At 33.5% G+C, this 64,279-nt stretch overlaps 2 pseudogenes; both read right to left on the bottom strand.

The window, feature by feature from the left end:
* Positions 1-3,702: 3,702 nt before the first annotated feature.
* On the bottom strand, positions 3,703-5,014 carry LOC132252563 (glutamate receptor 2.2-like; annotated as a pseudogene).
* A 14,325-nt stretch (positions 5,015-19,339) lies between these two features.
* Positions 19,340-23,779, bottom strand: LOC100257185 (glutamate receptor 2.8-like; annotated as a pseudogene).
* Positions 23,780-64,279: the final 40,500 nt, after the last annotated feature.

Here is a 64,279-nt window from a genome sequence, read left to right as displayed (position 1 = left end):
CTGTAGATAGCCAATTCTTCTGTAATACCCTTCAGCCAAATTGCCTCCTTCACAGCCTTTGTTGTTGCCATGTATTCAACTTCAGTGGTTGAGAGAGCTACCATTGACTGAAGGTTGGCCTTCTAGCTCACTGCTCCTCCAAACACTGTGAATACATATCTAGTAAGAGAATTTCTGGTGTCAATGTTCCCAACATAATCAACATCTACAAACCCTTGTAACTGAGTTCCTAACTGACTATTACCTCCATAAACCAGCTCCAAGCTTCTAGTACCAACTAAGTATTGAAAAAACCACCTTACTGCTTGCCAATGTAGCTTTCCAGGGCAGCTCATGTATCTACTTATCATGCTAACCGCATATGTAAGATCAAGCTAAGAACACACCATAGTGTACATCACACTACCCACCATGCTAGCATAAGGTATTCTTTCCATAAACCTTTTCTCTTCATGAGTCTCAGGTGCTTGTGTTATGGAAAGTCTAAAAAGCTGTCCTAGAGGAGTACTCACTGTCTTTACATTATTCATCTCAAATCTGCTTAGTACCTTTGAGATGTATGACTTTTAAGAAAGCCTAAGTACCCTCTTACTCCTGTCTTTTTCTATCTCCATTCATAAAATCCTCTTGGCTGAACCAAGATCTTTCATTTCAAATTCAGCCTTAAGCATCTCTTTGACCTGCTCCAAGTGTCTTTTCTCCTTACATGCCACCAGCATGTCATCCACATATAGTAAAAGATATACCATGTTGTCTTCAGTTAGCTTAAAATATATACACATCCATCATGGCTGCTCCGATTGAAACCAATATCTAGAATGTACTTATCAAATCTCTTATACCATTGCCTAGGTGATTGCTTTAGGCCATAAAGAGATTTCTTAAGTAAACATTTTGCCTTCGGGTGGTTGCATATAAATCAGCTCATCAAGTTTTCCATGCAAGAATGTTGTCTTCACATCCAGTTGATCCAACTCCAAGTCTTCATGAGCTACAAAAGCCAACAACAATCAGATTGAACTGTGTTTAACTACAAGAGAGAATATCTCATTGTAGTCAACACCCTCATTTTGTGAAAACCCCTTAGCCATCAGCCTTGCCTTGTACCTTGGAGCCTCATTCCCTAGTGTCCCTTGCTTTCTTTTGAAAACCCACTTGGAGCCTACTACCTTTCGGTCCTTGGGTTTAGTGACTAATTCCCAAGTCTCATTTTTCCTTAAGTAATCCATCTCCTCTTATATAGCTTTTACCCATTGATCAACCTCATTGCTATTGATGGCTTCTTGGTATGTTTTTGGCTCCATATCCACTATTTCTTCAGCTACACTCAATGCAAATGTTGTCATCTCAGCTTGGCCATATCTCTTGGGAGGTTTGACTTGTCTTTTTTGCCTATCTCTTGCCAGACTATAGGATTCTAGCCCATGAGTTGTTCATCTTGTATTTCATGTACAATGTCTTCTTGAACTGTCTTTGATGAAGTCTCTTTAGACTTTTCAGGTTGCAAAGTCTCATGCTCCACCTCAAACTATAACTGATCTGACCCTTCCACATCTTTGGCTGGAGTTTGTTTTGACATATCTTGCTCATTAAAAGTTACATCTCTACTAATTATACACTTCCCTTTGCCTTGTGTTTCTATCCACAACTTGTAACCTTTAACTTCTTTTGGATACCCCAAGAAAATACACTTTACAGCCCGTGGTTCTAACTTATCTGTTTTGGTATGTACATAAGTTGTGCGTCCAAAAACTTTAAGATGTTGATAATCTGCAGCTTTCCTAGTCCACTTTTCTTGAGGGGTTTTGAATTATAATGCTAATGATGGGCTCCTATTGATCAAATGGAAAGTTGTTTCTGCAGTCTTAGCCTAGAAAACCTTTGACAACCCTGAACTTGACAACATGCATCTCACCCTCTCCAAAATGGTCCTATTCATGCGCTCAGCTAGGCCATTTTGTTGAGGTGTATATCTAACAGTTGTATGTGTAGCTATGCCTTTCTTTTGATAAAATGAATTAAAATCATTTGATAGGAATTCAAGCCCATTATTTGTTCTCAACTTCTTCACTTTTCTGCCTACTTGAGTTTCAACCAGAATTTTCCACTCTTTGAACTTTAGGAAGGTCTCACTTTTATTTTTAAGAAAATAAATCCACACTTTTCTAGAGTAATCATCAATAAGAGTTAAGAAATACCTTGCTCCACCTATCAACGGTACCCATGATGTTCCCCACAAGTCAGAGTGTATGTAGTCCAGTTGGTTTTGTGTTTCATGTATTACTTTGGCAAACTTCACCCTTGTAGCCTTGCCAAACACATAATGTTCACAAAAAGGCAAATATGTTAGCTTGTAGTTTCCCAACACTCCTTGCTTCTCCAGCTCTTGTAGTCCCCTATGGCTGATGTGACCAAGCCTCTGATGCTATAGTTTGGTTGTCCCCACATCCTCCTTCAGCACAGTAGAAACTTTGCCTATCACAATCTAGCCTATAAGAGTATACAACTCATTTTTTATTGTCACTTTCATGACAGTAAGTGAACCTCTAGCCACTCTCAAAGAGTTAGGTTCTGACTTGAATGTATATCCTAACTTGTCCAACATTCCAAGTGAGATAAGGTTCATTTTTAACTCGGGTATATACCTGATATCTTCAAGAACTCTTTCAATGCCATCATAGTGCTTGATCTTGACGGTACCAGTACCAAGAATCTTGCAATGTTTATTATTGCCCAGTAGGACATGGCCTCCATTAGCTTCTTTAAAGTCTTCAAACCAAGCTTTGATAGGACACATGTGAAAAGAGCACCCTGAATCAAGTATCCACTCCTTGCCCGAGTCCACCTCTGCCACATTCAGCACCCCAGCATTGTCATATCCATCCAAAATCATAGTAGCATCACCCTCATTCATGGTTTTTTTTATTGTGTTTTGTCTCATATCCGGGCAATCCTTCTTAAAGTGCCCTTCCTTGTGACAAATAAAACACTTGAACTTCTTGGTCTTGGATTTTGATCTGGACTTTGAATTATTGCCCTTTTTTTTTCTCTTTTTTTAGATTTGCCCCTGATGTTTAAACCCTCACCTAACTCCTCCTTAGATTCTTCTTGTTTATGTAATTCTCTAGCATGCAAAATGGACTGCACCTCGTCAAAGGTCAGGATGTCTCTCCCATACATTATGGCCTCTTTCATGTTAGTATATGATGCATCTAAAGAAGTCAGTAACAGAATTGCTTTATCTTCATTTGATACTGCGATATCAATATTTTTCAAATCCAAGATTATCTTATTGAAGTGATCAAGATGCTCTTCAATTGACATACTCGGGGTCATATTGAATGTATATAACTTGATATTCTTATGTAATCGGTTTGCTAATGACTTGGTCATGTATAGGCTCTCAAGCTTGAGCAACAACTTAGCTGCAGACTTTGCTTTGGCCACCTCTCTCAGCACAGTATCACCTAAAGAAAGAATGATAGCACCGTGAGCTTTCTCCAACAGCTCTATTTTATGCTTTTCTTGCATGGTATTGGGCAGGTTTTTCTCTCCAAGTAGGGCATCTTGGAGCCCCTGTTGAACCAGCAATGCCCTCATCTTTAGTCTCCATAACCCGAAATCATTTTTCCCCGTAAACTTTTCTACATCGAACTTTACAGTCCCCATTATAACCCAAAGGCTCTGATACCAATTGTTGAAGAAGAACCAGCCCTGACCTAGGGACTGTTATAGTAGAAACTAAAAAAGAAAAACAACCAGTTTGCAAGAACTTCTCTTAGGAATAAAATCAAACAGCTGGTATACAATCAACCAAGATCAAGAACACAAGAGAATTATCGTGATTCGATCAACTTGATCTACATCCACACTGATTTCCTAAAGCCTTTATTCAACTGTACCAACCAGAGATTACACAAGAATAAAAAATAAAGAAATTACAGATTTCCCAAAACAACCTCATCACCTCTGTTTCTTTCTATACAAGATAACTGAGATAGACCTATGGTTATGGATTTGCAAAGCTCTCTTCATTTCTTGCTCTCTGTTCAATGCAACTGAATGCCCTCATTCTCTTTTCTCGAGACTGCACCTTTTATATCAGTCACAAACCTCTAACTAACTAACAATACTCCCAGCCGTTATTTTCTACCTAGGTCAGCAAGCTTTATTTTTTGCTAGTTGAGCTTAGTCAGCAGCCTTGCCACTTGTCACTTGATAGTTGGCAAAATCTACAGAATGTAACTTTCTTATAGTTCCACTCTCTGGTGTCCAAAATCCAACCCCTCTTTCCCCTTTGCCGATCACATTGACTACCTGAAAAGCTGATGAGCGTAGTTGCCTGTTAAAAAATTGGAAGTCTCCACTAAGGCCCTTAAATCTAGTACTTAATAGTGATTGGAGAAGATTTGGACCTATTTGGGAGACTCGTATAGTATCACGATCGGTTGAATTTCTGGAAGTAATAAACTTTTGGAAGCTGAAGTTTGTTGGCCCAAGTTTTTCAACTGCCATGGCTAGCCCATAAGCAGCATCATAAGCCCAGAGTCCAAAAATGTTCAGCTCAAACCTTTCATTGGTTGGATATTCTTGTTGGATTTTCCTTTTCCATCTGATTTTAAAACTTTCAAGCTCTTTCAACCTTGGAACATGAGGCTTCACCCCCAACACTCCTTGCATTGAATCAATGACAGATGGATCCAATGTACTCGAGATATCAGTTAACCCATCAGTTAGAATCCAAACATAACCTTCTTCCATCATTCCAATCTCATTTGCTCTGGTGAAAAGCCCTGGGCCTAGAGGTATAAGCATGTGTACAATGAAAACTCTGGTTGACATCGTCATCAACTTGTAAAGCTCTTCGAGGATCTGATCATCAGTGGCTAATGGATGAATGACGCTCCTGTAGGAGATACGGGTGTCAATCTCTTGCAAGGCATCAATAAGATATGGTATATAACTCCATTTCCGTCTCGTTGTCCAAGTAAATGAGCACCACTAGTGCAGCCATGACAGCCCTGTGTTAGGTGGCAGTTGGCAGTAATGTATTCACATTGTGATGAACTTATCCTCTTCTGCACTCGCACGCAGGGAATTTAATAGGTTTATGATGATATGTGGCTAACTTGGAATGAAAATGATAATTTTTAAAATAAAAAATATTTATTCTCACAAAAAATTACAATATTCAGAATTAATGGATTGTCTGCACTAAAGAATAACCAATAAAATGAATCTGTCCTTACATTCCCTCCATTGTCGAAGATCTTGTGTGTGGGCAAGCATCAACCACATAGTGTAAGCATCAGCCACAGGAAGTTGACTTGTTGTGTGAGGCAGCAAGAAATTCGTGAAGAAATTTAAGGCAATCATCTATGTCCTGTAAAAAAATGTAGGAACAACCATTGTAATATTGTAAGTAGCTTTTTGCAATAATATTTTATTTGGTAGCAAAGCAATTTTTCAGTGATGAATTATTGTTCATATCAAATAGATGACATTCAACAATCACATACATTTGTAGTAAATATATATATATATATTTTTTTAAAATAGCCACAAAATTTGTATTTATAATGCAACATCACTTTTAAGCAGGATATATCTTTCTAGATAGTAAACTGTTACTTACACCTTTTGGGCCCAAAGTTTATATTATTGTAAAAAAAAAAAACTTTTAATTATGATATTTGTTGAGGCAAGTATGTTCTTATAATATTTTGTAACTTAATTAACTTAAATTATTAATACAAAAAAAAATATTATTAGCATTCTCTAATTTATTCCCTACAATATGGGGAAAAATAAATTATGGAATAAGTGTTTATAAGTAGCATTTTTTTGCATTATAATTATCTAAGACAAATCTAAATTTGGTGATTAATTTTATATGATAAAATGATTTTCATATACCCACATCTAACAAAATAAAAGTTTTTAATAACAAAAATGTAGAAACCTTGTACATTCAACTATTTAAATATAAAAATTAAAACAATCACTTAAAAAAAATTAATTAAATTTTTGAAAGCTAAATTAAATTTTAATATTTAGAAACCTTTGGATTCATGTTTATTTTTGACAAATTTGACTCCCTTACTATACCTAATAATAATGAAGCAACTTTTCTTCCCTTGCCTCAACATATTTAATCATGGTCTTTGCTTGGCCATTCTTCCTTTGTCTCCTCATATTTATACAGGAGAATTATGCTTTTAGGTCCAATGGACCTGAAAATTGGTTCAACATCCTCTTATCACCCACATTTAAGCCCAAGACCCAAATAAAATGTAAAAATTAAGTTGAAGAATATTAGCCTTCATTAGTCCCTAAAATGGCCTTGACCTTGCACACCTCTATTTGTTTGTATTTTGTCTTTCCTTTTCTATTCCCCATTACCCATTTCATATATATATATTGCTTTTCTTCCAATCTACATTTCTATTTTATGCCAATCTCATACTTATATTCCCATTTTCATTTCATTATTATATCATTAACAACTAGTATTAATTTTATATTTATCAAAAATTTATTAAAACTACAAATATTCCATATGATTTTATATTTTCCTCTACAATGTCCCTTTCTAAATTCAAACTCTTCTTCCAATTCCAATTAAGCATCATAAGTGGGTACGTGTTTTCCTCTTCTATTCTTTCTTTTTTTTTTTCTCCCCATTTTTTAAGATATTGAATCCTCTTACTCTTATTATGAGCAAGGATAAAAATTTTGGGATTTTTCCTCCAATTATTTTTTTTATCTTTTTATATTTATCTTTTAGTTTAATTTTCACTTTTTATTTTAAATTTACATTACCTTTTTATTTATATTTTTCTTTCATTTTTAACTATTTTCTATATTTTCCACATTAACCATATTTTTAAAAAATAAAAAATTGACTATCACTTTACTGTTAATTTATATATATATATATATATATATATATATATATATATATATATATATATATATATATATATATATATATATATATATATATAAATTAAGAGATATATATATATATATATATATATATATATATATATATATATTTATATCCTTTTAGCTTTTTAATCTTTAATGTTTTTATTTTAAAATTTTTAGAAAGATAAATTTATTGAAAAAATAACTAAAATACGAAGTTTTAATATTATATTAATCATTTTTCTTATCTAAATAAACTAATGCAAAGTATTTTAACTAACTACAAGAAAATTATCAACACAACTTTTTTAATGAAACTTTAGAAATTAAATTTCAAATGAAATATGTTATATAAAATCTTACTTAAAAATTATCGAAAGTGGTATCTAATTTTTTTTTTTATTGACTTTCAAACTTATTTAATTTTTTATTTGAAAGGTTATAACACATGTTTAAAAAAAATTAGTTTTTCATTTTTTAAATAAATGAGTATAAATATATTAAAAGAATTTAGTGTAATCTTAGTAAAAAATTTGATAAATATGGTTATGATTTTAAATTAGATTTTTAAATATGGATTCATTTGTGTTAGAAAAATTAGGCTAATCCAACCTATGATAATCACCCTAGAGGGGGATGAATAGGGTGATGGTCTCTTTTTGCAAGTTTAAACTATGTGAATGTAAGAGACAATTATATGCAAGTATATAATAAACAATATAAAGATAATTGCATATAAATTAAAAGAGTAGGGAAAAGAAAATGCAAACACAAGATTTTATAGTGGTTCAGTGCAACCTAGCCTACATCCACTAATTCAAGGCTTCCAAACCAAGCCTTCAAGTAATACAATTGGATTATGGTTCCAATTCACCTTCTTGGACTTTTAGCTTCAAGCACCCTTTACACTTCTCAAGAGATATCCCACTCTTGAACAACCCCTCAAGTGATACCCCACACTTGAGAAGCTTTCTCTCAAAGATTTACAAATAAATGATCTCATAAAATCCTAGTACAAAAACTTTAAGCTCAAATGATACAAGAAAACTAGGATTGAATGGTGCACTAAAGATATGCAAGGTTTAGAACAATGGTGCACTCAAAAACACTCTTCCAAGGCTCAAATATATTCAAGAAAGGTTTGGGAAGGTTAAACTTATGAAACAATGAAGATTGAAGTCTTTTTATAGAAGAAAAAAGTCAAACTAGCCGTTGGGGGTTTGATCGGTAGAGGCTGGGGGTCGATCGGTTGACTAGCCATTAGCATTTAACACTTGGCAGGTGACCGTCGGACCTTGACCAGACCTCGATCGGACCTCAATCGGTTGAGGTTCAACCTTGATCGGTTGAACAATTGTTTTGGAAGAAAGAGAAAGTTTTTTGCACCCTCGACCGGTTGAGTTGGGGGTCGACCCGGACCTCGACCGATTGATCTAGCGATCAACCAGTTCCTCATCCGGTTCAACCGGTTGAGCCATTTTTGGCTCAAAAGACTAGTTTTTTCAACTTAAAACCTTTTAAACAAGTTGGAAAGACATTTGACACAAGGTTTTAGTTGAAAACATGAAATCATCCAACTTTTAAAATATTTAAAACAAAATAACTCTTGGATGATTTTGGTGCATAAGTAAATAATGTAATGCATGAAAATCCTAGTGCACCAACAACCTTACAAAGAGATTTTTTGAAGCTTGGGTCTTGAAAAACACTTCTCTTTGAGGTGATCTTCTTCTTCATGATTTCTCCTTGGCTTGATTTGTCTTTGTGATTGCCACTTTGGAAATCGTCTTGCCTAATTATACTTGAAATATAATCATTAGTTCTAAACCTTGTTTTGTTATCATCAAAACTGAGATTAACCAAACCTTGGTTTCACAATTTGAATAAAATTTCACCAAAAAATGGTGGAAAGAAAGAACATTGCTAAAACTACAAAAAAAAAAAAAAAAATGCAATTACAAAATTTTCATGATGAAATTTAAAAATAAGAGTCAAAACGATTTTAGGGTGAGGAAATTTGAGTGGAGAGATTGTATAGTCCTTGGGTGACAAAAAAAAAAAGTAGGAGAGTTTTTCATAATAACTTAAAATCCTTAACAAAAAGTAGTCTTATACACCCATTGTACAGTTAGTAAATTTGTTTTGTATAGTTAGTGTGACACCCTTGTACAATAACTCAAATTCCATGCACTACCTTGTGAATATTTGCCCATAGGTCGGTTAACCATGTTTGCATTGGTTTGATTTAAAAGAAAGGGAAAGATTGTTATACAACTTTGTTCCACAATCATCATTAGTGAGGTAGGTATTCAAATGACCATACACGAGTTAGATAAAGTGCATGAGATAAATGTATGATTAACCAATGTGTATAAGGAATGTTCTCCATCCTTGGCTAAGGGAATTAAACAAGTTTTTTAGAATCACTTGAAATCCTTCACAAATAATAGCCTTATACACCCCTTGTATGGTTAGTATATTTTCCTTGTACAGTGAGTATAAATACCTTGTATAGTAGAGCAAATTTCATACGACCCCTACTTATTGTAAGTAGATTAACCATGTTTCCATTAGTTTGGTTTATAAAACAGTGGGAGACAAAAGAAAAAAAAAAGGTAAATATTCAAATTGTCATATGCAAATTAAATAAAGTGCATGAGATGAGTGTGTGATAGAGGAATCTATGCCATAAGAGTGTACAATCCTTAGATGATGAAAAAAAATAAAAAAAAATAAAAATAGTTGTTTAAAATCAATTTAAATCCTCCACAAAGGCAGTCTTCTAGATCCCTTATATAGGAAAATAAATTTTTTTCCTAAACATCATTATTGTCATATGCAAGTTAAATAAAGTACATAAGATAAGTGTGTGATAAAGGAATGTGTGGAATGAGAGTGTGCAATCCTTAAATGACAAGAAAAAAAAAGTTGTGCAAAATCGATCGAAAATTTTCACAAATGATAGCTTTGTACACCCTTTATACAATTAGTACATTTGCTTTGTATAAATAGTATAACACTTTTGTGCAATTATGCAAATTTCATCCACATGCATATATTATGTGCCCACATATGATGTGTGAACCAAGTTTTCAATGGTTTGGTTTAGAAAAGGTTGTAATAGGTTAAAAAAAATAAAAAATAAAAAAATCCCAAACATCATTATTGGGGTAAGTATTTGAATTGTCATATGCGAGTTAAATAAAGTACATGAGATGAGTGCATGATGAAAGGAATATGTGGTAGGAGAGTGTGCAGTCCCTAGATGATAAGAAAAAAAAAATAGTTATTGAAAATCTATTGAAATTCTCCACAAATGGTAGCCTTGTACACCTTTTGAACAATTAACATATTTGTCTTGCACAATTAGTATAACACACTTGTAAAATGGTATAAATTTCATACATATGAAGAAATCATGTCAATATGGCTGTGTAAACCATGTTTCCAATGGTTTGACATTTTAAATAATTAAAAAAATTAAAATGTTATTTTATTTTATTTTCAATGCAAAATGTAATTAAAAAAAGGACAAAGAAATTATTTAACCCATATTTAATTATTTATTTCATTTCATTTTTGGAAAAAAGAAAAGAAAAAAAGAAAAAATATTTGTTTAACCATAGAAAATATAAATATAAGATATGTTAGAAAATATAAATAACCCCAAATTTATTTATTTATTTCATTTTATTAATAAAAATTTATTTAACCATTTAAAATATAAATATAAGATATATTAGAAAATAGAAATAACCTCAAATTTATTTATTTAAATTAGAAAGTAATTTATTTTAATAGATCAAAATGTGCACTATTAATCTATTGCTTTATTAATTATGGATATATTAAAATTTCTTGTTACACAAAAAAAGAAATAATGGAGAAAATAAAATTAAAAAGAGTAATAAATATATATAATTTAGTTATTCAATTATTTTTCATGTAAAAGATAGTAACACAAAAAAGACACACAATTAGCCAATTCCTTTGTTTAATTGTAAACATACTATATATATATATATATTATTAAAATAACTAATGGAAAAAATGAAAAAGGATAATCAATACCTGGAATTTTTTTTTTCCATATAAAAAAAATAGTACTAAACAAGGTATTAAATTTTTATTTTTAAATTAGTTTTCATTTTTTAATTAGATGTATTTTCAAAAAGAGAAAATATAGAAAATAAAATTATTTTTAAAAAAAAATAAATAAATAAAAACCAGAAAAATGTTTTCAACCCAAACTCAAACATAGTCTAAAATGAGCAATTATATCATTCAACCCTTTTATATAAGAAAAATTCAATCTCTACTATATTATATACTGCCAGAATCCATTCCTAAAATTAGGTCATCCGAAAAAAAATTTAATTCGATATTTAAAGTAAAAACTCTTCATCCATTATTTTTCTCTCTTTTTCTTTTTCTTATTTTGATAAATTTTCAAATAATTCAAATCATTAAAAAAAATTTCTTAGTAGACAAATTTGCAACATTTCATATAATTTATCTCCAGAAGTCTTGTTAAAAAGGTTATTAAAACAAGAAAGGAAGAAGATTAAAAGAAAATTTAAAAATTTTATTTTAGAAATAGTAAAAAAATAAAAATAAACCTTAAAATGCTTTTTAGCATAAAAGAAAAGAAAACAATGAATATGATTATTTTAAATAGTATTTTAATTATTAAATTATTTACTTCTAAAATGTAAACCATAGTTTTATTCATTTAAATTAACATATTTTTTTAGAAAGTATTTTTCAAAATAGTTTTTCAATCATTAATGTAAATTATATATATATATAATTTAAAGATGGAAAAAAAATGTTGATTTTTAATTATTAATAAAAGAGTTTGAAAAAACAATGAAAAATCCAAACAATAGTTAAAATAAGGAAGAATTGTGCTAGGCACGTGAAGAGTGGTGCAATAAAGATATAAGAGTTTCATAAATGATGGGTCCCACAAACACCGACATGAGCATATGGTAGGTCAAATGAGTATTTTTGTTCATCATTATTTCATATCCTTGCCATCAATTATGGGTGATATGAGGATGTTGGGGCAATTTTCGGACCCATCTCATCTAAAAGCACAATTCTTCCTATTTATCCTACCATAAATTGAATGTACATCAATGTGTTAATTGAAATGCCTATGGCTATAATACAACTCCATTATCTTTTTTTCAAGATTTCTGGTTGTGGGTAATGATGCCACCAACATAAAGTACACAAGAAAATGAATTGATCAATCAACTATTCAATTATAGGCGGTCTTGTGTGATATCAAACCCAATTTAGGGGTAAAAACATAATTTAAAAATTAATTAATTTAATTTAATTTAATAAAGGTAGAAAGGTCATTCTATATTTAAAAGCCTTAGGTATAAATTAGATTTTTCTTATTTTCTTTATTATAAAAAAAAAAAAAACCCTTTTACATGGAGATCAGAGAGTGTAGGGCAATGTAGGCTTGAAGATTTGAGGGTTTAGGATTTGGAGATCAATTTTCCAAGTAAGATTCTAACCCTTATATTAGTATTTTATATTTTTTTAATTAGTTTTGAATATTTTAGATATTCTTTAGAAGATCTTAATCTAAATTAGGGTTTGTTAAATTAATTTTTAGATAAAAAAGATTGAAAATTTATTAAAATAGTTTGATTGTTAATGGAGATTGAAAATTTTTATTATTTAAATGAATAGATCTAGATAAATAAATAAAACTCAAGAGTATTAGAGGTTGAGACCTTTGAGAGTTGAAAATAAAGAGAGAAAAAAAAAAGGTTTTGTGGTGGTATGTGCCTCCATAGTGGGAAAAAAAATCACAAGTTTGTTTGCCATAGATTTGACAAAAAAAAAAAAAAAAGAATTTTTTTTTTAATGTTAACTTTGTGGAGGAAAAAAAGAATGACATTGCTTGTGGTCTTAGAAAGGGTAAGTTAGAAAGGTATTGTGTACAAAGGAAAAAAATTAATAATAATAATAAAAAAAAAATTCTATGTTTTGTATATTGTGGGTGGAGAAAGTATATAATAATAATAATAATAATAATAATAGTAATAATAATATAATAGAATTTTGGAAATAAATTTTGGAAAGAATACAACTTTTATAAAAATTAGGAAACTCACTTATTAAATTGTTATTGATTAGGAAGTTAAAATAATATAGGTGATATAACATAAGAAATTATTAGGGTTTTCAAACCTATAAATTTAGATAAATAATAAATAGTAATAGTCATTTTTTTTTGTTAAGTGTGAAATAGGTTCTTTGGGGTGAAATTCTTTAATATTAATTTCTTTAAGGTCTTTGAGTGCTTCTTTGAAGTATGGGAAATTAATGTAGATTTTGTAAAAGAAAATAATTTTCTCTTTATATGTTATTTTGAAATGTGTAAAATATTATTTTTGTTTTTATGCATGGATCAAATATATTTTGAATGAAAAAAAAAAGAATATTTTTCTTTTATTTATAATAGAAAAATATGGAGATATATTTTTGTAAGTTTGAATAAATAAAATAAAATATTTGACTCTTATATGTTTGGCCCTAGTCAAATGGATGTAATAGTTGACCTTTCGGCTTTGGTCAAAGGGAATATAATAGTTGACTTTTTTACCTTGATCAATGGGATATAATAATTAACTTTTACATTTTGTGGTGGGGAATATAATTTATTTGGATCCCAATCTCTAGTGGTCGGGTTAGAGGTTATTGGTATTAGTAGTGTTTGTTAGGACATTGAGTCTCATTTTTTGTGTTGCCATTTTTGTTATTTTTAATGTTTGGTCATAGAAGTCCTTTTAGATAATGATTTGTTCTTCATTGAAGATCAAGGGTTGTTATTCATCTAATAAGGAAATCACAAGTATGTCTAAAAAGGTTTACCTTGTGGCATATTAGGCTTCTACAAGGTATAAGGAGATTTGGTACCTTTTTTTCCAAAGTAAAATAATGTTTATTGATTTTTAAAAGAGAAAATGACCACTCAAGCGGTCATACATGTTCTGCTAAGAATTTTTCATGCAAATCAAATTTAGAATTCTTCTAAAAACAAATCTCTTAGGCTTAATTGCCTATAAATACCTCTCTTTAACCCCTTGAGGGTTAAGGGATTTGGAAAAGAAATTGGAGATAAATTATTGAGAGACCTTATTTTCTTTAAAGAGGGTTTGAGAGAAAGCCTAAAGTGTCATACCATTCCCCTTCTCTCATTTCAAATGTTGATTCTTTGATTGTTAAGTTGAAGACTATCATCCCTTCGAAGTGGTTGAAAGATATACTAAGGAGCAACACCAGGTTGTTACATTGCAGACGTGAATCAAGTTGTAGGTATTGGAGAGTAAGTCTTTATGGAAAAACAACCAGGTAAATATGTATAATTTGATTTCAAATAGCGGATTTAGATTAGCGGTCTTAGACATCGTGGTTTTTTTTTATCTCCACGGTTAGTGTGGGGGTTTTACAAGTAAAAATCTTATGTTTCATTGCATATCTCTATCTTCTTGCTTACATTTAGATTGGAGATATTGATAATCTGTTGATTGATTGGTTAGTTTGTTATTTAGGTTGTTAGGGTGGTTATCTTGGTGGTTATGGTAGTTATCCCTATAACTAAGTATTATTATCCTTAACATCTGTTAAGATACCTTTTGGATATTAAAAATTATATTATTTTATCCTTAACTAATCACAAGGCATCAATTAAATATATATAAAAAAAATCAATTTTTTATAAGTAAAGACTTGGGATTAACTCTTTTTGGATATCCATGACATCCCTGAAATTTCTTAAGGTAAGAAAATTTAGGCATAACTTATAAATCTTTTAAAAAAATTTTAAATCACTCATTCATCCCACCCAACCCTTTTGAGTGTTCTCTATTGGACTTTTAGTTTTTTGAGTGTTTAATTTCATCCACCTTAGAAGGAACAAATTTAAGGTTAGCCACCCATTTATAAAGTCCAATCTAGCTAGATACCATTTGATATATGATAACTAGAGTACAAATATTTTGAATGTATTTAATTTAGATTTGATATGAAATTGTTTTAACATAAATATGAAAATGTTTGGTTGAGAAGTTTTGAATGTATTAGCATGTTTAAACTCAAAAGTTTTTATGAAAAAAAAATTATATATTATATATCCTATTTGCAATCGTAATTGAAAATATTTGATCCATGAAATTGTATTAATATTCCTTATTGAGCTCAAGTATTTTGAATGTATTTAATTTGGTTTTGATATGAAATTGTTTTGACATAAATACGAAAATGTTTGGTTGAGAAGTTTTGAATGTATTAGCATGTTTAAACTCAAAAGTTTTTATGAAAAAGATTATATATTATATATCCTATTTGCAATCATAATTGAAAATATTTAATCCATGAAATTGTATTAATATTCCTTATTGGGTTTTGTGCTCATTCCATTTCGCTGATAATTTTTCAAACACTCTCAGTTTGGGTGATGAGTGATAGTTAGGATGAGATTTTGACATTATTAAGACTTTTGGTTTGAATCTTATTTTTTGAACATTGTTTTAAAGTTAGAATTTAATGCCTTTTTGAATTGTTTAATTTTGAAGTTGATTAGATAAAAGTACTTTGGTTGATGTGTTAGCTTTAAAGTTGAGATTTGAAGATTATAGAATTTTGTTCAATTACTTTGAATAGGAATTTGGTAAAAGGTAACTTCCAATTACAAGTTGAATGTTTTATTGAATTCAAAAAAGATAGAAATAGAGAAGAATTTTTTAGAGAGAAAATAGAGAGTAGTGTGCAAAGAAGAATAGAATGAAAAAAAAATAATGCCTAAAATAAACCTCTTATTTCTTTTACATATATTTATATATGAGAGTGTAAAACCCAATTCTTTTTGTTGTAACTACATCTAGTGTGGAGGCTGGAGCTAGTGAGCTGGTACGTACATTACATGTGAGGCTAAAAGAAACTTCTAGAATTATTCTCAACACTCCCCCACAAGTGCAACTATCGGTCACACACAATAAGCTTGGACTTTAGTATTTCAAATTGAGTTTGTGAAACTGGTTTTATGAGCACATTAGCAATCTAATCAACAGTGGGTACCAATCTTACTTCAAGTTCTTTCCAAGCCACCTTCTCCTCTATGAAGTGTACATCAATCTCTATGTGTTTTGTCTGAGAATGATACATGAGATTCTCAACCAAAGTTGTTGCTCCAAGATTGTTGCACCAGACAACTACACTTTGTGGTAGTGATATTCCCAACTCATGTAATAAGGATTGCCACCAAGTGACTTCTACTGTTACTTGAGCTAAAGCTTTATATTCAGAATGAGTACTTGAATGAGCTACAACTCTTTGTTTTTTGGAAGTCCATGAAATCAAATTTGCACAAAAAAAATATCAAGTAGCCACTAATGGAACATCAATCATCAACATCACTCCCCCAATCAACATCTAATAGGCAATGAGATCAAGAGAAGGAGTTGGGCAAAAGAAAAAAAACAAAAGTGGAAATGCCTTTCAAATAATGCAATACATGCTTGCAAGCTTGCTAGTGAAACAGAGTAGGTTGCTAGAGATATTGATTGAGTTTATTGACAATATAAGCAAGTTCAAGCTTGGTGATGGTGACATATTGGAAAGCACTGATGGTACTACGATAAAGAGTAGGATTATCAAAAGAAGTACTATTTAGTACAACTCAATTTTTGTTTGGGGCCAGCTGGAGTGGAAGCAAGCTTGGCACCGAACATTTTGGTGCATTGCAATAAATCATGGATGTATTGAGACTGACATAAGTGAAGGCTAGAAGATGTCTAAAGAGCTTGGATATTAAGAAATTAATGGAGGGAGCCAAGTCATTTTAAAGAGAATTGTTGATGTAGATGATCAATGAGGGTGTTGATGACAGAGGGATGATTGCTAGTGACAAGGATGTCATTAACATAAACAAGAAGGAGAATCAATAAGGAGCCCTTGTGAAGAATGTGTCAGCTTGAGAGTTCCGAAAACTAAATTGAAGAAGACAATTTCGCAATTGTTCATACCAAGCATGAGGGGGGCTGTTTAAGGCCATATAAGACTTTTCGAAGTTGACAAACATGGGTGGGCTTAGTGACATCAACAAACCCTTTTGGTTGCTGTGTAAAAACTAATTCATGGAGTCACCCATGAAGGAAAGAATTGTTGACATCCCCTTGTTGAATGCTTGATGATAGGGATGAATATGGTAAAAAAGTCAACCCCAAGTGTTTCATGAAACCCCATTGCCACAAGTCTTGCCTTGTCACGTTGGACAAAATCATTTGGATTAAGCTTCAACTTAAAAACCCAATGACTTTCATCTAAGGAGAGTAAGAAAGAAGAGACCAAGTTTGGTTCCGAGTTAAGGCATCAAATTCTGACTGCATAGCTTGCTTCCCCAGAGAATGAGATAAGGCCTCGATAACAAAAGAACATTTAGGTGAAAAGGAAGAAGCAAGAAAGGTAGTGAGGTAGGAAAGTTTGGGTTTAAATATGCTTGACATGGAATGAATTTGTATAGGATGGGAATTAGATGAAAGAGACGGAGACACAAGGGAGGGAGAAGTTGTAAAAGATGGTAGGGTGGGAAAGGGGAGAGCTAGGCTAAGAGATACATGGGAAGTAGGAAGACAAGGTGAAAAAGCAGTGGAAACTGGGGAAACCTGACCTACACCATGATTAATCAAGGAGAAGCTTGGATAAGGAGACCCAAGAGCAGTACAGGAGGTGGGTGGAGAGAGTACAGGTAAAGGGAAGAAGGGAAAAACAGTAGACACATTGATATGACGAATGACGATGCTAAAACTGAGAATCAGAGGAAAAAGGGAACTCGGTTTCATTAAAAACAACATGGGGGGTAATATAAACACGACCAGAAGAATCAATTAAGGCATTTGTACCCCTTGTAAACATCACTATACCCAATAAATATACACTTCTTAGTGTGAAAAGCAAACTTGTGGGTGTTATAAGCACAGAGGTTGGGAAAACAAGTGCAACCAAAATTTTCGAGGAAAGCATAATCAAGAAGGTGCTAAAGAGTTTTTTATATGGAGAAAACATATGGAGGACAAGTGTAGGGTAGCCTGTTGATGAGAAAGGTGGCAGTATGAAAAGTTTCCCACCAGAAATGGAGAAGTAACTGTGTCTGTGCTAATAAAGTGAGACCACACTCAACTACATGTCAATGTTTACGCTTAACACGACCATGTTGTTAGTGCACATGTGGGCAAGGATGACAAAAATGAATTCCATGTTTAAGAAAAATAGAAAGAAAAGGTCAGTACCTTTCACCCTAGTCAAATTGTAAGGCTTTAATAGATAAGCTGAATTGATTTTCAACACACTTTGAAGAGAAGAAAGACATTTAGAGCATCAGTTTTAGCTTTCAATGGATAAATCCAGGTAAGTTGAGTATAGCCATCAATAAAATGAATATAATAGAGAAAACCAACACTAGACTTGATAGGAGAAGGCCCCCACAAATCAATGTGAATCAATTATAGAGGTATCGTGGTTGTAGTTGGAGCTGGGAAAAAAGGAAGAGCATGATTTTTGCCAAACTAACAAGAATTACAAAAACTTGGAGATAAGCTTTCATTATGCAAAGAAGAGACATTACAAGACTTCAAAACAGACTCAAGTACATGGAGAGATGGGTGACCCAACCTCTAGTGCCAGACATCAAATTTATTATTTTTAATAGACACTAGAACTGGACTTAAAGTGTGACTATCAGTAGGAAAACATGGGCAGAAAATGAAGTATCCCTTGGAGTGACTATGGAAGAACTAGAAACATAATGGACTAGAGGATTCTAAGGTGGTATCAGATGATAAAGTTCATCTTTAATTGATTCGTGGAGTAGAACATTCCCTGAGCTCTTGTCTTTCACAAAGCAATAATTCTAGTGAAACTCAACATAAACACTATTATCTACAGTGAACATAGAAATGCTTAAGATATTTTTAGTAATTTTTGGACAATGAAAAATATTTATGTGATGCAAAGTTTTGAAAAAAGAAGGTAAAGAAGAATAACCAACATTTTGAATGCATAAAGCTTGTCCATTGCCCACAATAACCTTATCGTGACCATGATAATTAGATTTGAAGCTCAAGTTGTTTGGATTATTGGTCACATGGGTTGATGCACCATTGTCAAAGTACCAAGAAGGATCTACAACTGTATTAGGAAGGGTAACCATAGCAGCTAAGAAATTACTTTATGGAGATTGAAAAGCCTTATCAAATCTATAGCATAGCTTTGATATCATGATTGAATTAATAAAAAATAAAAAATAAAAACAGAGGAGTTATTGAGAGAGAAAACAAAGAGTAGTATGCAAAGAAGAACAACATCAAAAAAATAATGCCTAGAATAAACCTCTTATTTCTTTTACATATATTTATATATGAGAGCGCACAACCCAATTCTTTTTGTGCAACTGCACTTGGCATGGAGCTAGTGCTTTACATATGAGGCTAAGATAAGCTTCTAGAATTATTCTCAACAATATTCAATTTACACTTTGAGCTTTTGGGCTTGATGTGTGAATTGACCATCACGTCCTTGGAGAGGGTCTTGGGGCATGACATCTTGTTAATTTGCTCGTGATTTATATTAGAAAGTTCATCTTCAAATAATATATGTGGAGACATTAGTCGATTTGGACTGATTGGATCACCATGTCCAGAAGAAGGCATTCCTTGTTCACTGAAGAAAGCAAAATTGCTGTGTGTTGGGATCAAAAGGCTTGATGGACTTGGTGGGCAGTTGGTGTAGCTGGCGAGGCTGTAACTGCATCCATGGCCTTGATGCCGCTTGTCTGGAAGTTGATCACTTTTTCTAAAGGTATGGGACATGAGATCTTTGTCATCAAAGCGTGTCACCATGGCTTTAATTTTTCTCCATATGGAAGAAGGGGGATTCAAGTTTATTAAGGCTTCTCTATTTTGATAAAGGAATATGGTGATGCATGTGATGAGAGCTACAGAAGAAGCGACTCCAGCAATGAGGAATAGGCCCCAAAAGCTATTAAGGCCGATGCTGTTTGAAGAAACTGAGCTGGTGAGCTCTGTACAATTGGGTCTTTTCCCAAACCAAGCCTTCTCAAATTGTAACATTTTAGCTCCCTCTGTCACGCTTAAAACTTTCCTTGAAACATCCGCTACAAGGGGTGAACCCTTTGGAAAGACCTGAAATTATCAAAAATCAGAAACCACTGCATGAAAATCTGTACACTTGTTAAGAGAGAGTTCTTACAAATCCAAACCCATCAAACTTGTATATTGGTCCGACTGCAGTGTATTTGGAGCAATATTTTGCAAGGAAAATCTTCATGTAAGGGATTTCATCAAATGCAGCAGCAATTCCACCTTTTGAAAATAATTCATCCAGTCCTTCTGGTGACTCATAGTTTACAAGCTTGGACTCATCAAATTTCATCGACGTGATCAAGAATTCATAAATGAAAGAGCCATATTGGCAACCTACACGCTCCCCCTTCTTTATGAGCTCATTTATATCGGTAATAGTTGGGTTGAGTTGTTGAACTGTTAACATTGAAGTCAAGCTGGCTGTGTAACTTTGAGTGAGAATCAGCACCACAAAAAACCACATGATCATCACAATCCGAGCCAAGTTGCTGACAATTCTCTCCTCTGTTAGCATAATTTAAGAATGAAAAAGAAAATCCAATCTAGAAAATCAATATAAAGTCAAATATATATAATTTCTGAAACAAAAAAATTATCTTGAAATTTACTTGCATATTGTATGTAATGCCCAATAGAAGTCGTAATCATGGGAAACAAGCAAGCAGGCCATACTAGAAGTTAGTTTCGATTGTGTTTGAGATGTGCTCACTATGCTTTGTATTTGAATATTACATAAGTAGATAAATTGCTAGATAAAATTCAAGGAGGTGGAAGAGAAATTACTCTGAGCAAACACCAATGTTGAGAATGAAAACCAGAAGATAGTGCCAACTTGATGTGAACAGGGCCCTCTGAAATCTTTATTTACTCGATGTTCAAGAACCCAAATGACAAAGCCAATGAATACGAAGAAACAAGAGCTTGTCACCCAAAGGTCCCAAGTAAGTGGCTTCAAGAAAACCCATGCATTTTTTTTTCTTTTATCTATAGTGGGCACAACCATTGACACCCCAGATTCTGTGTAAGGTAGTGTAAAGTCTACATACAAGGACCTGTTCGCTAGAATAGTAGTATCTCCCACCACAGCATCATACTTCTGTTCACAATAAACAATGGAGCCATTCTGTTATGCATTACAGGAAAATTTGCTGCAGGATTGGTTTTTTCCTATGTACATAATAGCTTTTTAGTTTGACAAAATTCATCATAATTGAAGCCAACCAAGAATTGCTTCTATGTGCTAGGAAAGGTAAAGAGTTCAACTGACCTGGAGATATACTTGATATATCAAATCGTTGTAATCACAGGCTGCATTGCTATCAGGGGCCTTGAAGGGAATGTACTCATACGGAACAGCATATGGTAATGCTGCCATCACTGCATCGAAGACTCCTATGGAAAATCCAGTGACCTCTGTTGCGTTACTACTAGGATCTAGCATCACCTTTACAAATTCACTATAACCTTTTTCCGACTGGTACTCCTATTCTCAACTTCTTCCCATTGGTTGGAAGGACCCAACCTTTAGGGACGGAGGGGGATTCTCCTGGCCATACGATTGTTCCTAGATTAGGCTTGGAAGTAGAATCCAACTTTCTTACAGTTCCATTCTCTGGTGTCCAAAATCCAACCCCTCTTTCCCCTTTGCCGATCACATTGACTACCTGAAAAGCTGATGAGCATAGTTGCCTGTTAAAAATTTGAAAGTGTCCACTGAGGCCCTTAAATCTAGTACTTAATAGTGATTGGAGAAGATTTGGACCAATTTGGGAGACTCCTACAGTATCAGGATCGGTTGAAGTTCTGGAAGTATTAGACTTTTGGAAGCTGAAGTTTGTTGGCCCAAGTTTTTCAACTGCCATGGCTAGCCCAGAAGCAGCATCATAAGCCCAGAGTCCAAAAATGTTCAGCTCAAAGCTTTCATTGGTTGGATATTCTTGTTGGATTTTCCTTTTCCATCTGATTTTAAAACTTTCAAGCTCTTTCGATCTTGGAACATGAGGCTTCACCCCCAACACTCCTTGCATTGAATCAATGACAGATGGATCCAAAGTACTCAAAATATTAGTTAACCCATCAGTTAGAATCCAAACATAACCTTCTTCCATCATTCCAATCTCATTCGCTCTGGTGAAAAGCCGAGGGCCTAGAGGTGTAAGCATGTGTACAATGAAAACTCTGGTTGGCATTGTCATCAACTTGTAAAGCTCTTCGAGGATTTGATCATCAGTGGCTAATGGATGAATGACGCTCCTGTAGGCGATACGGGTGTCAATCTCTTGCAAGGCATCAGTAAGATATGGTATAACTCCATTTCCGTACTCGTTGTCCAAGTAAATGAGCACCACTTCTCTCCACCCAAAGGCTTGGACAATTGCCCTTATAGCTGGTACTTGAGCTGAGTCATTCAGTGTGGCTCGGACAAAATATCGACTCCGGAGCGAAGAAAGAGAAGGACTAGTTGCAGAAAATGACATGATGGGCACATGAGCCTTGTCTCCGAGACCAATCACAAAGTCGGCCTGCATGGAGGATGCTGGTCCTATGATGGCTTGAACTTCCTCATTTTGTAATAAATCTAGAGCTGAATTTCACAATAATTAAAATTTAATGATTCTAAAGTATCATTCAATTTCTACTATATTATCAGCAATCAAACAAGGTACGTACAAAAAAGGAAAATACATCGCCTTGGTCCCATGAATTCTAGAATTGGTGAAAAAATTATCAATGTTAGAGATTTTGTTGGAGATAACCTTAATTTTTTTATATACGCGTCACATTTGGTAACTTCCCATGCTTCTCTAAAATGGCCACAAAATTACAGTTGACTTTTAAACCAAGGAGGAAATTAAATTTATGGAGACATTTTGCGTATTTGAACCATTGTGTGGTTAACAAAGGAATATCTTCCTAGTCATGAAAAGAAATGTTGCTTAGTTGAAAACGCGTGGTTAATGATGTCTTCACAATTATATTTATCAAACAATAACTCCCATCAGCTAAAGTTAAAGAGAAAAAACAAATCAAAATATATCAAAAACAACACTATTTACAATAATTCCATAATAACATTATAATTAAATAGCAAAATTTTTATGGACATGTTTAGTAATTACTAGTCATAAAGTGGTAAGAAATTATAAGATCTCCGGTTATTATTTTTTTTAAAAAAAAAAATTGAATATAAATACACTAAGCAATCAAGTTCAATATAGTGATGTAGGATGCTTAAAATAACTTCATGGATAATGGATTCTCTATGTATTTTCAAGTCATATTTCAAGATAATGTAATTTTTACTTCCATATATGTCTCTACATTTGTTTTCTAAATGTATTCTAAGTTTTATGAAACGAGAGTACCTGCTGCAGCTGCACCCACAACATCTCTATTGGAATCTCTGATTTCCAGAACCAGCCTAGTCTTGTAGTGCCCATGAGAGGCATAGAAGTCTGAGAGGGCCATGGAGATGCAGCTCAAGCCCATCTTCCCCAGCCATGTATCCATGTCAAGAACCACTCCCACTTTAACTGGTATTGTTGTGTTCTGTGACATGGCCATCTCTATGAAGAAAATCCATAAAGACAGACAGCAGAAGAGATATAAAGGGAGTTGGGTAAGGTTGTTTCTCATTCTGAAGTTTTATGGGAGGCTTTGGGATTCATAATGTTTGGGAGGATAAAGATATTATTTATAGTATTTAGAATTTGAAAAGTAGGAGTCAGCAGCATCCAAGAAAGACCACTCTACCGCGTGAGCAAAAAGGACCCACCGAGACTGGTGAATAGAAAGGAATACTTCTTGAGTACACCGTGGATGCGTGGAACTTCTATGCTCCTTGAGATGGAAGAAAGTCACTCGTATTTGCCGACTCCAATTTGTTTTTATCATTTATATTTTTTTAAAAAATAAATAGAGTCATAATAAAATAATTATAAATATATGGCATCTAAATCAAATAAGTATAGAGTAAGTAGCATTTTTAATGAATCTCTCAATATGCTCCACTTAGTGGACCAAACTTATTCGACCATGTATAAAATTTGAATTAAATCATTAATAAAAAACAAGAGTGAGGATGCTCATGCGGGAATTTTGAGTGTAGGTCAAATGGCAGCATTATGATATAACAAAGGCAAGATAACAAATTCACTTGGCAATTTTGAGTGTAGGTCAAATGGCAGCATTATGATATAACGAAGGCAAGATAACAAATTCACTTGGCAGAACAAAGATGTAAAAAGTTATTGTTTATTTGGATATATTTTCTATTTTTTTTAAAAAAAAAAAAACAAAAACTTTTTATATAAAAGTATAATATTTTATATAAAAAAAATATAAATTTAATTTATATCTTTAAAAGTTACTTTCATAAATTTTAAAATTTGAGATAGTAAAATTTTTTTTACCTCAAATTTTTAAACAAATTTTCAAATCATTGCTTTTTATCTTTTAGAATCCCCTCAGCCATGCATCTTAAGTTCCCTCATAAGCTCTCGCAAGTTTCACAACCACTCATAAATAGAATAGTTGAGCTCAAATTTTTTGAATGAATCCAACAAGGTCTCTAAGATCAAATCAACCTTATTTTTCCTATCAATCTAAGCTCCAAAGATTTTTATCTCATTAAAAAGTTTGATTATATATATCATATGATTTCTAATAAGAGTTCCTTCTATCATCCTAATATTCATGATAGTCCTTAAAGCAACTTGTCTAGTTGACTTACCCTTGTCATCAAAGATCTCTTGTAGAAAGAAGAGAATATCATAAGTCATGACATGAGACACATATTGTTGTTGAACAATGTTATCCAAAGCCCCAAGTATGAAACACTTAGTCTTTTGATCCGCCTTATATCATCTATTATAAGCATTGCTCTCTTCTAGTGAGGATTGTTCATTAGGGGTATTTGGAGCAAATTCCTAAGTTACCCATTTCAACTCCTCTTATGTGAGAACTATATATAGATTTCTTTTCCAATCCACGTAGTTAGGCTTAATCAATTTATTACTTGTAAGAATGAGAGTGATTAGATTATACAGCATGATTGTTACACAGAAGTTAAACATGCATTAACAATTGAGCATTCAACATAAAGTAAACCATATGAATTTAGCAAAATGTAGAACTCTTAGGACTACATGTCTTTTGTAAGGTATATTAGTATCATAAGAATCAAACCTATATTGGATAGGTTATGATCTTATTATTGGGTAAAGACCTTCTTAGATTGATTTTCTTGTCTTATTTAACCCCAAAGCAAGGTCAACATACCTCTTATATTTAGCCTTTAGACTATGCAAGTAGGACCATGGTAGTTGATTCAACCACTTCATATCCAAGTTAAGTGTATAATTGTTATTCTTAATATCAACATTACCAAGTGAAGAACCTCATCTTTTAATCATAAAATCATTAATTCGAGGAATACCACATATAAATTAATGAGTAATTAATTAAACTTAACCTAAAAACATTCTAATACTTTCTTAGCAATCAAACACAATTAAAAATCCTAATTATTATTCAATTACCAACTTTTATTTTATTTTAAAATATTCAAAATCTTAATTATTATTCAATGCCCAATTTCTTAGTTAATTTTAAAATATTTTCTTAATTAAGTAAAATAAAATGAAACATAATAATTATTGTTATAAATATTTTTAACATATAAAAATAAATAGAATTAATTAGCACTTAATAGTATGCAAACAATGATAAAAATATACAACTCAACATTTAATAGTATTTAGACATTAACAAAAAATAAATTGTCTAAACACCTAATATTGTTAAGCTTTATTTTGATATAAATCAAATTCAAACCAAAAACAAATATATTAAATATTTAATAACATCCATCTTCATTCAAATTTAATCTGAATTCATATTTATTCCAATATATTTTACATAAAAAAAGAAACTCTAATTATTATCGAAGATTAAAGGGTAATCATTTTTTTTTCCCTTTTCTTTCCCCAAAACTATTCTAAAACTCTAAATATTTCAACTACTTCATCATTTATAAATTTAGATTAACCATGTAAAGTTGTAACTTTGACAAGTTCTTATTGGGGATGTTATGAGTCCATAACGATTGCACCAAATATCCATATAACTTGCATGTCCTAGAAGCAAAAGCAGCCATATAATATCATATTTAGCGTGGTCCGTAGGAGTGGGAAGTGTATAACTAGTCATGATTTCTCATGTTGAATTTAGTTACCTTGACCAAATCAAAGTATGTTTTGTGGGACTCACATCATGCTACGAACCATATAGAAGATGATGCTCCTTTCACAACAAATTTCTAAAGAAAGTCGCAGTCAATCCTATCAAACCAACAGGCGATTAAACAATAATCTTGTCATTTTAATCAAGACTTCAAAAAATACAGTGTGATATAATAGAGTATTAGCCATTGTTTCTTTGACAATTAAGAAACAAAAGGTAGCTTATAACAAAAAATCGTAGGTGTCCTTCATGGAAACTCGTATCATAACTTCCTTGTCGCGTCAAAAATTGGCTATTTCTTCAATCTTCATAACTAGTGGAGGTGCTTAGCTCTAGTATGATATAGGGTTGAATCTCTATGAATCTCCATCTCCAGCTCCTGGCATCAGAACCGCGTATTAGCTGGTAGGAAATTTCAACATTTCCGGCTCTTGATGGCAGCATTTGGCAGAGTTTGAGGTTATTTTTGTCCCAAATGCACAACCATGAGAGCAAATATTTCCCTGCATTAGTGCATTTCAGGCAGAGACAGTCAAAACTCAAAAGACTCGAAAGACTAGTGTAAACCGTAGACGCATCAACTCGGAATATTAATTTTTCTACATAACACAAGATGACCTCCATGTGATAAGCATGGAATTGAGGGTTTACATTTCAGGCAGACAGTCAAAACTGAAAGAGTCAAAAGCCTAGTGTAAATCCTAGACACATCAACTTGGAATATTAATTTTTCTACGGAACACAAGATGACCTCCATGTGATAAGCATGGAATTGAGGGTTCAAAATCTTTGAATTCATGTAATATTGTATTAGATAGTCCAGATGATGAAGCACTGGGTCAATGAAACTCATGAACTTTAGATAAAATATCATGGTCTGAGATCCAAGTGTTGAACTTGAGTTTTCATTCAGAGAAAAGAAACTGGAAATAATATTCACTTGGCTTGGTCTTGGTGGGGCATTGATCGCATATGTGTAGATTCCAAAATTTGTCCTAATTTTTTTTACATTTATTTTGAGCTTAATTTTGTCCTTAAATTTTAAATCCTAATTACATATGATATTTTATATCAACTTATCATTTAATTATTGGTTTTTATTATTTTTTATATTATTTTATTATTATTATATTATTATATATTTATTTTATTTATTTATTTTTTTTTCCCTCCTTTCTCCTTTATCCTCTCTCTTCCTACCTTCCCCAACTACCCCACCCATTCTCTCTCTCCTCCCATACCTCCCCATTCCCAAGACCACCATCCCCCATTTCATTTTCCCTCCACTTTTTTTTTCTTTTTTTCTTTTTTTCTTTTTTTATTTGATTTCTTCTTCTTTAAGCTACCCACCTCTTCTTCCTCATTTGGCTCTCCCATTTTTTTTTGGGCGTGGCCGGCCCTCCTTCTATTCCTTTTTTTTTTCTTCTCTCTCCCAACAGCACACCCACCGACTCCCCATCTCCCCATCTCCTCTCTTTTTTTATTTTTTTTTCTTTTCCCTGCAACCCAACACCCACACACCAGTCGACCCACTTTTTTTTTTTTTTTTACCTTTTTCACCATTTCCTTTTCTTTCTCCACACACTGTCGATGGTGTGATGCTGATGACATTTTCATCATCCCTCCATCCCTTTTTTCTCCCATTTTCTTCCTCTCATTTTTTTTAGGGCTATTTGGATAGGTGGCTCAAAATAAAGGTAAAATTGTAAAAATAACCTCACCATTAATTATTTTGAGAGATGACCTAATTTAGACATTTTTACCCTTATTTGTTTCTTCCAAAAACACATAAGATCCCCCACCAAAGACATGATATCCCTCAAAAAGCATAAAACTTTAGTTTTACTTCTCTCATCGGTACTACATCTCTCTCACCAATTACCAACTTTTATTTTATTTTAAAATATTCAAAATCTTAATTATTATTCAATGACCAATTTCTTAGTTAATTTTAAAATATTTTATCTTAATTAAGTAAAATAAAATGAAACATAATAATTATTTTTATAAATATTTTTAACATATAAAAATAAATAGAATTAATTAACACTCAATAGTATGCAAACAATGATAAAAATATACAACTCAACATTTACTAGTATTTAGACATTAACAAAAAATAAATTGTCTAAACACCCAATAATGTTAAGCTTTATTTTGATATAAATCGAATTCAAACCAAAAACAAATATATTAAATATTTAATAACATCCATCTTCATTCAAATTTAATCCGAATTCATATTTATTCCAATATATTTTACATAAAAAAAAAGAAACTCTAATTATTATCGAAGATTAAAGGGTAATCATTTTTTTTCCCTTTTCTTTCCCCAAAACTATTCTAAAACTCTAAATATTTCAACTACTTCATCATTTATAAATTTAGATTAACCATGTAAAGTTGTAACTTTGACAAGTTCTTATTGGGGATGTTATGAGTCTATAACGATTGCACCAAATATCCATATAACTTGCATGTCCTAGAAGCAAAAGCAGCCATATAATATCATATTTAGCGTGGTCCGTAGGAGTGGGAAGTGTATAACTAGTCATGATTTCTCATGTTGAATTTAGTTACCTTGACCAAATCAAAGTATGTTTTGTGGGACTCACGTCATGCTACAAACCATATAGAAGATGCTCCTTTCACAACAAATTTCTATAAATAATATGCTACAAACCATATTATTTATAGTATTTAGAACTTGAAAAGTGGAAATCGGCAGCATCCAAGAAAGACCACACCACAACGTAAGCAAAAAGTACCCAACTAACTGGTGAATACAAAGGAATACTTCTTGAGTACACCGTGAATGCTTGGAACTTTTATACTCCTTGGGATGGAAGAAAGTCACTCCTATTTTCTGACTACAATTTGTTTTTATCATTTATATTTTTTTTTAAATAAATGGAATCATAATAAAATAATTATACATATAGAGCATCTAAATCAAAATAATAATGCTACAATAAGTATAGAGTAAGTCACATTTTTAATGAATCTTTCAATATTTTTACTTAGTGGACCAAGAATAAAATTTTGAATTAAATAAAAAATAACAAACAAGAGTGAGGATGCTCTTAAAAATAAGTACATGCGAGAACCAATTTTGAGTGTAGGTCAAATGGCAACGTTATGATATAACAAAGGCGAGAACATAATTCAATTGGTGGAGCAAAGATAAAAAAAAGTTCAATGTTTATTTGGATATATTTTCTATTTTTATTTTTTAAAACTAAAAATTTTATTTGATTAAAAAGAGTATTGAAAATTCAATTTTAAAAATTTAACCCTATATCCTTTTTGACCTCATTTTGACAAAAATGTTCTTATTGTTTTCTTGTAAAAGTAACAATTTCTTTTAAAATATATTATAAATACTTGAAATAGTAAATGACATTTATGTTAAAAATGAGTTACTTTTCAAACAAAAACATGATAATGTATGAATTTACAAATATAAGGAGTATTTCATCTCTTTTAACCAATTATTTCAAACAAAAACTTCTTATATAAAGTAGAATATTTTATATAAAAAAATATAAATTTAATTTATGTCTTTAAAACTTACTTTCATAAATTTTAAAATTTGAAATAGTAAAATATTTTATACCTCAAAATTTTGAACAATTTTTAAAGTAATTGCTTTTTATCTTTAAGAATCCTCTCAACCATCCATCTTAAGCTCCCTCATAAGCTCTGACAAGTTACACAATCACTCATAAATAGAATAGTTGAACTTGAATTTTGCAAAGGAATTTGACAAGGACTCTAAGATCAAATTAACCTTGGTTTTCCTATCAATTGTAACTACAAGGATCTTTATCTCATTAAAGAGCCTAATCATATATACGATATGATTTTTAATGAGAGTTCCTTCTATCATCCTAATGTTCATGATAGTTTTTAAAGCAACTTTTCTAGTTGACTTACCCTTGTCATCAAAGATCTCTTGTAAAATGAAGAGAATGTCATAATTCATGGTATGAGACGCATATTGTTGTTCCAACATGTTATCTAAAGATCCAAGTATGATATACTTAGCCTTTTGATCCACCTTATGTCATCTATGATAAGCATCTTTCTCTTCTAGTGAGGATAGTTCATTAGAGGTATTTGGAGCAAATTCTTAAGTTACCCATTTTATCTCCTCTTACGTGAGAACTATGTCTAGATTTATTTTTCTATCCATGTAGTTAAGCTTAACCAATTTATTACTTGTAAGCATGAGAGTGATTGGATTATATGACATGTTTGTTATAAAGAAGTTAAATATGTATTTATAATTGAGCATTCACAATAAAGTAAACCATATGAATTTAGCAAAATGTAGAACTCTTAGGACTACAAGTCTTTGGTAAGATATCCTAGTTTTATAAGAATCAAGCTTATGTTGGATCAGTTATGATATTATTACCTGGCAAAAACTTTCTCAAATTGGTCTTCTTGTCTTATTTAACCCTAAGGCAAACTCATGTCATAGCTTCCTTGTCGGGTCAAAAATTGACTTTTTCTTCAATCTTCATAACTAGTGGAGGTGCTTAACTGTTGTATAATATAGGGTTGAATCTCTATCTCCTGCTTCTGGCATGAGAACCACGTATTAGCTGGTAGGAAATTTCAACATTTCCAGCTCTTTATGGCACCATTTGGCAGAGGTCGAGGTTATTTTTGTACCAAATGTACAACCATGAAAGAAAATATTTCCCTGCATTTCCTGCATTTCAGGCAGAGCCAGTCAAAACTCAAAAGCCTAGTTTAAACATATCAACTTGGAATATTAATTTTTCTACATAACACAAGTTGACCTCTATATATAAGCATGGAATTGAGGGTTCATTATCTTTGAATTCATGTAATATTGTATTGGATAGTCCAGATGATGAAGCATACGGTCTATGAAACTCATGAACTTTAGATAAAATATCAGGGTCTGAGATCCAAGTGTTGAACTTGAGTTCCATTCAGAGAAAAGAAACTGGAAATAATATTCACTTGGCTTGGTCTTGGTAGGGCATTGATCGTATATGGTATGTTAGATTAATTAATTATACTTAAGAGAGAGAGAGAGAGAGTATGAGAAAAGGAATATGGGTATTTTCTTTTTTCCTTTTTTTTCTTTTTCTTTGTTAATTTGTTAATTCAAGGAGACTGACCGGAAGTATATATATATACCATTTCCCAGCCTGGACTCCTATAAAAGAGCTGTTTGGACTGGGCATACAATAATAGTAGTAAGGGATACAAACTGAGCCGGGGATCGAATAAGTGCGGCATAACTAACGTTAGTAGAGGATAGAGAAAAGATGTGAAGCATAGTTAACTGCTTAGGCAGAATAGCTAGTTTTTCGTTGGACCGATCTAATCTTCTCCATCAAAATCACAACAACCTCACTAAAGCAATTATAAACAAACGATATATCAATAAGGTGACACTGTATATACCATGAAAAACCCTCTTAAAGGAGGGATAACTATCAATATTTTTTCTTATTACTCATCTAATTCTCAATATAATTAAACTTTATATATTTTTATACATCTTTGATTCAGAATGAAAAAAATAAATACTAAGATAATAAAATTTGATTTATTTCAAATATTTTTTCCTTATGACTCATCTAATTCTCAATATAATTAAACTTTATATATTTTTACACATCTTTGATTCAGAATGAAAAAAATAAATACTAAGATAATAAAATTTGAATTAGAAATAAATTTATCATAATTTTTTAAATTCAACTAATAAAACGAAAATAAATTAGCTTTGATAAATTCCAATGAAATTTCTCAAATTACGATTTTAAAACATAATTCATAGTCATCTAAATATCCAATAAAACCCATTATTTCAAATAATTTTAAAAAATAAAAGTTAAAATTTATATATTTTTTTTTCCCAAATTGAAATTCTAAAAAATAATTAATTAATCTGAATAATTACTCACATAATTCAATCACAATTCCACAAATCCAGAAAATGAATCACATAACACGTAATAAGTAATAAATGAAACTTAACCTAGAAAATTATTATCATTTTTCTTAACAAATACACATAATTAGAAACCAATAATTACATTGTTAGAATTTAATTTATTTTTTTTAAATTCACCATCCACATGTGGGTTAAATAAAAAGAGGATGAATAAGTAGATACATGAAATTCAAAATTTGTTTTTGAATTAAATGGGTTAAAACCAAAATGAAGATAATTATTCATTCAATTTGAAATCCTTATCTTTTACTACTAAGGTTGTCTATAAATAGTAGGCTCTAAGCCCAACAATCTTTTTTTCAGAAGATTTGTGTTTCTCCATAGCTCTTATATTTTTTCTCGATCAAGTTCTTCCTAGTGTCCATCCACACCTAGAATCCAGAGGGTGGGGTAATAAGAAACTCTAGTAGTTTCTTTGAAGAAAGAATTATCAATACTAGAGACTATAATTCAAGTTACAAAGATCTTTCACATGTATTTATTTGGATTCTAGTTTTAATTTTTATCTTACATTGGTATCATAGTTATATCATGCTTGTTTTTGTCTCTATTTATACTTATTATTTGAAATAAATAAATAAATATTTGTTTCCATTAATTGAATTTTTTTATAATAATAATAAGAATAAAGATTGTATGAAAGTGTAGGTTCAATCTAAAAGTATAGGCTTAAGCATGCAAATACAAAAATGGACTGCCTAGAACCACAAGTCCAATCCAAAAGTGTAAGCCTAAGCATTCAAACACAAAAATGAACTATCTAGAAGTGCATGTCCAATCCAAAAGTTTGTAGGCCTAAGCATTCAAACACACACACACACAAAAGAAAAAGAAAGGTTACTTAGAAAGTGCAACTTTAATCTAAAAATGCAGGTCTAAACGTGAAAATACAAAAGTGCACTTCATCTCAAGGGGCTATCCTATTCATTAAAAGAATTTTGGTAATATATATACATATATATTCTTCTTGCTATTATGGTGTTTATGAAACAAGACTAATTAATTTAATAAAAACAACCAAAAGGGGGGTGGGGGGGGGGGGGGGGGGGGGGGTGGGTAGGGAGGGTGGGTAGAGGAGGGAGGGGTGAGGGGTGAATTGGGTTTTAAAACCTTTTTGCAAAACTATTCTCAAGCAACAATGAAACAATAATAAAAATAAAATGACAAGGGATAGAGAGATTGCAAACACTAATTTTATAGTGATTCAACCAATTCTACCTACGTCCACTATCCTCAACCTCCTATCGAGTGAGGAGTCCTAATTTGAAGCTTCAACCAAGCTCCCAAGTCTTTACAATTGGATTCCTTGGCTCCAATAGACAGTACAAGTAATCTTTCAAGTTTTATCCTCAATCTTGAATCTTAGCATCAACCTTCAATAAATGAGAGTTTAAATAGGTTTGGTATCATTTTTAGACTTACAATGTTTTAAAATAATTTTTCAAAAGAAGCAGGGGTAATTCAAGTGGTTAATCCTGCTTAAGTTGTCAACTCGCTCAAGCAAATCGCCCAAGTAGCATAAGTCTGCTCAAGCTGTCATGACAGTCCTGCTGAGTTTAGAAACAGATTTTGGATGAATTTCACTTGCACTTGTTTTTTTTTTTTTTTGAAAACTTAAGATACTGAAACTCTTTGTGGTTTTTACCTATAAGTACCTCATTATGACCCCTTGAGGGTTAGAGATTTTGGGGAATTGAAAAATAAATTGTTTGAGAGACCTCTCATTCTTAAGAGAAGGACTCCTTGGGAAAAAACCTAAATTGCCACATCATTCCTAATCTTTCATTCAAGAATTTGATATTTGAATCTTAGGTTGAAGACCTTAATCAATTCGGAGTGGTTGAAGGATCTACTAGGGAGCAACCGAAAGTTGTTGAATGTGAATCAAGTTGTAGGTTTTGGAGAGTAAGTCTTTAGGATAAAGCGGCCAGGTAAATTTGTGTAACTTGATTTTGAATAGTGGATTTAGATTAGAAGGACTTAAACCTCGTGGTTTTTTATCTCCACAATTTGTGGGGGTTTTCCATGTAAGAATCTTGTGTTTCATTGCATATTTTTTTATTATTGCTTATATTCTATTTGATGATATTGATAACCTTTTGATTGATTTGTTAGTTCATTATTAAGGTTGTTGGGTTGGTTATCTTGAGAGTTATGGTAGTTATACCTCAAACCAATAATTGTTGTCCTTAACTTCTCTCAAGATATCTTTAGGATATTAATATTCATATTACTTTATCCCTAACCAATCATAGGGTATCAATTAAACATAAAAATCTTATTTTTATAAGAAAAAGACTCGAGGTTTACTCTTTTGGATATTTAGGACTTCCCTGAAATTTCTTTAGGTAAGAAAAAATGGGTTTAATATATAAATATTTATTTAAATTTTCAAATCATCGATTCAACACCCTCTCTCTCTCTCAATCACCACCACCCAGGTGTTCTTATTAGACTTTTGAAGTGGTTTTTCAACTCATTATTTGAAAAAGCATGTCTTTAAAAATCAAATCTAAGTTCTAGAATTAGGCTACCTATCAAGAAGGTACCACAAGGTAGCACCCCTTTAAGCCTTAAAACAGGTCTCTACTAATTAAATTGAGGTGACTATGGCAATTAATTTGCAAATCAATGGATACCATGAATCAAGGGATATACAATCAAGACTATAATGGAAACATAATTCAAACCACTCAAACAAGTCATGCACACCCAGATAATCAATAATCAAGGAGAGAAAGGAACATACCTTAATAGCATGTTAAGCACTTTCATAAAACAATGAAGTTAATTCACAAGCAATATGTAGCAAAAATCCCATAGCATATGTAACATGCATTTCATCTAAATCAAGAAACAAAGAAATAATAATATATGAACAAGACAAAACAAGATGTAACAATCTTGAGAACAAAGCACACATATTAATAGAAACAAGTAGATGAGGATAAAAGGAAGCGCACCTTGATAGCATGCAAAGTGCTTCCATAAAACAATTGGGTTAACTCATAAATAATAATAATGAAAACAGAATCAAAGGTTAAACCCCATGACATATATAGCATATCTCAAATCATGAAGTAAAAAGTTGACATGATATGAACAAAAGGAAACAAGTTACAATAATCATACATAAAAAATTCAAAAATAGCTAACATGTATCCCTTTACAAAAATTAGTCAAAATAAAATACCAAATGAAGAATTTCAATCCAAATAAAGGTTCAACTAATGTATATAATATATTTACAATGTGAATCAACAATCCAAGGGGCTCATTAGCAAGCACAAGGAAGATCGAATTATAAAAAAACATACAAAATATCATCAACAAGGCAAAACAAGAGTATTCGTAAAATAAATCCAAAAAAAAAATACCTAGAGAAAGAATTTCATCATGAAAAAAAAAATGGACAACATCTTTAATATGTCTAGATCACAATTCAAAAGCCCAAATTATATAATAATATGCCAATTAATACCAAATTAAATCACAATAAAGACAATGCATAGAACCATCAGCATATGGCTAGAATAGTAGAGATTGCAAAATAAATCATAAAAAAAAAAAATGAAAATTGGACAACATCTCCTACATGTCTAGATCATAAAACAAAAGACCAAATTATTTAATCATGTCTCATTTAACACCAAATTTCAAGAAACTCAAATTGGTCTAGAACAAAGAAAATTTCAATAACATATCAAAACAAATTTATTTAACTAACCTAGAAGCATGATAAAATCAAACAAAAAAAATGTATAATATGTTCAAATGTCTATATTACAGAAAAAATAACAAAATGATTAAATCACATAAGAAGAATTTTTAAATTAAGCTAAATATATCCTGACTATAGAATGAGGTTAATGTAGCAAGTGTAGGAAAAAAGATTTTTTTTTCTCCCACTTGGGAAATCGGGTTTCAACAACTTAAGGTCCTGAAATTAAATTTGAGAAGTTTAAATTAAGAGATAAATATCAAAAAAAAAAAAAAAGGGAGTTGGGAAATAGTTTATTTTTTCAAAATCAATTCAAGTGTTTAGAACAGGATCAAAACAAAACCTATGTAAAAACTAGTTTAGATCTCACAATTGAAAATTTAATTTAAACTCAAAGCTTAAAAGGTTAGGAATATGTTCCAAGTATGAAAAAAAAAAAAATTTAGAAAAACCCTAAGACATTTGATTCCAATTTTTCAATTCAATAGTTAGTGATACAAGAAACATTGGTAGTAGGCTTTCGAAAAATTAAATGTATATAGGGCCTTACCAAGTCCCTATTTAGTATACACGAACTTAATTCATGCATCCTCACTCTCATATGATCATTAGTAAGTTTAAAGACCAAGAATCATTCCATTTAATTTGTTTGGATCCATGAACTTGGATTCATTTGTACAAAATCGAAATTCATTTGAAAATCAATGGAAATATGCATATTGACTAAAATTGGTTGCATCCCTTTTGAACAAGATTATATTTTTTTCTAACCCTAATGACCTAAGATGAATTTTTAAGAGAATTTTGAAATTAATCTATTAGGAAAAGGTTTAAAAAAGAAAGTAAAAATTTTAAAGACACTAAAAGACATAAAATATCAGACAAAAAAAGTGTAATATGCAAATATGATTAAGTGGTTGTAAGTGAACAATCTAAACATCCCAAATAAAAATAAACAACCCAAAAATAAGATTGTTAGGACATTAAGTCTTGTTTTCATGTTGGTAATTTTGTTCTAATTAATGTTTGGGCATAGAAGTCTTTTTAGATAGTAACTTGCTCTACATTGAAGATCAAAGGTTGTTGTTCATCCAACCAGGAAGTTGTAGATACGTCTAAAAAGGTTTGACTTATGTCATACAAGGCTTCTTTAAGGTATAAAAAGGTTCGGTATTATTTTTGTACTTAAAATGTTTTAAAATGATTTTTCAAAAGAAAAAAGGGTCGCTCAAGAAGTAATGACACTCAAGCAGTCATAACACTCTTGCCAAGTTTAGAAATGGATTTTGAATGAATTTCACTTAGACTCTAATTTGGAAACTTAAGATACCGAACCTCTTTGGGATTTTGCTTATATATACCTCTCTAACAACTCCTTAATGGTTAGAGATTTGGGCTAAGAGATCTCACTTTAGTTGAGAAAGTTTCATTGACGAGATTGTTTTAGATCTCCTAGAGAGAAAGTTTTAAGTTTCACATCATTCTGATATCTCATTCAAGAATTTTGAATCTTCGAATTATGGGTTGAAGACCTTAATCCCTTCGAAATGTCCAAAGGATCTACTAGAGAGCAATAGGGAGTTGTTGTGTCATGGATGTGGATCAAGTTGTAGGTGTTGGAGAGTAAGTCTTTAGGATAAAATGGTCACATAAATCTATGTAACTTATTTCGAATACTGGATTTAGATTGATAGGTCTTAAACCTCATGGTTTTTTTATTTTCATGGTTTATGGGGCTTTTCCACTTAAGAATCTTGTGTCTCATTGCATATCTTTTTACAATTGTTTCTATTTTGATTGATGATATTTATTAACTTTTTTATTGATTGGCTAGTTGGTTATTGAGATCGTTGGGTTGTTTATCTTAGAGGTTATGGTTGTTATACCTATAACCAATTATTGTTTCCCCTAACATCTCTCAAGGTATACTTGATTACTACTCAAAAAGTGCTATTTCATAGTTTATAATTAACTCTTTTAAACACTTTTGAGTAGTAGTTATTGCCTTTTAACCCAATTAACATATTAAGGACCTTTGCAATCAATTCTAATCAAATTGTGTTAAGTTTTGGTGTTTTGATAGCCTTTTTTATCACCAAAGCAATTCGAGATTGAGGAGAGTTATGTGGAATCTTTGGCAAAGCAATTTGAAGCTCAGAAACGTGAAGAACTAAAGCTTTGAAGTCCTTTGTTGTCATGAGTAAATTCGGAATGTAAGGAGAAGAAGCAAAGGGAAATCACGATGGAAGCCGAATACCACAAGTTGAAAGACCACTTCGCAGCGTTGCGAAATTAGCCGTTTGCTGCGAAGTGATTTCGCAGCCCTTCTTGTGCCTCTGCAAAATCTCGCAGACATCATTTTCATTTGCGAAATGGTCCCTAATGCTTCCCGATATTTGCTACCGACATTGGGAGATATTTTTCATCAGATTTTTGTTGTCTAAATCCCAAAATTCTCCTTGAAAGCCTCCAATTATAAGATTCCTTAGCTTTTAAGTTAGTAAAAAGAGTAAATATCCATGTAATAATTAGTTTTTGTTTTTGTTGATATAAATAGCTCTCGAGAGCCTGTTCTCAGAGAGGAACCCTTTTGTAAAGTTTGAAAGCAAGTAAAATTCAGGACCTTTGTTTTGCCTTACCTTCTCACTTTGTATTTTTCATTTTTTTCTAAGTTATGCACTCTCTGAGGAAGTTTCCCTAGAGAATGAGTAACTAAACCTTTAATTCCTTGGAGCTAAGGTTTCCGGGAAAGGTTCCAAGTGCAAGAATGCAAAGCTTTGTGGTTTCAGCCATGAATGAAGAGGAAGTGAAATCCTTTAGTGATTTCTATGATTTTAGTTAACTTAAAACGCCTTGGAGTCACTTGGGCCAACACTTGGTAAGGCAAGTGATCTCCAACCATGGAGATGCACTAGTTTACCCCTTGCAAGCCTCTGGGAGGTGACTTGAAGGTAGGATTTTCTGGAATTGCCAACACTTGGTAAGCTTTTGGACTCCAAGGAGACATCCATTAGTTATCTCTTGCGAGCTTGAGAAGGGAAGTCCAAGGTTAAAGATCACCTTGAATGGTTAAGGCTTAGTGAGAGGCTCGAACCTTTGCAAGTTGCATCAGTGAGAGAATTAAAGCTGAAATCTAATTAAAGGATGTATTTGTACAACACCGGTTAGAGAATTGACTACATGTTGATTCTCTCACGCGAGGAAATGAACCAACTGACCTGAGCTATGTCTTTTGCATGAGGAACCTCCCCAGTTAACCTGACCCTCCAAGGAATGTTTTTCTTCCTAAGTAATTTCCATTACTTGTTTTGCCGTTAGCTTAAATCTAAATCCTTTGAAACCAAAGTTTGTGTTTTATTTCTTGAACTAGCCTTGAAATGAAAAAGTACCAATTCACTTTGAATTGGTATCATTTATAATTTGGAAACCCTTCCTAGTGAACGATCCTAGAGCCGCTATACTATAGTAGCTTTGTCTTTGCTACCCTAGTAAATGGTGTAATAGGTTATAAATTTTGTTGATTACTCCCTCAATCAAGGAGCACTAGCTGGACACAAATCAGCTGAGACACCAATCGGGCACGAATCAATACTTTAGATATTAATAATTATATTATTTTTATTCCTAACCAATTGTAGGATATCCTTGAAAGTTAAAAATCATATTTTATAAACCTAAAGATTTTGGGTAGAATCCACTTAGTTATTTGGGATATCCCTAATATCTATTCAAGTAAAAAAAAAAAAGTTGGTTATAATTCATAAATATTTATTTAAATTTTTAAATCACCCATTCACCCCTCTTTGGGTGTTACCTATTGAACTTTCGGTTGTTATTCAAATGGTATTAAAAACAAGACCTATTTTTCAAAGACCAAAGATAATAAAAAACAAACAAAGAATTTCTTAGCCACTTATCATATATTATCAAAAGGCCTCAATCAAGAGAAAAGAATTCCAAAGAAAATAACCCTAATATCAATTCTAATAGGCTTCAATCAACATAAGATCAATCAACCATTCATCAATATGTCATCAACAATCAAAGCGACCTTCATTATCCACCCCAAACAAAGAGAATTATTATACCTAAGCAAGGTGAAAGGAAAATAAATATATGGAGAGATAATCATAATCAAGATATGCAAGAGAAAAAAAAAACATACATCTCCTCTAAAAAGATGCAAGCTTATTCCTTTCTTGTTTCTCTACGCCAAGTCTTGCCTTCTTAAGTTTCTCATATTTGATTTATTTATTTTATTAATGAATGGTTACTACCTTTTTAATTTTTTTTTTGTTTTGCATAAGGGAAAGGGGTTGCCATCTCAATGGAAGGCATGATCCACTAGACTTTTTAAAGGTGAGAAAACTTACAATGGAAGCAAGAGAAGAGAAAGGGATAGGATTTAACCATGGGAACTTGAGTTGCACCATGGGAACTTAGGTTGCTACATGGGAAATGAAGTAGTATTCTAATTTAAGGAAGAAGAAAGAGGGATTCTCAGGGGGAAAAAAAATAGTTCTGGAGTAAAGAAGAATTCTCTAAAGGAAGAGGAACGGAGAGAGATAAAGAGAGAGAGAGAGAGAGAGAGAGAGAGAGAGAGAGAGAGAGAGAGAGAGAGAGAGAGAGAGAGAGAGAGAACACACCACCAACTTAGAGAAAAAAAAAGGAAGAATCACTATGATCAATTCTGAGAGACTACATCAGATCATGTTATAGTGGAATAGGAGGCAAGTTGTGAGTAGCAAGGAGGAAAAAAGATTACCAATCTTTGGAAGAACAGAAGAAGCCTGATAGGGGATTGTTTTAGGATTCTTGAGGGTTTCATTTTTTGTTAGGGAGAGGATAACAACCAAGCACTTTTCTTCTGGAGTTAGGAAAGATAGAAAGGATTCTAGAGTCTTCTTTCTATTTACGATCATCATGCAGACTGACTTAGAGGATTTGGGGATCCTCTCATGGAGATCAGTGTTCGTCATCTTCGTCTCTAGACAGACACTACATCATAGCCATCGATGACCTGCAATACGTGCCAATGGCCTCTTTCTCTTCATCAACACATCACATGCATGTAGTTCTGATAACTTCGTCAATTTCATTAGCATCACGCCTCTACGATTACAATTAAAGCATTGATTTCATCACTTCAACGAAGTTCTCTACATCTTCATACCAATGTCAACATCTTCTCCATTGTCACTTTGCATCTACATCATTGAATCAATGCACAGTTAGTTTGGGAAGTTTCGAAGTTCCATTGTTGCACCGCCCTTCCATCTTGGGACCAATGCATAGGCAATTTAGAAGCTCTGCATCTCCTTTGGCACATCATATCTTCACTTTCAGGTCAGTGTGCATCCCTATCAAACCACCACTTGCCACCTCCGACACAATCATTATGCATTACCATTAACTTTGCTCCAACGTAGTGGAAACATCTCATCTATGCACTAGTTCTTAAAGATCTGAGGAGCTACAAATGTTCATGGCTTTTGTTTGTGATTGAATTAAAAATAAATAAATAAATGTGAGAATTGGTTGATGTTGTGATGAAGATCCATGAGAGTTGCAACTTTTATGTTTGTCAATTTAAAAAATGAATTGTGTGGAGAAAGTCATAGTTAGTTTGTGGAGATCATGAGAATGTGTGTTTAACTAAATTTTAAAATGGAAGTTAGTGAAGTATGTGTGGACCCACATTTTTCACATGCGTTCCCACTCAATCGGTGAGACTCATTTTTATTGGTGAAAAATTAGTATTGGAAAAGTTGGAGTCGCCACTTATTTTATTTTATTTGAAAAGGGAAAATAAACAAGAAAGAAAACCCTAAAAAAGTGACTCCATAGTTTTGGAAAAGCAAGTCTTGAAAAACCCAAGTCTTGGTTCAAGGATCAGGTTACCTATTGGGAAGGTACCTCTATGAGGTAACACCCCTCTAAGCCTTAAAGAGGTCTCTAATGACTAAGTTGAGGGAAAAGTGGCAATTAATCAATTCATTGAAGGTACCTAGGTAGGCTAAAGCGATTTCAAAACTAGCATGCCAAAAAATAAATCAAATCACAATTGCAAAGGAAGGTTAGGATGTGTACCTAGACTACATCTGAAGAGTTATCATAAGACATTAAAGTTAGCACAAAAATATAGTACACGACATGTATTTTATTAGAGCAAATCGAACAAACATCTAGGCACCCAAGGATGGAATCAAACATAGATATGGCTCACAACAACATGCATGTTCATAAAATTCCGAAAAGTAAGTGATAGAGAGTGTACTTGGATATCATGCATAATTTATAAGATTCCTCAAAAAATTCTAAAGTGGTTAGGACAAGTATAAATTATATAACATATTCATTATGTCTAATATATAGTACCAAAGCTAAAATTGAGCCAAGATAAGTCAAATGACCCAAAAAATAAATAACAAATTTAGACAAAGTACAAGATCATCAGTATGCAATTAGTAAAGGGAGCATCACAAAACAATTTCTAAAAAAATGTCTTGAAGTGGAATTTAATCAGAAATTTGTTTTTTCAGGAAACAACTCCTACACATCTAGAATAAGTACCAAAAGCCAAACACTCATTTGAATGAAAAATTATAGCAAAGACACCCAAAAGTTCCAGAAGGTCCAGATTAGGTAAAAAAAAATAGTGACATGCATAAACAAATTTTTTACAAATAATAAGTGATCACATAAAATCATATAAAAAATCACACACATCTTTAAAAGTGTCTATATCACAGAAAAAATAAATCCAGGGTCGAAAAATACTCAAAAATATTTTTAAAATACTTCAACTAATTAGATGTCCAAATTCCATCATGTACAGTAGGTAGGATTTGAAAAATCACATCTCCCTCAAAATGGCATATTTTTTAATATTTTATATGTCTAAGATAAATTTCAATAAATATAAAATTAATAAAAAAAATATTGAATCAAATTTAAAAAGTCATTTGCTATTTTATTTTTATAAAAATATTTTGGGTGTCCAGAACTGGGTGAAAACAGAGCTTTCCAAAAAAACTCATTTATATCTTCTATTCCAAAATTTCTTTCTAACTCAAATGAAATCTTAAATTCAAGTTCAAGAGGTGATGAAAATCATACAAGTTTTGGAAATTTTTTTAAAATATTCTAAAGTTGCTGAAACAAATTTTAAAGCTAAAAGGTCAATGGTCGAGTGAAAATTGGCAGCAAGGAAGAGTTTTGAAAAAATGATTTTATGTAGGGGTTCCACCAATTCCCCAATTGCTTTACCCCTTAATGAATGAAAAACCTCCATGACCTGTGCGTGGACTCAAAAAAATTCTGGTGTGTGTATATTCCTCCCAAGGAAAATTCTAGCATGTCCCTCATTCCTCTCTCCATATGAGTCAGAGTCCACCCCTGCCTAGTTTTTCTTCTTCTTTGACCTAGTAAGCTGCTCTTAGATGAGTAAACAATGGCTTTATTCTCCTCTATGAACTCCAAATCATGAGCATTCACCTATATGTCACCACTATACTATGAGAGATACACATTCCAAGGTTCTCCAACTCGGCCTTTTTGCAACAATTTCAGGAGGGTGAATTATAGCTAGCCCATTTGGATTCTAATCCATGAAGCTCTTTGTAATAAAGCATGTCAAAATTCTTATGAAGTTCATGGCTGAACTGTTAAATTGAAATGAGTGAATAAAGTGGCTGTTTAATGGAGATTTTTGGTGGCTGAATTTCAATGCATTCATGTGGGTTTTGGTGGTGTGTAAAAAGATGAATTTATGGCTAAATTAGAAAGTGAAATGATGCATGATAGTGACAGCCATGGATGTTGAATGTGTGAGAACGAATTGGTTTCTTAAAAAGTTATGAGTTAGTAGATAAAAAAGTGACTCCCATGGTTGAATAAATCAAGATAATGATTCATGGTAGAATGATGCATCCTTGAGGAGAATCATGTGGCTGTTAATCGAGAATTAATATTTTCAAACTTGAATAATGCAATGTGATGGAGATGCAGCTGCATATTGAAGATATAGTAGCTGCATGGTGGAGTTTGACACCAACAACTTGAAGAGCTTGAAGATAACATTAGATTCGGAGAAGTTTTAGAGCACTATAAGAAAAAAACGTTAACCATGGTGCTTTTTAAGTGTCAAGAAATACATTCAATGGCGCTTCCCCAAAGCATCATCTACTAGCCTGTCATAATAAGTATTTACGTACAATGACGCTTCTAGAAAGCGCCATTGAAGAGAACCTTGATGCTTAAAAAAAAAGTGTCATCATTAGTTATATGAAACTACATTGACACTTTTATAAGTGCCATTGTTGAGTAGAAGAAACCTTTACACTTTCTATAAGTGTCATTGTTTAGCAGTTTCAAATATCAAACTATAAGGACACTTCTAGAAAACACCATTGAAGAGAACCTTGACACTTAAAAAAGTGTCATTGTTAGTTGTTCACACTACATTGACACATTTATTAGTGCCATTATTGGGTTGGATAAATGTCACTGGTGGTTACTCTCATTCCTTGACACTTAGGTGGCATTTATTGTTTTGCCTTTTTGCTGAAAGTAATTTGCTTTCAAAATTTAAGTTGTTTGTTTTTTTTTAGTTTTTTATGACTTATTACTGAATTTTTAAAATTTTTGGCTAAATAGAAAAAGCCAATTTTTTAAACCTCCCCAAATACGATTGCAACCTGACACCCAACCCTAGTCCACCCATCCCTTGTAGCTCTCTGCAACCGGCGAACCTCAACCCTCACCTCATCCCCAAAGCAGTAATTTATTCATTCTCCTCCTCCATCGCTCTTCATCTAAGACTACACAATTGGAAAGACGTTCCACTTTCATTCAACATCGTTGATCTAATTGAAGGTAACCCTCTATTCTTTTCTTGTTTTTCTTTTAAGATTTCAATAGAGCAGTCCAGTCTCATTTCCCAGTACTTCTCTCTCTAAAACTCTCATTCTCTCTATTCTAGTTCACATATGCAAGTGCTCTGTTTAGGCATTTTGAGTTCACGTGTTGTAGGTCTGTTTCTTTTTTAAGGAAAAAAAGTTTGTTTAGTGATATCTTGTTATTTAGAGCCTGTTTGATATGGTTGTTGTCTCATTGTTATTAGGATTTTGTGGTTTGCTTGATTGCTGTGATTTTTGTGGTTTGTTGGGTTATTAGGATTTTATGGTTTGTTTGATTGTTGAAATCTAAAGGAAAATATAAGAAAATTTTGGGTTTAATCTTATTGATTTCATATTATAGTTTGTTGGGTAGAGCATTTGCGCTCAAACTATTTGTTAGGATGCCCATGAGAGTTCTTAAATCATGTGGAATAACCCCCTCCAAATGATTGAACGCCACTGAAAGTTGTTGAAGAGATGAAAGGTTTCCCAAAGTAAATGGGATAACCCCTGTTAGACTATTCGGCCCAAGCCTCAGAATTAGTAGTCTCAACATATGGCCAAAATGGAAGAGAATTTGCCCCATCAGATTGTTTCTTATCAAGTACAAGCATAGACACTACCCTAAATGAAAATTGACTTTGGGTCGAGAACTCTAAGCTCTAAATGAAAAATGAATGACTCTGGGTCATAAATGAAAATCGACTCTAGGTCGAGAGCTCTAGGCTCTAAATGGAAAAGAAATGACTCTGGGTCATAAATGAAAAACGACTCTAGGTTGAGAGCTCTGGGCTTTAAATGGAAAAGGAATGACTCTGGGTCATAAATGAAAATTGACTCCAGGTCGAGAGCTCTAGACTCTAAATGGAAAAGAAATGACTCTGGGTGATAAATGAAAATCGACTCTGGTTCGAGAGCTTTGGGCTCTAAATGGAAAAGAAATGACTCTAGGTCATAAATGAAAATCGACTCTAGGTCGAGAGCTCTGGGCTTTAGTTGAAAAAGAAATGACTCTGGGTCATAAATGAAAAACGACTTTGAGTCGAGAGCTCTAGGCTCTAAATGAAAAATAAATGAATCTTGGTCATAAATGAAAATCGACTCTGGGTCGAGAGCTCTAGTCTCTAAATGAAAAGAAATGACTATGGGTCATAAATGAAAAATGACTCTAGGTCAGGAACTCTAAGCTCTAAATGAAAAAGAAATGAATTTGTGTCATAAATGAAAAACGACTCTAGGTTGAGAGCTCTAAGCACTAACTGGGAAAGAAATGACTTTGGGTCATAAATGAAAAATGACTATAGGTCAAGAGCTCTAGGCTCTAAATGGAAAAGAAATGAAGACCAACTCGAAAGTTATCGAAAGCAAATAGGCTCAAAGTCGTATACTCGAAATGCCAAGTGTGGGACTACTAGGCTTAGGAAAGGAAATATGTCCTAGTATCCAAGGTGCTCACACTGCTAAAACAACCAATAAATCAATCATCAGCTGAAATCAATGAGTCTGAAATTGATGCATCATGGCGAACCTTTAAAAAATCTAAACTAAATGAACTCTCTATGTCTCACAAGTTGTAATGGCGACAAACCTCAAAAGGTAAACCTCGGAATGTGTATGGCAACTCATCTAAAAGCATATCTCGAAATGCACAAAAATACTGCTCATTTGGATAACCCAATCTGCAAGGTAATCAATGATGAAAGCAATCTATCTCATGAGCATCTAGTTGAAGGATCCACCTATGCTCTTTGGATGAAACCTGATGTGAGTCATCTTTATCTCAAAAAATCCATGTAAGGGGGTCCTGATACAGTCAAACGTCGGAAGCCCCATACTAGTACTCGATCTAAAGCCAAGCTAACCGTTGTCCCAATCTGAAGGATACCCAAAGAAAATGGGAAAATATGCCCTAATATAAGATCTGATGTCAAAGTCATGAGGTAAATAACCAACACCTATCATCCATCCTCGTACTACTGTGCAAACAAAATCTCATCAAAGAGAGCAGTATGCCCTAGTGTAGTATCTGATGTCGGAATCATGAGCTAAGCAACCAATAATAATCATCCATCTATGCACAATCTCATCAAGGAGAAGGGAATATGTCCCAGTATGGACATCTGGTACACAATAAAGAACATGACATCGTCAACCTAACATCTGTCTATGTCAATCGATTACCTAATAACATCAATCAAACATCTCAATGATCAAGATAAAGGATAACCACACAACCTAACCACGATTAAGGATCTTAGAGCAAAAGGGAAATATGCCCCAGTATGGATATCTAGTACACAACATGACATCGTCAACCAAACATCTGTCAAAGTCAATCAATCACCTTTTAACATCAATCAAACATCTCAATGATCAAGATCAAGGATAGCCACATAACCCAACCACGACTAAGGATCTCATAGCAAAGGAGAAATATGCTTTAGTGTGGATATCTGATGCACAATAAAAGGATAAATCTAACATCATCAATGGACTATCTTCAACTCAAAATCCAGCAAACATCAATATATCAAGCAGAAAGGAGAAACCAAATGCTTCCAAAAGTATTTCCCATAAAATAAAACATGGTAATGACCATACTTCAACCAATCTACATAAGCTCGTCCAAGTGAAAACTATCAAAGATAACGTCTGATCTCGTGGCCTCAGGATGGTCTCAAGATACAGGATATAACATAGGCTAAGGTGATAGGGTGAAAGAAATGACGGGAAACTAAGCTCAAATACCTACTGATCAAACCCATACCCTCATGTACAAAATGTAATGCATAGAAAGAATGTCATGAGCCATGGACCTAAAGGTAATCAAAAGAAATGTCGACGGAGAAATAAGATAAAGGATAAGTGGTTAAACCATCAATGAAACATGTGAATGATGTGAAGAATGTATCAAATCAGAAACATGTATCAATATGTAGGAAATGGATAAAAGGTGGAACAAAGATCTGGATAGAGGTGATAGCACACAAAAGAAGGCAATGAGAAAGTGGAATGAATGATGATCAACACATATTAGTGCAATAAAGGAAAGTCATATCACCAATGATGGAATAGTGGGTAAGACAATGACCTGGAGACCCTAGTAAAAGGTTACTCATCTTTCATACCTAATACATATCAACTATGATCCAAGAAGCATAGGATATCATAGACCTCTCATATGAACTCTCGACACTCCAAATGTATAACAAGAGTGGCTCAAGGAATGAAAAGTCCTCATGGAAAACTCCCACAAACCCTCAATGATAAACCCAATAAACAACCCTCAAATAACAACACATGCTCAATGGAGTAGGATGACAAGTACAAACATCACTTTTTTTTTTCATTTTTTATTTTGATTTTTTATTATTATTTTATTTTATTTTATTTTATTTTTATTATTTTTTTGCGTGCGCATACCCTGGTCATTAATAAGTCTTATTCCAATGAGAAAATAAAAGAAATGAATGAATTCTCTCCAATCACTAATGAATACATGAACCCCAACCCGTGAGACAACCTCTCAAGCTAAAATCTTCGAATCAATGCTAAATAATTGAATGAAAGAGGTGATACAACTGCCCTCTATGCATCAATATGTGAAAAATCAGCATTCTTAGTGAAGAGAATATGAAGTGTAACGACCAATAATGAAAGCCAAAATAGAGATGAAAATGTGAAAATAGTGGAATGTAACAGACGGGGTGGTGAGGTGATAATAGAAAAGATGAGAAAGATAAGCCTATAAGTTCAAAACTCATGAGACTTTCCTAGCAAAGCATAACTATACATCAAAGGGCCCCAACCCGGGTGTAGAAATGATAAGCAGGGTTATAGAAAAGAAAGGCTATAGCATACCACATGAGGCTCAATGGGTTATCAACAGTCTAATATATTAATAAAGGTGACAAGGTGTAAGGCTAACCGAAATGATGGCCACCCATCCTACGGCCATAATCTCAAACATAATACTTCTTCAGCTGATCCACACTAGTAGGCTCTGAAAATTGGTTTCCATTTAAATCAGTCAACCATGCAGCCCCTTCTAGAGTCAACTCTCGAATAACATCAGGCCCACTCCAACTAGGTCTGAACTTCCCTCTTGGGTCTCCAACTAAGCCTATGAGAATACTTAAAACCAAATCTCCTTTTTGTAATGGTCTAGGCTTAACTTGTTTCTTGAAAGCACGAGCCATCTTTCTCTGATAGGGTTGAACATGATCTGCTACTCTCAATTTCTTCTCATCTAAAAGGTTAAGTTGATCAAATCTAGCTTGAACCCACCCTGTCTCATAAATCTACTGCTTGAGAGCTACTCTCAATGAACCCATCTATATCTCGATTGGCAAAACAACCTCTACACCATACACTAGAGAATAAGGTGTAGCTCCTATAGAGGTGCAAAAAGAGGTACGGTATGCCCACAATGCAAAAGAGAGTTTCTCTGACCAATCTTGAGAGGTTTCAACCATCTTCCTCAAAATCTTCTTAATGTTCTTATTTGCTATCTCTGCTGCCCCATTAATTTATGGTCTGTATGCAAAAGATCTATGATGTCGGATGCCATATTTCTGCAACAAAGTGTCAACCTCAGCTCGAAAGTATACCCCTCTATCTAAAATCAACTCATGCAGCACTTCATAATGACAAATGATGTGTGATTTGATGAAACTGGGGACTCTAGCAAATGTCAACCTTGTGTATGATGCAACATCTACCCACTTAGTGAAATAATCTATGGCAATTAGGATAAAATCATGACCACTGGAAGACTTCAATGAAATCTTCCCAATGATATCAATACCTCATACTTAAAATGGCCATGGCGAGGTCAATGCGTGTAACTCTGATGGTGGTGCGTGAATGAGATCATCATGAATCTGGCACTCAGGACATCTTTGAACAAACTGACAACAATCTGTCTCCATAGTCAACCAAAAGTAACCCGTCCTCATAATCTTACAGGCTAGCATGTGCCCTCCCATGTGTGGACCACAAACTCCCACATTAACCTCTCTCATCGCTCGATTTGTAGAGGCTCAATCTAAACATAATAAAAGCATACCATCAGCTGATCGCCTATATAAAGTCTTTCCACAAATCACAAATCACAAATCTAGTGCCTAACTGCCTCAATGCCCTTTGATCCTTGGTTGTGGCAGCCTCTGGGTATGTGCCAGATCTAAGACACCGATAAATGTCATGATACCAAGGTAGATCATCCTAGACCCCTGTCTCTCCAATTAGACAATAGTAAGCAGGTACAAACCTGGACTCAATCAGCAATGGACATATAACCACATCAGTCGGAAAGTCCATAGAAGAAGCTAAGGTAGCAAAGACATCAACAAACTAGTTTTGCGCTTGAGGTAGACGAGTGTATCTGAAGTCATCAAATCTCCTAACTAGTAACTCTAAATAAGCATGATATGGCCCAAGCTTTATGTCCCTAGTCCTCCAATCACCCTGAATCTATCTAAGTACCAAATTAGAGTCACTAAATCCTCTATCTGTCTAATGCCAAGCTCCAATGCAATCTCTAAACCAAGGATACAAGCTTCATACTCAACTATATTGTTCGTGGCGGGATGTCGATCTAAGAACACCAAACGATCTAACCTCGGAATATGGTCTCCCTAGGGTGATATCAACAAAATGCTTATCCCAAACCTTGATTGGTTGGCTACACATCGAAGTACATGCGCCAACCTGATAAGCTAGTCATAGCAATGAACTCCTCATCTGGAAAATCATCGTCAACTAGTCTACCCTCAGATATCGGTAATGAGGCTAAGTGATCGGCGACAATGCTTCCCTTAATAAACTTCTGAGAAACATACTGAATATCAAACTCTGTCAAAAGTATAAGTCATCTCATCAATCTACCAGTCAATACAGGTTTTGTCAAACAAATACTTCAACGGATCTAGTCGAGAAATCAGACACACTGAATACTCAGTCATGTAATGCCTCAATCTCCTGGTGGCCCAAACTAACGCTAAGCAAAGGTGCTCAATCATAACATATCTCATCTCATACTCCAGCATCCTCTTACTTAGATAGTAAATAGCTCGCTCCCTCCTTGAGTCATCAAGCTGAACTAGCATACATCCCAAGGCCATGTCTGAAACTGACAAATACAGAAAAAGTGAGCGTCCCGACATAGGAGGCACTAAAATAAGAGGAGAAAGCAAGTACTCCTTAGTCTTCTCAAATGCAAGCTGAAAATCATCATTCCAAACTGTTGGTTAGTTCTTCCTCAAAAGACGAAAAATGGGCTCACATATGTTTGTCAATTTGGCTATGAAATGACTGATGTACTATAACCTACCCAGAAAACCTTTAATCTCTTTCTTAGTCTTCGACACAAGAATGTCAAGTATGGCTTTGATCTTATCTGGGTCAACCTCTAAGCCCCGCTCACTAACCATATGCCTTAGCAATTTCCTAGAAGTCACTCCAAATGTGCATTTCTTGGGGTTCAACCTCAACCTAAATTTTTGAATCCTCTCAAAGAATCTCTTTAGGGCCGCTAGGTGATCTGCTCTACCTTGAGATTTCACAATCATATCATCTACATAAACTTCCACATCCCTATGCATCATGTCATGAAATAAAATAGTAGCGACCCTCTGATAAGTAGTTCCTACATTCTTCAACCCAAATGGCATAACTCTGTAACAGTAGGTATTCCACTTGGTAATGAAGGTTGTCTTTTCCATATCCTCTAGAGCCATCAAAATCTGATTATACCCCAAAAATCCATCCATGAAAGACAACATTGAATGGCCTACAGTGCTATCGACCAGCAAATCAACATGTGGGAGAGAAAAATCATCCTTAGGGTTGGTTTTATTAAGGTCTCTGAAATCAACACAAACTCTAACCTTGCCATCCTTTTTGAGAACTGGGACGACATTAGCCAACCACTATGGATATTCAACCACTGATATAAATCCAACACTAAGCTATTTCTGAATTTCCTCTTTTACCTGTAGACTCTAACATGGGTGCAATCGCCTTAATTTCTGCTTAACTGGTCTGACATGTGGCAAAATAGGCAAATGGTGCTGGATTATAAAGAGATCAAGGCCCGACATGTCCTCATAAGACCATGCAAAGACATCCAAATATGATCTAAGTAAATGAATAAGCCTATCCCTCTCATCCATAGATATGGGTGAACCAATCTTTAGTGCTCTAGGTTGATCCTCTATGCCAAAATCAACAGTCTCAACATCCCCTATAGTAGGTGAAACTCTCTCATCTCTGGGATCTAAGTCATGATCAAAAGAGTCTCTATCTGAATCAGGTTATGTGATCTCATCATCTATATCAAATATCTATAGAGTGGGTGAGTGGGGTGTAGATATAAATATATTATCACAAAAGACGGGCAAATACTCGAAAATACTCAAATCCATAGATGCGAAATCATAAACATCGTCAGAATGGGAAATGAATCCTGATAAAATGTCAAATTAAAGAGGTGGGTTTACAAAGTAGAACGCTCCCTCAATAGAGCTAAAAGTGTCCTCAAACAAATCATCACCAACTGAAACATCCTCCATAAGCTCTGGAGCAAGGACTGTTTGGATCTCCTCGGCAACCTCGATAACAAACACCTCGAACAGATCGAATGGTGAAGCAGACTTAAGCTGAACCCTCTTGGTGATTTGACTCATACTCGTCATATCCATATCATCCCAATACTCATTATGAGGAACAACTCCATCAATCACCCTAGTAGGCTCAACATCTACTCCACAATCAATAGTCTCCTCTAGAAAGCACAACGATAAGAAGTTGGCTTGATCTGGTGATGAAGGAGCAATCATCACTGAAACTGGTCCGCCAAAAGTCTCATCTCCTAACTGTAAATGGTGAAACTGATGCTGAAGCTCATCCACTCCCTCTATATCAATCACAGCGCCAAAATCCCCCATATGAGGATGAACCTCTAATCCTTTGACGAAGTAATCTGCCAAGCTCATCCTATAAAGACGAACAGGATAATCGAATGGTGTACAAGTCAGACGGGCTCTCATTCTTTTTTTTTTTTGTGTAGTCGTGCCATATATCTATAGTCAGCCTCTGTAGGAACAAACCTAAGCCCAAATGGTGCATCATGATTGACAGTAGCTACAAACTCCATAAGCCAATGCTATCATCGTCTCAACCCCATGCAAAGCATAAAAGACATACTCCTTATCATGTCGAGTACCACCGTACTGCTATGTTGATCGAATGACATAACTACAAAATCTATGCAGAAGTCCTCAACCTCAAGAGTCTGAACCTCATCAAATGTAAACCCAGTAAAAAATATGTCATCCTTACTATGACTGATCTGAAGCATTGGCTTGGAAGAGGCAAACATATCTCTGGGAGACTGTACTGTGATGACCTGCCCGTCATGTATAAACTTCACCTTTTAATGAAAGGAAGATGGAATAGCCCCGGCCCTATGAATCCAAGGTTGGGCCAATCATAGGTTAAAGGATGTGGGAATCCTCAAAACTTGGAATAGTATGGGGAATGTAGTCGGACCAATCAACAACTCTATCATCAAAGTACCCATGACCTCCCTCTCAGTACTATCATATGCTTTGACCGTCTGTGTAAAGGGACCAAAGTTTGAAGGTGCATAACCAAGGGCAATAGCAATAGCCAATGGGTAGACGTTCAAGGCCGAGCCATTGTCCAATAGGACAAATGGAACTCTGTGGACTGAACAACCAATTGTAATATATAGAGGGTGTGTATGGTCTGAACCCTTTGGTGGCAAGTCATCGTCTGAAAACACAATACATGTGGCCCTGTCGACCATCATCATATGAATCAACCCTTTCGGAGTAGTGTTAGTCTCAACACGGATCTGGCTCAAAGCCCGAATAACTGCATTTCTATGAATACTAGAAGATGCTAGTAAACTCCAAATAGATATGCGAGCCTGAGTACTCTGTAACTATCTCAATAGTTCATCATCCTCTCTCCTGACCTCCTCATGAAAAAATGCACTATCAAATGGCATGGCTACTAGAGGTAGGGGCTGAGCTACTCTTCCACTGCGGGTCAGAATCTGCACATCTCTTCCCTTTGAATCATCATCATTTGGTCATAGGATAAATGGGACTAATGGGTTGTAACGTGTGGTAGCCAACGGTGCACTAGGAGTCAACTCAAATGGTGCCCAATTTGAAATCGAACTGAACAGTGTAAAAGTCTGAGAACCCACTATGTTAACCTCATAACCATCATCCAAAACAATCGGCTCTAGCAATCCATCATCCCAACTCATCATGTGTAAGTTGTCATTCTCTACAAAATCTATGTGATGGATACCACCCGAGGGTGGTGGCACTGCATGTGTAGAGTGAGCTGGTAGAGGGTTCGTGGTTACACTTGGCTACCCCAAGTTAACCAGACCCTGATTTATCAAGTCCTGTATAGCATGTCTCAAGGTGGAGCAATGATCCGTGTCATGCCTTGGACCTTGATGGTAGGAACAATGCATATCCATCCTGAAGCGTGGTGGCACAGGCTAGGGTATAGGCCTAGGAGCCAATTGAGTTAACAAACCACCCTCCACGAGCTTCTGGAAAGCTCGACTCAAAGGCATACCTAGCTGGGAGAACTGTCGTGTCGGCCTCTGTAAGAGAGAAATAACAGTCTATGGGGCTCAAGGCTCAGGGTATAAGGTAGAAGGTCTCTCTGAGACCAGTGTAGCAAAAACAGGCTCTAGGGTCGAGTGTAGGTATGTAGGAGTCATAGGCCTAGGCGATCTATACTAAACATAACGTTGTGGGTAATAGGCTCCTAAAGTCTGACCAAATGTCTGATACCACTTGAGAGATCTCGATCTTGCTGAACTGATAGTATTCACATCTTCTAGTCTCTGTCTTCTTGAGGGCTTATTCCCTTTTGAATCAAAAGGGGAAGACTTAGGCCACAATCCTCTAGTAATGCCCTCTTTATACCATACAGAGCCTGTACCAAGGATCTAAAATCTATACGAGGAAATCCCATCAAATGTCTAGCAAATCTAGGCTGTAAGCTCCTCAAAATCGTACCAATCTGATCTTTCTCGGAAGAACAATCAACAATCTGGGCGATCTTCTCCCTCTAACGGGAGATAAACGAAGTCACTAACTCCTCTAGTCCCTGTCTCAAGGCCTCTAGCTCTCTCATCGAAACATCAATGATAGTATTAAACGCAAACTATCTCAAAAACTCTTATGACAAATCATCCCAAGTCCTAGGCGTGAAGCATCTAAGAAAGCAAACCAACACTGTGTTGCACTACTCAAGGACATGGGGAAAATCATAATCAAGTGGGCCTCATCAAACTCGTGGGCTCTCATCACACTAGTGTATAGCCTAAAATGAATCTTAGGGCAGCTTATGCCTATATACCTCTCAATCTCTAGCATCCTGCACTGGGTTGGTAAACTGGCTACCGGTGCTCCATCAAAATCATCCCAATTGATAATTCCATCTGAAACCCTCATCTATCTCATCCTTTGCTCGAGTCTATCCATACAAGCATGTGTATCCTTTGAGGCCGGAATGGGTGCTACAATAGGAGCTGGAGTAACATTAGTTTGACTATGTAAAACATACAATGCAGGGCATGGAATCGACTGACTGAATGAAGGTGGTGGTGGTACTGCAAAGTCATACTGCGTGCTATCCTAAGGTGGGATCTGTTGGGTCTGTTGCCCATCTATCCTCAAATCGAGGCCAACTATGGCCTCTTGAATCAAAGCCATGGTTGCGGCAAACTGGTCAATAGTGACTACCTATGAGTTTATATCTCTCTGATCTACTCTCTGGTCTGGCTGATCTGATGCTTTGGTCAACCTGCCTCTAACTTTAGTCCACAAAGGCGAATGCAGATTAGGCACAAAAACACTTCTATAAACATGAAAACACTGGGTGAGACGCTATACAGGGGTAGCTTTGTAGGAACTGACTAAAAGGTAATCAAGCATACAACCCATGTATACTCAAATTGATACTCGTATCTAATCATGCCAAAATGAGACTATGGAGAGGGTAACCGAACCCAACTATAACCAAGGTAGCTTTGAAGGTCCACAGATGCACCCACGTGTAGGAATGAAATCCTAATTGGGTCTAGGCTAACCTACAAGGTTGATGTGGTTCTATAAGATAAAATGGGCGGGTTAAAGGACCCATAGTAGAAGCGATCGTACCCTTCGATGGTACATAACCTTCTGCACGTCTCCAAGGAGACAAGATGCTTCCATGCAAGGTGGTCATCACCTCCACACATGCACTTCCTCGCTTTCCTAGGGGGTTTCCTAACGGTGAAGGCTCTACCATCTCTCAACACTCAAGGATAATCTAAAGTGCAAGGGAAAGGATGTAGGGGCATCCGAAAAACCTAAGATCTAAAGTGAGATAGTGAACAAAGACAAGCAATCATGCAATCATGCAAGAGAGAGGGTTGTCATGCAACAAGCAGTCATGTCAACCAGATAAGTATCATACAAACAATCTCTTATCTAACATATGTGAGAGTGAATCATGCTGAAGTGAGCAAGCAATCAAGTGATCATTCCAGGCAATCAAACATGTTAAGATAGCAAGCAAACCAAATCACCTTGCCTAAAAAAAAATGAGGTACCCTTTAGTCGACAAATTAAACGCCACATTTTCCTTAACTAGTGTTCAAGCTTGATCCTCAAAATCCCTAACGGAGTCGCCAATTTGTGGACCTGTATTTTTCACGTGCGCCCCCACTCGATTGATGAGACTTGCTTTTATTTGGTGAAAAATTAGTTTTGGAAAAGTCGGAGTCACCACTTATTTTATTTTATTTTAAAGGGAAAATAAAACAAGAAATAAAACCTTAAAAAAAGACTCCATAGTTTTTGAAAAAATGTGTCTTTGAAAAACCTGAGTCTAGGTCCGGGGATCAAATTACTTATAGAGAAGGTACCTCTAAAAGGTAGCACCCCTCTAAACCCTACAAAGGTCTCTATTGACTATGTTGAGGGGAATGTGACAATTAATCGATTGATTGAGGGTATCTAGGTAGACTAAGGTGATTTCCAAAAAATAACATGCTAAACAAGAAAACCAATTACAAATAAGAAAGAAAATTTAGGGTGCATACCTGGACTGCTTCTTATGCACTATCACAAGACACCAAAGTCAGTTCAAATAATATATCATCTAGCATGCGCTTTATCATAAATAATTAAATAATGAAACAAATATCAAGACACCCAAGCACTATCAATCATAGGCATATTTCACAATGACAAGAATATTCACCAAATTTAGAAGGTGGGTGTTAGAGGGCATACCTAGATAGCATAGATGACTTATAATGCGTTTCCATAAGACATGAAGGGTTAGATAATAATAAAATAAAGAAATCCTAGCATACTTGTTATCTAATTAGCATAGCAAAAATGATCAAAGTATATGAAAACATCCATTATCACACACATCTTGCATACAATTCCTAAAAAATTTGATGATTTTGATTATAGAAAGTAGCTAAAGTGGTAGGAAATATGAGTTTTAGAAAGATTATTTTATGTTGGGGTCCCATCAAGTCCCTAGTTAATATTCACAAGTTTAACCTGTGTATTCCCATTAGCTTGGGAACACAAGCTCAAACCTATGTTAAGAAAATAAAGTTTTGGAAACTGAGAAAAAGGAATACAATTGGGATAAAACTAAGTTGCATATATATATATATATATATATACATATATATATTAAAGAAAGTGAGACCTTTGCACTAAAAATCCTAGAATGGATTTTTATTATTATTAAAAAAAAATTGTTACAAGATTTAAATTTCTTTGAGAATGATTTTAGGAAAGTAAAAGGAATCGTGTGATTTGATAAATCCATAACACATGACACAAAATGAAGTTTTTTCTTTTTCTTTTCATTTCTATTTTAAAAGGGTTTTGAAAAAAAAAAGAATATCAACTTGAATCTCCTTATTGGCTACCCTTTCATTTGGGATCTAGGAGCCACATCATTGATGGAGAATATTCATTTTTTTTTAAAAAGAAAATAAGTTATTTTGACTTCATTCAAGATGCCAATTTCAAAAAAATAATTAAAAAAGAGTTCAAGACTTAAAAGAGTTTAATTAAAAAATAATTAGAATTGTCGACTTGAAAACATAGCAAATTTTTTTTAACTAAAACCTAAATTCTAAAAAAAACTAATTGGATTCAATCAAAGTAAAAAGTTATCAATTTAAAGACGTGACAAGAATTTGGCTAAAACTAAGATTCTAAAATAAAAATAAATAAACAAACAAATGAGGTCAATCCAACTAAAAGAAACCACTAAGAGGAGACAGATTTAACTAAAACAAGAATTCTAAACAACTTAATAATTGTAATGATGAATCAAACTTAGGAATTATCAATTCAAAAATAGGCATGAATTAAACTATGACTAAAATATAACTAGCATGATAATTGTAAGCCTTAACCTTTAACTAATTATAAATTTGGACATGGCACATAATTATCTAAAAACTAAAATTTTTAACAAACTTAATAATTAGCCTAATTAAAGTTTTCAATAAAGACAAGACATGGCTAAAAACAAACAAACTCATAAACAAAATGAAATCAACCAAGAGAATTAAAACATGCAATATGAAGTTAATGATATGGAATCAAATGAATTAACCAACCAAAATTCTAAAGATATTAAGTGTACGGACTATAGTGAAACTTATAAAAACTAACACTGAGATATAAAAAAAAAAAACTAATGAAGGACTAATACACCCGACAAATATAATTATTAAGAATACAAATTAACAAAGGAATTGTCAAATTAATACTAGAGAAAAATAAGCAATGAAGTAGTAGGAAATCAATGAGAACTAGGTAATAATAAAACCAATATCTCAAGACATTTAAGCCACAAACTAACAAAAGGTAAATGGAAACTAATAACATAAGATTTAAAGAAGATTATTGAAGAATCATGGTTCTTAAAAATATATGAATATGAAATGATCAAGGTGAGATTAAAAGAATGACAAAGAACTGAAGATTACATTTTGTAGTTGCGTTTTTCTTTTAAAAAACTGGTGGCTCTCATTCAGAAAAAAAACTGGTGTCCTAATTTAAAAAAATTTAGCGACATTCTCACTCAAAATACCTTCTAGTGCTCTCTCATTTAAAAAATTTGGCGACATTCTCACTTAAAATATCCGTTGATGCTCTTGTAGACCCTCAATTTTGTCCCTTTAACACATGTCTTTAAGTTCGTTTTCAGTGCTCCACAGTAGTTCCTTGGTGGCCCAGTACTACTCACCACTTACCTTTTTTTGAGTCACCTTGGAGACTTTGGTTGAGGGATTATTTGATCCCTTATTGTGACCCTTGGTAGCCCTAATTTAGACTTAGGCTTTTCTTGTTTTTTTTTAGGATAGCTTTTAGGCACTTAGGCCCATTTATGCACCCTAGGTCCATTTAGGCACTCTTGGCCCATTAGGCAACACCCTAGACCCCCTAGATTCACCTTGACCCCTTTAGATCCACCTAGACACCTTCTAACTTTCATACATTCACCTTATGTCACTTAGGTCACTTAGACACCTTTTCAGAATAGGTCCATTTAGACACTCCATTAGGCTTAACTTTTTATATAATCTTTTTATTATTATTGCATGAATTCGATAATTACATTTATTCTGTTTATTCATTTTCATTTTTACTTTTTATTTGGTTATTATTATTTTTATTATTATATTTATTTATTTATTTATCTAATAGAAAATTGCTTAAATTGTTTAGACTTCAAATGCGCATACGACCCCTTATTAAATTATGGAATTATATAATACGGTCTCTTTTGTTTCCTTTTCTTTTAATCATCTTTTATTTTATTACCAATCTCGTAATTTTCATGAGTTACTTTTCTTTTAATTTTTTAACCTTATTTTATTTTGTTTTGCATGAGGAAACAAGCTGTCATTTATTTGGAAAGAAGATCACCAGAATTTTAGAGATAAGAAAGTGACAACTACATTATTCTATAAAGTTAACTCCACCATGCATAGAAGGAAGACACGGCCACAAGAAAGAGAATATTCAAAAAAGAAAAAGGAAAGTGCTACCATATAAAACAGGGGCAGAGAGATCCACACGTGAGAGGAGATTTTTTTTCGGGAGAAAAGGAGGGATTTCTGGGTTTTTAGCAGAAAGATCCACACGGAGAATGATTTTTTTTTCTGGAGCAAAGAGAGGATTTTTGGGGCTTGAGAAGGGGAAGAGGAGAGAATACCTTTTTTTGACGAGGAGAGATCAACACACGAGGGGGGATTTCTTTGAGAGAAGGCACACAGAGAAGAGATATTGTTTTCTTAGAGAACAAAGAGAGGCCTGTGAAAAGGAAGAGAGGGGCAGTCTGCACTCCCATGGGGACCATGCACTAATAGAAACACGCCACCTCGGGAAGTCTTCACAGCTGCATGAAGAAGTCCACGCACAGTTTTGATTTTCAGGGAACACACGTACATGCATAGCCCACTTTCTAGAGGAACCCCCAGATTTTTTTTAAGAAGTTGTGAGCACCAAAGGACTCCATGCACAGGTTTCTTCATGGGCTGCATCCACTTACACCAGCCGCACCATTCTCCATACGCAGCAGCACGCATCCGAGGGATAGCAAGGAGCACTGTTGAAGATTTTTCTGGGGACACTACCGAGGCCCCACTCCACACGGCTGCATCTCAGCATCGAAAGGCCACACATTTAGAAGGGGGATTAGCGATGCGAGATAGGTAAGTTCCGGTTTTCAATTCCGGTTTCGTTTAGTTTTAATCTTATTTTTTTTAACTTCGATGTGTTTGTGATTTTGATATGCGAGATAGGTAAGTTCCGGTTTTCAATTCCGGTTTTGTTTAGTTTTAATCTTATTTTTTTAACTTTGATGTGTTTGTGATTTTGATTTATTTGTTTAATTAATTCTGCTGATGTTTTTAATTACAATTTAATTTAGTTATAATTTATTCTTTTAATTTAAGTATGTTTGTGATTTTAATTTATTAGTTTAAATAATTATGTTAGATAAAGTTCATGTTTTTAATCCCAAAATAGTTTATTTTTAATTTATTTGTTAGTTTAAATATGTATGTCATTTTAATTTATTAGTTTAAATAATCATGTTTGATAAAGTTTATATTTTTTTTAATTCTAAATTAGTTCAGTTTTAACCTATCTTTTAGCTTAAGTGTATTTGTGATTTTAATTTATTAATTTAAATAATTCTGTTAGATAAAGTTCATGTTTTTAATCTTGAATTAGTTTATTTTTAATCTATCTATTTAGTTGAAACGTGTTTGTGATTTTAATCTATTTGTTTAGATAATCTTGTTAGATAAAGTTTATATCTTTTAGTTTAACGTATCTTTTAGTTTAAGCGTGTTTGTGATTTTAATTCTTTAGTTTGAATAATTATGTTAGATAAAGTAGTTCATGTTTTAATATGAATTAGTTTATTTTTAATCTATTTGTTAGTTGTGATTTTATTAGTCTAAATAATCCTATTAGATAAGGTTCATATTTTTTAAATTTTGAATTAGTTCAGTTTTAACCTATCTTTTAATTTAAGTATGTTTGTGATTTTAATTCATTAGTTTAAATAATCTTGTTAGATAAAGTTCATATTTGAAATTCCGATTTAGTTTAGCTTTTATTTATTTTTAATTTGGATGTGTTTGTAATTGTAATTTAGTAGTTTAATTAATCTCATTAAATAAAGTTCATGTTTTTAATTACAATTTAATTTAGTTTTAATTTGTTCTTCACTTGTATGTGTTTGTGATTTGAATACATTAGTTTAATTAATCCCGTTAGATAAAGTTTAATCTTGATTTAATTTATTTTTTTAGTCTAGAGGCATTTATGTGTTTAGTTAATCTTATGTTAATTCTGGATTGTTATTCTCAATTTATGCGCTTCTTGAATCCTTGTTGCTAATTCTTGATGGATATTTCATTAGCTTATTTGATCTAAATATTAATAATTTATTGCTTTGATAGTTTCCTTTTTGTTCAAAGGCCATTGGAAAATCATGAAGATTGACCTCTACCATCACCATTATCATTTTTGTTAATTACTAAAAAATTTTACTTTGAGGTTTCATTTTTGTTTTGTTGGGTGTTTTATTTCTTATATTTTATTTTTTCCAAATTAATTCCTTTTATTTTAAAATAAAATACTTTTTCTCAAAAAATCATTTTAAAAATCTATTTCAAAAACTCATTTAGAGTCCTCAGGATCAAAATCTTTTTTTTATTTTTTTATTTTAAAAAAAAATAGTATGCAACCATATTTTGTTCGGTTTGCATCCTTCTCGGTTTTTAACAAAAAGTTTGGTTTCGAACAAAAACACGAATCAAAGCTTGTGGTCCCAAATAATGGGATAATTCTGGGCTAAATTCATGTATATCAATTGGGGAATTGGTGAAACCCCTACATAAGAAAATCTTTTCAAAAATTATTTTTGTTGCCACCTTTGTCACTTGTTGAAATTATACCTATCTTTTTTTAGGAATTGTATACAGGATGAGTGTGATAATTATTGTTTTCATATACTTTGATAATTTTTGTTATGCTAATTAGATAACAAGCATGCTAGGGTTTCTTTATTTTATTATTATCTAATCCCTCATGTCTTATGGAAGCGCATTGTAAGTTATCTATGCTATCCAGGTACGCCCCCCCTATCACCTACTTTTCTAAATTTTGTAAACAATCATGTCACTGTGAAGTATGCATATGTTTGATAATCCTTAGGTGTTTAGATGTATGTTTGATTCACTATGATTAAATACATGTTGTGTGTTATACTTCTATACTAACTCTGATGTTTTATGATAGCGCTTGAGAGGCAATTCAGGTACGCACCCTAACTCTCCTTTATTGTGATTTGATCTTGTTTAGCATGCAAATTTTTTTGAAATCACCTAGCCTACTTAGGTATCCATAATTAACCGATTAATTGCCATATTCCCCTTAACTTAGTCAGTAGAGACCTCTTTAGGGCTTAGAGGGGTGCTACGTCTTAGAGGTACCTTCCCAATAAGTAACCTGATCCCCGAACCTAGACTCAGGTTTCTCAAAGACATGCTTTTTCCAAAACTATGGAGTCACTTTTTAGGGTTTTTCTTTCTTGTTTTATTTTCCCTTTAAAATAAAAATAAAATAGGTTGCGACTCCAACTTTTTTTAAAATTAATTTTTCACAAATAAAAAGCGAGTCTCGCCGATCGAGTGGGGGTGCACGTGAAAAATGCGGGTCCACAAATTGGCGACTCCACTGGGGACTTTGAGGATCAAGCTTGAACACTAGTTAAGGAAAATGTGGCGTTTAATTGGTCGATTAGTGGGTACCTCTTTTTTTTAGGCAAGGTGATTCGATTTGCTTGCTTGTTTGGTTTGCTATCTTAACATGTTTGATTGCCTTGGATGATCACTTGATTGTTTTGCTCACTTTAGCATGATTCACTATCACATATATTAGATAGGACTTTGTTTGTTTGATATTTATTTGCTTCGCATGACTGTTTGAATGATCACTTCATTGTTTTGCTCATTTTAGCATGATTCACTCTCACATATGTTAGATAGGACTTTGATTGTATGATACTTATCTACTTGGTATGACTGCTTGTTGCATGACAACCCTTTCTTTTGCATGATTATATGATTGCTTGTCTTTGTTCACTATCTCACTTTAGATCTTAGGTTTTTCGGATGCACCCACATCCTTCATTGTGCACTTTAGATTATCCCTGAGTGTTGAGAGATGGGAGAGCCTTCACCTTTAAGAAACCCCTTGGAACGCGAGGAAATGCATGTGTGGAGGTGATGACCACCTTGCATGGAAGCACCCCGTCTCCTTGGAGGCGTGCAGAGGGTTGCGTACCGCCGGAGGGTACGATCGCTTCTGCTAGGGATCCTTTAACCCACCCATCTTATCTTATAGAGCCACCTCAACCTTGTAGGTTAGCCTAGACCCAATTAAGATTTCATTCCTACACGTGGGTGCATCTGTGGACCTTCAGAGCTGCCTTGGTCACAATTGGGTTCAGTTATCCTCTTCATGGTCTCCTTTTGGTGTGCTCAGAGATTGGTGCATGTTTGAGTTTCAGTTAGGCCACCTTTTCTACATTGTGATTAGTGTGTCTCCACCTTTTCTGAGTTTTCCTTCATGTCATTTATCTTTTCGTGCCTTTGTACCTTATAGGAGGGTTATTTGCTTCA

This window comes from Vitis vinifera, chromosome 4 (genome assembly GCF_030704535.1).
Source record: "Vitis vinifera cultivar Pinot Noir 40024 chromosome 4, ASM3070453v1".
NCBI classification, from domain to species: Eukaryota; Viridiplantae; Streptophyta; class Magnoliopsida; order Vitales; family Vitaceae; genus Vitis; species Vitis vinifera.
The sequence above is the reverse complement of the archived record's forward strand: the minus strand, read 5'-3'. Positions and strand labels throughout refer to the sequence as shown.